The 72,089-nt window shown below is 32.8% G+C and overlaps 3 protein-coding genes, 1 long non-coding RNA gene and 3 other non-coding genes across 7 annotated transcripts; 4 read left to right on the forward strand and 3 right to left on the reverse strand.

Moving 5' to 3' along the window:
• The first annotated feature begins 2,799 nt into the window (after positions 1 to 2,799).
• On the forward strand, positions 2,800 to 3,662 carry LOC128281516 (uncharacterized). The gene is made up of 2 exons (XR_008271734.1): positions 2,800 to 2,968; positions 3,265 to 3,662. It is a non-coding gene; the product is annotated as an uncharacterized LOC128281516 (long non-coding RNA).
• A 14,603-nt stretch (positions 3,663 to 18,265) lies between these two features.
• Positions 18,266 to 19,525, forward strand: LOC108481731 (uncharacterized). The gene has a single exon (XM_017784821.1). It carries the CDS (start codon positions 18,266 to 18,268, stop codon positions 19,523 to 19,525), a length of 1,260 nt encoding a protein of 419 aa, XP_017640310.1.
• Positions 19,526 to 26,520: 6,995 nt separating this feature from the next.
• Positions 26,521 to 28,784, forward strand: LOC128282417 (uncharacterized). Its single transcript, XM_053020619.1, has one exon. The coding sequence runs from the start codon at positions 26,581 to 26,583 to the stop codon at positions 28,711 to 28,713; it is 2,133 nt and encodes a 710-aa protein (XP_052876579.1). The 5' UTR covers positions 26,521 to 26,580; the 3' UTR covers positions 28,714 to 28,784.
• Positions 28,785 to 43,638: 14,854 nt separating this feature from the next.
• LOC128283154 (U5 spliceosomal RNA) lies at positions 43,639 to 43,754 on the reverse strand. The gene has a single exon (XR_008273495.1). It is a non-coding gene; the product is annotated as a U5 spliceosomal RNA (small nuclear RNA).
• A 10,711-nt stretch (positions 43,755 to 54,465) lies between these two features.
• LOC108481729 (uncharacterized) lies at positions 54,466 to 56,878 on the forward strand. Its single transcript, XM_017784818.2, has one exon. The coding sequence runs from the start codon at positions 54,466 to 54,468 to the stop codon at positions 56,710 to 56,712; it is 2,247 nt and encodes a 748-aa protein (XP_017640307.1). The 3' UTR covers positions 56,713 to 56,878.
• A 4,429-nt stretch (positions 56,879 to 61,307) lies between these two features.
• On the reverse strand, positions 61,308 to 61,422 carry LOC128283120 (U5 spliceosomal RNA). Its single transcript, XR_008273461.1, has one exon. It is a non-coding gene; the product is annotated as a U5 spliceosomal RNA (small nuclear RNA).
• Positions 61,423 to 68,644: 7,222 nt separating this feature from the next.
• LOC128283210 (U5 spliceosomal RNA) lies at positions 68,645 to 68,764 on the reverse strand. The gene has a single exon (XR_008273552.1). It is a non-coding gene; the product is annotated as a U5 spliceosomal RNA (small nuclear RNA).
• Between the last annotated feature and the right edge of the window lie 3,325 nt (positions 68,765 to 72,089).

Raw genomic sequence — 72,089 nt, forward strand, 5'->3', positions numbered from 1 at the left:
TTGATTTCTTATAAGCTTACTATGATCTGTAGGTGTGGTTGGCCGAATATTGTAAGGGGTTAATACGTAGTTTGTATTTGAATAGTTAGATTAACGTGTTAGTAATCCAATTGTAGGCGGTTCGTGTGTGGATCTCACAAGATATCGTCGCAAAGCAGTGTGTAACTAACACCCTTTTTCTTAGTCTGGATCGGCAAAAGTCGAAAAGCCGAAATGCCGAAAACCGGTATTTTGTAGATTTGCGAGTGTGCGAATGCTCGTGAGGTAAATCGATTAATGTTTTTGGTAAGCTGCAATGTTTGGACTGCAAAGTGCATGATTTCTATGCCCTCGATATTTTTGGGCTTAATGGGCCAAAATTGGAATGATGGGCCAACTGCCCAATTCGTAAGAACCCTCGATGCGTGATTCATTAGTACGTGAAAAGTAGGAATATGCATGAAAACCCTAAAATAGATAAATTACTGAAATACCTTTAAAAGTGGAAAATTTACGCTTTACCCTAGTAGATAAATTACCAAAATACCCTAGGTTAAATTGACCTAAATGCATGTTTGATTGTTGTTATTTACTGCATGCCATGTTGTTATTATCGATGCATGGGACTGGGATATTGACGGAGGAAGTATCGAAAGTGGCTTGTCCACGTCTTTGGAGGCTTTGCCTCAATTTATCGATAATCGAGCAGCAAAGGCCAAGAATCGTGGAGTGTTAAATGGGTGGGTTGAGCTATTCCCACATGGAGTGTATGGCTGGTATGGGTGGAGTGTAGTGGTTGGTGGGTTGAGTAGTCTCCCCAAATGGGCTTGCATATGTTTCTTGATGTTGCATGTATTTTGAAATGGGCCTATGGGCCATACATTATCTAAATAAGGGCTAAGGCCCGCTTTATTATAATCTGAAAAGGGCTTTGGCCCAAGATCACCATTACCCAAATGGGCTTGCATATGTTATTGATGTTGCATGTATTTTGAAATGGGCCTATGGGCCATCTTGTTATCTGAGTAAGGGCTAAGGCCCGCTTTATTGTAATCTGAAAGGGCTCGCCCAAGACCATCATATTTGAATGGGCTTAGGCCCAATAGGCTTGAGTGACTTGGACTTTGAATGGGTTTTCCTTACACACCGAGTTTCCCCAAACTCACCCTTTTATTTTCATCCACGCAGAAATCCCCAACCATAGTGGGCTTGGGTCGTGAGGGAATTCGAGTGGCCACCCGCTCGAAAGTTTGATTTTCTTCGTGAACTGGACATCCTTTTATTTACGTTTCAAGTTTTGGGGTTTTAAATGTAATAAGGCCGCTTAATTATTTTTATGGTTTTAATATGTATTACTAAGATAGGTAATACTTATATTTAATGTTGAAATTGGATAGCTTTAGGCACGTTTTCAAAAACAACAGTTGATTTCAAAATAACACGACAACAAGCAAAGCTTCCGCAATGAAAGTATTTTCCAAAATTAATCACTTTTCCTAAAAATCAGTTTCCTAGAAATATCCATGACGTTAAGGTGTGGCAATGGCGGTATGCATGTCTAGGATTGGATCCGAAGGAGCTTGGTACTTAAGCGATCCGATGGACTCACCACCTCTTTTCCGGTTTCCTACCGGTGCATGACTTCCATTCACTTTAACCTTTAATGAATTAATCTTTTGAACATCAAGTACGATTTTACGGACTTAGAATGGAAATTTTTTTACGTTTTGATGTGGCATGCGGATCCGCCATAACTTCTAGGCCGGGTTTGGGGTGCTACATATTAAATAATATAAAAAATGATAAAAGAGAACCCTTTTTAAAATGAAGAATACATATATAGATTATTTTTAAAGCATAATAACTTAGTATATAAGAAAAATAATGTGCTAAATGTTACAAAAAAAATATATATATAATTACTAAGTAACAATGTATACTTTGTGATAAAATAAGGCAATAAGGAGATATGGTGAAACATAATATAATTTACAAATAAGATATAATATAAATCGTATAGTAATAAAAATATATGTAATAAAATATATATAATAATATATGAGGAAATATATAAAAATAATGATTTAATAAGTATTTCATATAAGAATATAGTAAAATATTAATACATATAGGAAAATACGTAGTATATGCTAAATTTATAAATAAAATGTATAATAATATAATTTATAATATATAAAAATAATATGTACTAAAAATATATAATATAAATATGAATAATATATATACAATAAATATATGATAAAGAATTAAAAAATAATAATAAATAAAATATAGTAAAATGAATAATATATACAATGAAAATATATATGCAAATATAACAAAGTAAAATATATATAAAAAATGTATGATAAACAAGATTTTTAAAATTATAAACTATTTGATATTAATAATATATATAAAAAGGATTAAAATTGAATCTAATTGAAAAATCTGGGGCTAATTGCAAAATAATATAAATATTTGGACTTAATTAAAACACAAGCTAAAACCGAGGGACTCATTGGGTAATTAGCCCTAATCCCATAAAACAACACTGTTTTCCGGAACTGATTTAAAAAGGCGCTGGAGTTAAATTGAAATAAATATAAAAATGAATTTAAAGAATTTGAAAACACAGAAGGGGCGATTAGGCAATTTGCCCATTTATCAAAAACACGCGGATCCTCCCCGGGTCATCGGGTCAAGACGTGAATCCTCCTTGGAACGACGCCGTTTTAAAGCTTATTATTTTAAGCAAAACGACGTCGTTTTTGTTGGATTATATAAGCTAAAACTTAGGCCTAAAATTCATTTAGCAATCAGTCTTAAAAAAAAAATTTTAGAATCCTCTGAAATAGGAGGAAAAAGGGCTCTCCGGCCCCAACCTCAGGCCTCCGGCCACTGGACTGCGAATGGCCACGCATTGTATGCGCCGCTGTGTACGGCGGTGGAAAGGCTAAAAGCCCTCCTTCCTCTTGGCCAAACGCAGGTAATCTCTTCTTTCTTATTGTTAACACTATTTACATGCAAAAAAGAAAGGAATAGAGCAAATAAATCACCTCTGTTTTTTTGTATGAAAACTACCTATTTTTTATTTCTGTAAATATATGCGTATATCTCTTTTGTATATCTTTTGTTTGTGTGTTCATCTGAAAAAAAATTCGTAAAACAAAAGCCCCCCTTTTCTGTTTACATCGTTTGGTTTTTTATAACCGATTTAAAAAATAGAAACAAATCAACAAATTCCTCTTGCCATATTTGCTGTTTCTTTGTTTCCTTTTGCAGGTTAACGGTGCGGATCACGACGACGGTGAGGGAACTGATAGTGGCTCGATACGAGGTCTGCGGATACTTGCTGCGCTGAAAGGTGCAGAAACCCTAGGGTTCCTGACCTAGGGTTAAGCATTTGGGCCTTCGGGATGCAGCTTATTGGGTCTTAGGAGTAGGCTAATCGGGTTGTAATCGGGTACTGGGTTTTGGGTAGTTTAGCTGGGTCAGGGGTAGGATTAGTCTGCTGGGCTTTGGGTTAATGTGGTTGGGCCTGTAAATGGACTGTAATAAAATAAACACTTATTTATTTTATTATTTTTTTGGGTTTTATTTAATTATGGGCCCGGTCAAATTTGGGCTATTACAATAATCATTCTATATACTATCAATAAAATAAAAAAATTACAGAAGAACTTAAGATATTGTCGCCTAATTTCCTCTAAAGATTTGAGCTTAAGTACTTTTCCTTATTATTTAATTAAATCGAGTCAAATTCAGGTTTCAACATTTGAAGTTTATGTTTAGTTCAGTCTAATCCATTTTCATATTTTTTATTTTTAATTTAAATATTAAAAATATATATTACTTATATTTAAAAATTTAATAAAAATGATAGGAAAAGAAATGTTTATATATAATCATTCTTTATATTATAGATGAAATAAAAAAATTATAAAATGATTTAAGATATTGTCATATGTCTTTATATAAAAACACATGGACGTAATTTCCTCTATAGATTTAGGTTTGAGTCCTTTTCCTTAGTACATATATTATATGAATATATTAGGTTTGATTCAATATATATATATATAAGAAGGGATTGTATGAAACTGTGATTTTACGTCATTTCTATCCCTTTCCAATAAGGGAATAACAAATCAGATTTTTCCTTCTGAAAAAATTCAAATTAAACAAAAAATGGTAAAAATTAAGAAGAAAAATCTAATTTGTCATTCTTCTATTGGAAAGGAATGGGAATGACATTAGGAGCAAAGCCATAAAATTTTATTAGAGGGCCGAAATTAAATGATAGTTTTTACGAGAGTAAAAATGTAATTTTTAAAGGATTAAATCAAAATTTTTCTATTTTAGGGGGGCAGCGCCCATGTCAGCCCTCTAATTCACCCCTAGATGATATGAAATTGCAGTTTCATACCATATATATAAATCCAAGAGTCTGAGAAAGCATAACAAAGTATTGAATGAAACAGTAGATTTTGTAGGAAATATGAGCTTAAAAATCTCAACATGATCAACACCAGCATTCGATTCCTAAAGTTGTTGATGTTCCTAAGATACATGAGCGCCGCACTATCCACAACAAGTAAACGAACAACTTGGTTGTATCAAATCCTACACAACACTATCTGAATCTGCCCTATGCATGAGCAAAACCACCACTGTCTACCTTCATCGACCTTAAGGCGGTGGCTGCTACAGCCGTTGGTTGTCGTTGTACCATCTTATAAAAACCGTACAGATGGGGTAAGTTAATTGAATGTTTCCATGTTTAGGGATTCGAATGTAAATTAGTTATGTGCCTTTTCGATGAAGGTTGCTAAATAGGCAATTTTTAGAGTTGAATCAAGAGCAATTTTAGAAGGGGTGCGTATAGCTTAGGAGATGAATTTTAGACAAATAGATGTGGAGTGTGATAATGTACTTCTAACGGAAACTATTTTATCATGTGGTTCTGCTAGTAGTAAAATGATAGAATTGCGCTTAATTCATCAATTGCTAACTCGAAATTGAAAAGTCCAATTTCGTTTCCGAAATCTTTAAACAAAGTTACCAACCAAATGAAAAAATATGCTCCTAATAGTGTCTCAGAATTACTCTACTTTGAAAAACCCCAAATTCGATGCATGATTTATTGGCAATTTTTCTCGATTTATTCCTTAAATTTGTTTTGGTCCACGTTAATTTTAAAGTTTTACAACTTTCTTTTAATTTTGGTACCTATGATAATATTTAGGGTAAATTACATCAATAGTTATTAAATTATAGTTAAATTTTATTTTAATCACTTAACTAAAAATGTTACAATTTGATCACTAAAATATTTGAAAGACCCATAAATTAAATTTCTTTCTATTTAAGAAAGTTTCAATACTAATACCACAATTTAATAAATAAAATTGTTTAATTTATCTACAAATTTTCAGGTAATATTTTCAACAAAAAACTTTATCATTATCTTACCATAATTATGAATACTAATTAACCGGTATCACTCAGCCATTCAAGTATATTAAGGACTCTTTTTTGAATAATCTCACTGTTCTGATCAGTGTTTGGAAAGAGAACAGTGCAGAAATTGAGAAAATTAGATGAGAGAAAGAAGTTTAGATTTCAAAGAAAAAAGTAATTCAGAGTTTTTTTTCTATATCCTAGGGTTTACACAAGCATCTTATTTATAGTTTGTTCCCTAAGATAGGACAAAATCTGTTAGGGAGGTTGGAATTCTTCTTTCCCTCTTGCTCCTGCGTGGTTCTACTTGACCTGGCTCATTCACCTGTCCTGTATTCTTGGTAGCATCTGTGACAATACCCTGGAGAAGAAACCTTATCCTCAAGGTTTGAAGTTCTAGAGGCAAGTGAAATGTTCTCGCGCAGCAGTGGTAGAGGTGTGATCTGTTGTAGTGGTCGTCCGAGGCAAGGCTTGAGCTAAGAAATATGGAAAATTAGATGAATTCTTATTGAGTCTGGCAAGTCAAGTTTATACGCAACTGACTCGATGCGTTGTAAAACTTGGTAAGGACTAAAGAAGCGAGGTCCAAGTTTTTGATGCCGCTGTAGTCCTAAAGACAGTTGTCGATAAGGCTGTAGTTTTACAAACACCCAACTGCCCACAGCCAATTCAAGATCGTGACGATTCCTGTCCGCTAGGAGCTTCATATGAGTTTGAGCCTTTGTCAAATTGTGTTTCAAAAGTGTCAAAAATTTGTCTCGTTCCAAGAGTTCTTGAGCTAGTTGCCTATTGGAAGAGCTACCTTCCAAATAAGTAAGGATGGTAGGAGGTGCGCGACCATACAGCGCCTGAAAGGGTGTCATGCCAGCAGATGTTTGAAACGCTGTATTATACCAATACTCTGCCCAAGCTAAAAACTTTTCCTATTCGATAGGATCATCCCCCGTCATGCAACGTAAATACATTTCGAGGCAACGATTTAACGCTTCCGTTTGACCATCAGATTAGATGTGGTAGGCAGAATTGAAACATAATTCTGTTCCTTGTAATTTGGCCAATTCTTCCAGAATATACTCAGGAAAATGCGATCTCTGTCTCTCACAATGGTTCATGGAATACCATGTAATTTAACTATTCTTTGCATAAAAACACGAGCAACATAGGCACTATCAAAATGTTGAGGCAAGGAAAAAAATGGCTATACTTTGTAAGATGGTCCACGACCGCCATAATAGCTTATTTACCATTGGATCTAGGTAATCCAATAATGAAATCCATAGATATATCTTCAAATACTTGGGAAGGAATAGGAAGAGGCTGAAGCAAACCTGCGGGCGATAAACTATCACTCTTCATATATTGACATTCTTGACAATTGAGAACAAAGTGGAGAACATCCTGACGCATTCCTTTCTAATAAAACCCAGAAGCAAGACGATGGAAGGTCCTCGTAATCCCAGCATGACCCCCCAATACTGAACTATGCACGGCTGTATCGTTAGGAACTAGAATGCGCTCGTGGAATAAAATTGAACCATCTCTGTCATCTTATCTAACGAAATTAGTGGTACCTTGTTGTAATCCAGCTTGAAGCAATTGTAGGTCACCATCGGCAAGTGTTGCTGCACGAATTGCTTCAAGAGTCCCCAAAATAGGCCGAGAGAGGGCCATAAAACTAGCCAATGTTTCGCGCGGCAAGGCATCCGCGACTGTATTTTATTTTCCTGGACGATAGTGAATGTCGAAATCATAGCCTACCAATTTAGAAAGCCATCGTTGCTATTTTGGGGTTTGTATAGTCTGTTGGTTTAATTCGCGTAGGGTATGCTGGTCCGTAAGAATACTGAATTTGTGAACCACCAAATATTGGCGCCAGTTGCCAACCGCTTGGTTTATTGCGTACATCTCGAGAGAGTAGGTTGAGGAGTTCTGTAAACGAGGGCATAATTTTTGACTAAAATAGGCCAATGATCTACCTTCTTAAGTGAGAACTGCCCCTATGCCGACACTTGATACATCTGTTTCGACCTGAAATTCTTTATCGAATTGAGACAGACCTAACACTGGTGGAAAACAAATACATGTTTTAAGGTGTTCTAAGGTCGTTTGAGCCGCAGGAGTTCACGCGAAAGGGTGATTTGTGTCGGTAGAAGCGAAACCTTTAATAAAGTGTCGGTAGTACTCGGTGAGGCCGAGAAAGCTACGGACCTCCTGTAATGTTGTGGGGGTATGCCAATTATGTATTGCCTTGATTTTAGCCGGATCAACAGCTAAACCCTCCCTGGAAATGATATGTCCCAAATACTCGACTGTAGGTTGCCTAAATGTACATTTGCTTCGCTTGGCAACAAATCCAGTCTTTTGCAATAGTAAGAGGACTTGCCGAACATGCTCCAAATGATCCGGCCACCAGCGACTGTAAACAAGTACATCATCAAGAAAGATCAATACAAATTTGCATAAAAATGGGCGAAAAATATCATTCATTGTAGCTTAGAAAGTAGAAGGAGCATTGGTCAGGCCAAAAGGGATGACGAGAAATTCGTAGTAGCCCTAGTGTGTACGAAATGCAGTTTTGTGAACATCGGCAGCCTGAACTCGAATTTGGCGGTAGCCTGTAACGACCCAAAATCCGTGGGCACCAGAAAAGTGTGTTATCGGGTCTCCGTCTTAGTGAAATAAGTTCGAAAATAATTATTAAAAATATTTATGAGTCTAGTAGTGTGTTTAATTAGGTTTTAATTAAGTAAATTTAGCTTAATTTAGAGTAATTAGTAAAAAGGATTAAATTGAATAAGGGTAAAAGTTTAATTATAGATTAAAGAAAATTAGAAGGACTTAAGAGGAAATTAAACCATTTCCTATAGTGAGGCGGTTTAACGTGGAAAATATCAAAGATTTTATTGATTAAAAAATATATATTTATTTAATAATTAAGTATATTATATTATATTATATTATATTATTATTATATATAAAAGAAACAAATAAGTTAAAAGAAAAGGAAATGAAAACGAAAACAAAGAAGAAACAGGGAGAAAGAAGAAAGAAAAGGGAAATAGGGTTTATGAAGCTTGGAGTTAATTGGTAAGCTCAATCAAGTCCTTTTCTCATAATTTTGATTTTTAGAAGTCTTAAAACAAGTTTTGATGAAATTAAGTTGTTAGTTTGGAAGTTCTTAGGTTTTAAACAAAGTTCATGTTGAATAAAATGATGAAATAGGGGTTTAATTGAATGAAATTCAAGTTAGAATAGATATAAGGATTGAATTGCAAAGTAAGCTATAAGTTTTGTGTTTTAGGGACTAAATTGAGGAAAATTCGGAATTAAGAAAATATGTTGAAAATTTAATAGTTAAATTTGAGTTTAAATGAAATTTGAATAGAAATAAGGTGTGAATTGGTGTTATAAATTTGGTTATTAACATTTTACATCAAAACAGTTTTGGGAAGTAGCAATGGTCTGACTTTGAAAATTCACTAAAAATTTTATAAATTGAACTAGAGGATGAACAAAATATGGAATTAAATATTATTGAGTCTAGTTTCTTATAGTAGAAACTGTGTAAGCAATTAATTGATGAATCAAGAGATATTTGAAATTTTGTAATACTGGTTCGGGGTGATTTCGAGATGCCCTGTTTTAACTTTGGAAAATCATTAAAATTGTACAAAAATTATTATGGAGTGTAATTTATATATGTGAACTCCTTAATGAATCTAGTTTCAAAATAAATAAACAAGAACCTTATTTGAGTTTTTTACAATGAGATAATTTATTTTTAGTAGAGAGAGGTCAGAACTGTCAAATGAAATAACAGGGGAGTATTTAACGAATAAACTGTACTAAATGGCTAGACAAAAAATTCTGGAAATTTTATGGTTAGAAGATATATGAGTCTAATTTTAAGGAAAATTTACGGATATTAATTTGGAGTTTCGTAGCTCAAGATATAAATAATTTAGTAACAATGACTCAAGTAGACAGCTTAATGGTGAAATTATATATATACATTAAAAATGGTTAAATTTGCATGTTTAGGCTCGTGAATTAAATTGAATCATGTTGTATTGATGATTATAAATTATTATTTTCGTAGCCAACAAAGAACCTGAAGCATCAGCATCGAAAGGAAAGGAGAAAGTCATCAAGGACTAAAACGGGAGAATTACGGTGTGTATTACTATAATTCGAATTTTAATTATTATTGATTGCTGAAATTTTAATTGTTATGTATGGTAAATAAGACTTGAGGTAAGTATGTGAAATTGAAATTAGAAAAAGTAAAATAATACCCTATTAACTCGTCGGACTAGATTCGATACAAATGGCTGTAGTTCGGCCGAGAAGATGTTTCTGTTATTATATACTTCGGTTTATCCGAATAGGCATTTAATGCCTTATTGGTGTGTTGGGAGGATATATTATACCGGTGTGTTATGGAAGATTTACAATATTCCGGGTGTGTTTAGGTTGGATATTTTGGTGTGTTTGGGTTGGATATTCTGGTGTGTTTGGGTGGAAATCCGTGTATCTGTCATAGTTCGAGCTTTGTTAATAGGATAAATAATTGAAATGAAATTTTGAAAATGATGTTATTTGTTTTAGCACTATTGAAAACTACGAGAAAGAATGTATGAGTTAAATTATGAATTGAGTTAGTATGAGAAAAATGAATTATGAATTTAAGATTTTATGAAGTAAAATAATTATATATAAAAGTAGTTTAAATAATTATAAAATTTATGGTTGATGTTTGTAATTTATTAATATTAAATAGTCTTGATTTATAGTAATACCACTGAGTATATCCATACTCAACAGACGGTTGTCTCCGTCATGAGTTAGTAGAAGTCAAGTGTTCCGGCTCAGTATCCAGAACAATCCCGACTCCAACACAAATTTGGTGATGTATATTTTTCTTTTGGGTAAAGGTGGCATGTACATAGGTGTTGTTTAGTCACTTGAATATGTATATTACTTTGGGTAGTGAAGGATGAATTATAAAATTTAGATGGTTAAATGAAATGGAAAGAAAAGTACATGATATTTTGATACATGAACATTAAGTTGTTAAATGAATGAAGTTTTTAATCAATTTTGAATGATGCTATGATAGTTATTAAGTTAAAATTGTGTTAATGATATAAATATTAGTTATATAAATGTGAAACATTGGTGTTAGTGGTTTTGGTTTCAATTTGCAGGAGGTTTAGGTAAAAATAAGCAGAAATGCTGCCAAAATTTTTATAAAAAAAAATGTATATATATTTGGAATACACGAACGAGTCCCGTTCCTCTTTTAATATGTGTTTGAACTTCGAAAGTTCAAGACAGGGACTTAATTATTATATTATACTATGAAACTTATATTAATTGTAAATTATTCGTAAGTTGTCTGATATGTCCGGTAATGCCTCATAACCTCGTTCCGGCGACGGTTTGGGGTTAGGGGGTGTTACATAGCCAGTAAGCAAATCAAGCTTTGAGAAAAACTAAGAGTTGCCCAACTCATCAAATAATTCATCGGCTGTTGGAATAGGAAACTTGTTTTCGATCGTGACGGTATTCAACGCTCTATAATCTACACAAAACCGCCACGTACCATCCTTTTTCTTAACGACGAGGATTGGAGAAGAAAATAGATTAGTGCTTCGGCGGATTAAGTTCTGATCCAACATCTATTGAAATTGGCGTTCGACCTCCGCTTTTTGGAAATAGGGATAACGATAAGGGAGAACATTGACTGGCTTCGCGTCGGGTTGGAGATTTATGGCATGGTCATTTGGTCTAGCAGGTGGAAGGCCTTGAGGGGGAACAAACACTGATTCAAATTCTGCTAAGAGAGCTACCATGTCAGGCGACTCAATAGAAGGCCCAACCAAGGATGGTTATTGAAGATGCAACAGATAACACGTGGCCATGGCGTTAGTTTCGGCCATCCGATGGAGAGAGTGCAACTGAACCTGTTGAGGACCTGAACTAGACTCATTCAACCAATAGATGTCGATAGTGCCTTGTCGAAATTGTAACGATAATTTGGAGAAATCCATTGTTATCGGAACCAAAGTAGCTAGCTACGCGACTCTAAGAACCAATTCAGTACCTTTCAACGGAAACACATAAAAGTCTGTCACAATTTTCATACCTTGAACACGTAGGTGAAGATCCTTAATACACCTCTCATTCTGCAGTTTTTGACCACTGCCTACCATGACACTAAAATTGAGGGTAGAAGTAACCGACAGTCCCAAATGCTTGGCCACGTGAGACTGAATAAAATTATGTGTACTATCGCCATAGATTAGAATCCGAACGGAATGACCAGAAATGGTTCCTACGACCCTGATGGTATTAGGGTGAATCCCACCTACTAAGGCATTCAAGGAAACTAAAGATTTATTAGGATAAGATCCATCAACGTCATCACTGTCTGAGGCAATAAGGGGTAGTGGTGATTGTGGTGGAGGTGAAACAACAGATGTGCTTTCATCATCCAACAGAAATAGTTGAGGGTCTTTGCATTTATGCCCAGGCAGATACTTGGCATCACAGTAATAATGCAACCCCTTTTCATGACGTGCTTGAGCTTCAGGCGAAGAAATACGGCGAGAGGTTGGGATAGAGGAAAGTGCTAGATTGGGTAGATCTACTGGAGGGGGACGGCCCGGTTGAAACTTAGGCTTAAGAGTAGCCAGATTGGGAGTGGGTAATGAAGGGAGCGGCTTGTTGGAGGAGGCCCGACCCAATTGCCGTCAGTCGTGTAAATGAGCTTTCTGAAATCGAGCAAGTGCCTGAACCTCGATCATAGAAGAAGGATGATGGCTAAGCACCTCATGCTTGATATCTACACGCAAGCCTGAAATAAAGCAGTCTGTTAAGAACTCATCGGATACATTATGAATACGCGAGCTAAATCTTCGAACTGAGATTGATAATCCTCCACTGTCATTCTTTGAGTCAATTTAGACAATTGTCTCGCCGGTGATTCAATGTCCAGAACGGTGAACCACTTTTGAATCGCATCAACCAAGTGGTTCCACCCAGCCAGTTAACCGTTGACGTTGCATCCACTGAAACTATTTCCGTGCCCTCCATTCGGAAAGAAGCCATGGTGACGCGGTGATGGTTTTCCGTATTGTAAAACTCAAAAAAATCATAAAGTGATGCTAACCATTCATTTGGATCTTTCCCAGTAAACAAAGGAAGTTCCACCTAGACAAGCTTTGGAGCAAAGGGAAAAACATCATCAGAATCGGCGCGGAGCTTTACTTTTCCCTGCACTGCACTGCTATCGATGGTGATATCACCTCTTCTAGATGTAGCCGCCGAGATTCCCAACTGAGCAGAGATGGCGTGTAACTGACTGGCCATGTCCTGAAGTGTGAACTAGATAGTTGTGTTCCATTGTTCCTGAGTTGTAACATAATTTTGTAGCGAGGTGAAAACCTTGTCATGGTGAGCGGTAGTGTCTTGAAGGGCTTTAATGGGTTCTGAATGATTCACCGTGAAGAAGTTTAATGAAAGCACCAATTTATTATGATCAGTGTTTGGAAGGAGAACATTGCAGAAATTGAGAAAATTAGATGAGAGAAAGAAGCTTAGATTTCAAAGAAAATAGTAATTCAGAGCTTTTTTTTTTCTATATCCTAGGGTTTACACATGCGTCTTATTTATAGTTTGTTCCCTAAGATAGGACAAAATCTGTTAGAGAGGTTGGAATTCTTTTTTCCCTCTTGCTCCTGCGTGGTTCCACTTAACCTGGCTCATCCACCTATCATGTATTCTTGGTAGCAGCTGTGACACTCACTAACAGGTTCTAATCATATTTGCTCCTTTTGGCATAAGAACTACTCATAGTCTCTCCTCAACCTATAAATAAGAGGATAATGCGCTTCAACACACTTAAACTCACGTCCTCCTATATTGAGCCGAACAAATAGTTTAACTCTTAGATCTTTTTTTATAATTAAGGTATTTTTCATATTCGTTTTATAACTAATGGAAATCTTTTAGAAATTTATTGTTGTCTCTAGTGCTGGAATATCACATTAAGTTTTGAAGCGACTAATTAAAATCTTTAAAAATTTCGAGGGTTTAATTAAAATTTTCAAATATTTAGTAGAACTTGATTAAAATTTTAAAAATTCTTAGAAAGCCTAAATAAAATTTTCAAAAATTTCGAAAATAGTTTTTCAGATTTCTGCCCTCCTCTTAAGTTAAAAAGTTTTAAAATTGAACCAGTTATCAAATTAATCATACCATTAATTTATAGATATAACTAATTCGATTAAATAAATCATTAAAATTCATAAAAATAAAATAAAATATTTAAAATTCGATTCAATCCGTTAAACCTCATAGTTCAATCAATATTTTACATAATATATATACCGATTTTTCAGATCAACCAATTCATTACCCTTGTTCGGATTTGTATATAATTGAGATCGATTAGAATTGTTATGCGACGTGAAATTCGTGGAATCTATTTATAATAAATGAAAAAGTCTTATCCATATACAAAGACAGACAAATTGGCTAATAAATTTTTATTCCCTTTTTTCCGAAAGCCGTCTACCATTGTTTGTTTAACAGCCAGCAAATGGCATGCCTTCATGCATGCATTATTATAATAAATTAAACACCCAATTTATACTAACTTTCGGTCAGTTTTCGACTAAACATTTCCTACAAAATCTATCAACCCTCCAATTTAAAGATATTTATTTTATACATATTTTTTTAATTTTTTTAATGAAATCTATCAACAGAGTTTAATATATTAAGTATAAAATATTGAATCTTAATTCGATTGATATGAGCATTATTATCAATATAAGAGGACGTGGGTTTGAATGCACTGAATTGTATTATCCTTCTATTTATGGTTTGAGGAGGAATTATGGATAGTTCAAGCATTTTGTCAAAACTAGTAGATATAATCAGAACTTATGATGAATTCATTTGTGAATTTTATTTTATTTTTAGTGACAGTGTATATAATGATTATTTTATATGAAATAACTATATTTAAATAAAAATAATATATTTAAAAAATTCAGTGGACTTAAATTGTCTCAAATAATTATTCACAAATATAAGCGAGTTTCAATAAAATTTAGTGTCCATATTGCTACTTAAATCAAAGCTTGATCAACTATATTTACTACTAATAACATATATAAATTTGATCCGACCTTACCTCACTCATGAATATATGTGTATTCAAGCTTTAATTATGAATCAAAGAATCCAAAAAGGAACAAGTAAAACTTAAGCTGCCACAGATAACTTTATGTTTCATGTACCTAATTTCTTCAAAAGAGTTAGGCTTGAGTCCCTTTCTTTAGTGTGTATGTGTACATATAAAATTCGAAAGTGTGTATATATACAATTAAACGTATATATTCTGGGTTTGGTTCATGTATATATATCCAAGAAACCAAGAGAAAAACACAGCAAAATATCGAGTGAAACAGTAGATTTTCTAGGAAATATGAGTCATTCACCTCTAAAATCTCCTCTACATAATCAACAAACAACTGAACTTCACCAGCATTCGATTCCGAATGTAGTTCATGTTCCAAAGATACATGAGCCCGTGGTGGCATATCCGGATCCATACTATCTACAACAAGTAAGTACCTTGACAACAAACAACTTGGTTGCATCGAACCCTCCACAAGGCTATCGGCAATCCCCGATTGCTACACCTGCGGAGGCATATCCGGACCCGAACTATCCGCAACCCCAGGCAGTTTCACCCGTGATGGCATATCCGGATCCGCATTATCTACAACAATTAAGTACCTTGGCAGCAAACAACTTGGCTGAAGAAGTACCTCCAGTTCCATCGAATCCTCCACAAGGCTACCCGCAACGCACAGCTGCTTCATTGAACGTAAAGCCGGCGCCAGTGTCGTCATCGGGTGGTTGTTGTATCATCTTATGAAAACCATGGCTGATCTCTTAATCTCATCAAGTTTGATGTCAACTTTTTATGATTCCTTCGCATCAAGTTCTCATTTAAGTTTTATCCTTGTTTCTTATGAAGTAAAATTCATAAACTCTACTTGAAGTTTGTTTTGTATTACGATTGGATCAAATTGAGGAGACATGAATTTAGTGGAACTATGAATTATTGCTCTTTACTTTTCATCACCGATTTTCAATTTAACCATCTAGAATAAGAAAATCTTTGTTCAATTTTCTCAACAACTAAATTAAAATGAAGAATTAAAATAAATTCTAAACGAGATAAATAAAAAAGAGATTAGAGACCACTCAATAAAAAAATATTTAAGGATTTCTTTTTTAGCATTTTAAGAGTTTCATTTATTTCTAAAAAAACTAAAAGAAATGAGAAGGTTAATTTCACTAATTTTTTTTTCACGAGGTACAATTCAAAATTTCTAATTATTTATTTTTACGGATTTAAACATGATGGAAATTAATCACATCAGTAAGAATATATGCCGAAACGACTCTTGATTGGATTTCAACTATTGGTAAAGCAATTATACTTCCTTCACCTAATTGAAAACTTGATTTAACAGCTCTTCTTAAAAGGCGTGAATACAAATGCAAAACATACTTAGCCTTTCCTCCCATTGCTTGGGAGCTTGTGGTTTTATATGTTTTATTTCACTCCCCAACCGTAGTTCTTTTCACCTTTTTTTCATGGTATTACTTTATTATCGGTCACCTAAGAGTACTTAGCCTTATAAGGTGGTCTTTACTGATTTACACAATATTATTGTGCCCATACTACTCAGGTCAAAATGTAAGTTATAATGTTTTCGACTACCAAATTTTATTTGCATCAACAATAATTAAATAATTTTTTAAAAAAGAATCTAAAAAGTTGATAAACATAAATTCTAATATTAGGACAATAAATATGGGCCAAAATCACGGAATAAAACCAAAAATATATTTTAAAATCGAATCACACTATCTTTTAGCTGTTTTTTTTTTTCAATTCTGATAACATTTCTTGCAGTATTTAATGAATCATTAAAGTATTAAACTAAATAAACAGCCTGCATCCAGAATTCACATATTCCTCAAATATTAATCCTAAACTTGAACATGAAATTGAAATTCCAACGAGCAGCAGCATCATTCTCCTCCATTAAGGGTTAGGGTTCTTCCGAAAAATTATAATCCAAATAAATCACCATGTAAATATTAAATAGGGATATATGTTTGATATGAATATTTTTTAAAATTTTATCATAGAGTCATCGGACACAGATGACGTAAATGAAGACTACATGGTAGATGATGTTAGAGTAAGAACTCCTACAATCACCATCACCAGCAAAGTAATCAACAAGGGCTCAGCATCCTAAAGAGATGAGCATGATACAGCAGATTTACTTTAGCATAAAGCTCAGCCATGATTGTATGTTGTTTGCTGAATATATTCCTTTTTATCTAAATATTGAAAAATATATGTTATTTTCAATGGATTCAAATCATAGATTTAAATAGTAATTGATATTCTCTGCATTCCATCACAAGACCACACATTACATCTACACTCCATCTTCAAAGCATGTGGAATAAGATCCTTGATTGAAATCTTAAAATAATACCTTAATAAGTGATGTGTACAATAATAAAATATATTACACTTAAAAAAAATTAGGGTAAACTCTAAAAATAGTTACTTTTGTTTGTTTCAGATTACATTTTAGTCACTTATGTTTGAAATATTACGTTTTAGTCAAGCACGTTATTATTTTGTTACGAAGTGGTCACTTTATCGTTAATCTCCGTTACCTTTCTAACGGCGATCCTACGTGGCAGTCAAAATAGGTTTTAAATGTCAACTTAGATGTCCTATGTGACAATCCAAATTAAATTTATTTAATTAAAAACTTATTTTCATCTGAACAATTAGACATCCAAGTTGGTATTTAAAACCCATTTGAATTGTCACGTAGGACTGCCATAAGAGAGCAGAGTTTAACGATAAAGTGATCATTTCATAATAGAATGATAACATAAGTAACTAAAATATAATCTAAAATGATTATTTTTATAATTTATTTATGTTTATGAATACAAACTATATCTGAATCTTACTAAAAATTAGTAAACTGAAAATGAATACAAACTATATCTGAATCTTACTAAAAAATTAGTAAAATGAAAATGAAAAATTTCTTAGTTGTGGCATTGGGTTTCCATTTTTAGTGATGTTAGTGACATCTATCCATTTTTTGGGTGGTGTTAGTGACACCTAAAACTTTGATTGTTTTGTCTTTTTATTTTCATTTGGCACCTTCACTGTGCCCCCATTGCTACTTTCCAGCCTAAAAGATTAAACTTTGAAAAATTAAAGGATTATTTCATTAATAAGGTTAAAAAAGAAGCAACCTATTGAGAAAATTTGATGGGAGGTTTGAATATTTTACAGTCTTCAATCTCATAAGCTTTGTTCAAACCACAACCCTTAAAAAATTATTCACTTACATATATTCGAATCTATATTCTCAAATTATTTAGTTACAAGCATTTGAATCTATATTCTCTAACAATAATATTAATGCCAAAATTTGAAAACGTTATCGAAACGCACAACTGTTGGCGGAGGAAGTGTGAAATACAAGCTGGTGGGTTCTTTTATTCTATTTACTTTTTATAATCTGGTGCATCCTTTTACTTGCCCAATGACAGCTAAATTATTTCACTTTTAAAATTTTGATTTCTTGCTGAATAAATATCGAGAAACTAAGACACCAAACCAGACCAGGCCAGTTTCTGGGAGAAACAAGGGAGTCGTTGAGTTCCCAGTTTATGTAAAAATACCATGAATCAGCTTTCTCAAGGCTTGCCTTTAATGGGTGCTCATCAAGGGAACCAGGATGAAGATTACAGAGAGGGACGAACGACCCACGACAATTCCAACAAGAGCCAGCAGCAGCATCGACCTCCTCGAGAAAGTTATCAGAGCTCTGTTGATCTTCAACAACAGCATCGGCCTCCTCGGGAAACTTCTAAGAGTTCCGATCGTATTCAACAACAGCATCCACCTCCTCTAGATATTTATCAAAGTTCCGATCATCTTCAACAACAGCATCGGCCTCCTCGGGAAACTTATAAGAGCTCAGATCATATTCAACAACAGCATCCACCTCCTCGAGATATTTATCAAAGTTCCGATCATCTTCAACAACAGTATCAGCCTCGAGAAACTTATAAGAGCTCAAATCATATTCAACAAGAGCTTCGTCCTCCTCGAGAAAGTTATCAGAGTCCAAATCATATTAAACAACAGCATCAGCCTCGGGAAACTTCTAAGAGCTCAGATCATATTCAACAACAGCATCAGCCTCGGGAAACTTATAAGAGCTCAGATCATATTCAACAACAGCATCAGCCTCATCGGGAGAGTTGTCAGAGTTCCGATCATCTTCATCAACAACAGCGTCAGCCTCCTCGGGAAAGTTATCAGAGTTCCGATCATTTTCAACAACAGCAATATCAGCCTCGAGAAAGTTATCAGGAGTCGGGACATCTTCAACAACTGCATCGGCCTCCTCTGGAAAGTTATCAGAGTTCCAATCATGTTCAACAACAGCAACAGCTTTCGGAAAGTTATCATCAGAGTTTCAATCATCTTCAACAGCAGCAGCATGAGCCTCGGGAAAGTTATCAGAGCTCCGATCATCTTCCTCCTCGAGAAAGTTATCAAAATTCCGATCATCTTCAGCAACAGCAGGCTCCAGTTATCAAAGGATATGCAACAAAAGATGATTCTTATTCTTTGATTAACAAAGTTGCCTCTGATCATCAGTTGCCTTCAGTTGTCGATCTTTCAAAACATGTTCATCATCCTAGTGGTTATCAGAGTTCCCATTCTCCGACACCTCGGGTTAAGCCTCCTTCCACCCGTGACCCGAATTCCATTCTCATGAACCCTAAACCTCGTAGTCTGCTGTATCATGAAGAGTATGCAATGACCCAGGGAAATACAGCAGATGATTCAGCCGAAGCGGAGAACAAAAATGTTAAAGTAAAGAGAAGCCATACTAATAAACCACAGTCTTCATCATCATGTTGCCAGTGATACAACCATTATATTGTGTGAAAACACCATCCTACAGGTGAAGTAATGTGTAATAGGTATGTGTGTTCATTTATGTGTACAAGAAGTTTAAGATATGTAATATAAGTTATATGTAATTTTTTTTCGTTAAATTTGGTTAAATTTTACTATTTGTAAGTTGTGGATTTAATTTTTATAATTTAGTTTTGATTTTATTGTGAGTAACATGTGAAGCTAGCTAATAATCTTACGTAGCATTACATATGTGGTGATATGTTTGTCACATCGGACTTTAAAAATAACAGGACATGATGAATTTAGCAACCATAATTTCATCAAAATTGAAATTTAAAATTTAAAAATAAAAAATTAAAACAATCAAATTAAAATATAAAGATTAAATTCAGAACTTACTTAAAATAAAAAAACTAATAGTAAAATTTAAATAGTTTCTTTTGTTGATCCATATGCACGATTCGATGTACTTAATAATATAAAATTATATGAAATTAAAGTATAAAAATTAAATTATTAATTTAAAAATAGTAGAAGGATTAAAATTAAAATTTAACTTTATTTGAATAAGTGTGAAATATAAGCTTCTCAAGGGTCATTTAAAATATTTTTATTCTTTAATTTATTTCTTTACAACATGGTCACTTTATTCTTGGTTCTTCACATGAAGCAATGACATTAAATTATTTCATCTTCTTTTTACTTTAAAATTCTTATATTTCATGTTCAATCCACATTAAAGAAACTAAAGAGTAAAGACCAAACCAGATCAACAGGCCTGTGAGAGAAAAAAACAGGGGAGTTTGCCTTCAATGGATGCTCATCAATGGAATCAAGTTGAAGATTACAGCGAGGGACGAACATCGACGATTCGAACAAGCAGCGATAATGCCAACGAAAGCCGGCAGCATCGGCCGCTTCCTGTTCCAAACGCCGATCATCTTCAACGACAACAGCAGCAGGCTCCGGCTATGGTCGCATCTTCAGAAGGGTATCCGTCGAAAGATGATGATTCTGAGAGTGATGGGAGTTTCGAGTCTTCCCGGAAATCCGAACAGGATTGTGTTTCAAATGATCAGAGAATTTTCGAGCCTAAACCACAGCAGCCGACTCACGTGGAAGAAAAGTGCTACCAATCTAAGCAATCGTTACCATCGGTTGCGGCTCGGTCTCCTCCGAAAGAGGGTGAACGGAGTTCTCCGAGTTTTAACCAGCCCCAACAATGGCAAACTTCAGATAGGGTTAATCCTCCTACAAGACATCCTAGTGGTTCTACTTCTCAGAGTTCCCATTCTGCAATACCTATGAAAGCACATTCAAACACAGGGTATACACGTTTACCTTCGGTTGAGGCTCCTTCGGCACGTGTTCCTCCGAAGGTCGACCCGATTCCGATGAGCTATAATCCTCGTCCGCCGCATCCGGACGAGGAGGGAATGGCCTATCGTGGAGAAACAACGGTACCCGAAGATGAAATCACACCTGCAACTGCCGATTCTATCGAAGCGTCACCTAAAAATGTTGCTGTGAAAAGAAAAACACCACCACCACCATCATCTTCACCACCTTGTTGCTGCATCTCGTAGCGTCATAAGTCCAGTGTTGTCAAAGGCAATTTTACCTTGCTTCCCCAAGTAAAAGGGCAATTTGTGTGTGTTTGTGTATGTGTGTATAATAAGCTTAAAAGCTCCGTTACCAATTATATCAAAAATGAATTTATCACTCAAATAACGTCAATGGCAAAAACTATAACATCTCACACAATAAATACTCATAATCAGGGATTTAAATAGCGGTCCGCTATCGCTATAGCGGCTGTTATATAGCGGTAGCGGCATTGTCCGAAACCGTTATCGCTGAAATCGCTATTATTGTTTTACAATAAGTTATGTGAAAAATTCACGACCGCGATACTTGCAATGACCGCAATAGCATTCGTTATGTTCGCAACCGCGACAAACGAAACGCAATAAAAAATGCGGCCGCGACCGCAATTTAAATCTCTGCTCATAATAAACCATCGTGTGCAACCAAGAAAAGAAAAAAAAAAGGTTTACATAGCAAACTGAAAATAATTAAAATCAATTGGATCGAAATCGATATTATTCAAATTTGAATTTTGTAGATGAAAAAAAAAACAATTCAACCATTAAATTAGAAGAAAAACGTGCTTAGACGTTTTAAACACACGTTTTCTATTTTTTTATTAAGTAAAAATTACAAAAGAAATTTTAAGTTTTTGTAAATTAAGAAAAAAAGAATATCATAACTTATCTATATATTATATAAAATCAACTTGTAAGAAACCTTTAGGAGTATAAAAATTAATAGGGTATTTTAGGTAGAATAAAAATTAATAGGGATAATTTAAGCATTAAAACTTAATAACAGCAATTTAGGTATTTTGTAAAAAAATTAATTAATTTGTTTATAAATTTTAAAATCTTATTATTAGTTATTTTTATTTAATATAAATAAGGGTATTTTAGAAGTATAAAAATTAATAGGGATATTTTAGGTAGAATAAAAAGCAATAGGAATAATTTAGGCATTAGAACATAATAAGCGCTATTTTATTTTATAAACAAAGTTAATTTATTTATTTATAAATTTTAAAATTTATTGGTAGTTATTTTATTTAATATATATATATATATATATATCTATATTTGTCTATCTATATCTATATATAATATATTTTCACCTCCACTTTTGTAGATCTGTTCATGGGTTGGGTCATCCCGCTCAGCCCGAAGGTCAATCTCAAAAGTGAGAGGGTTTGAGTAAAAATATAAACTTGAAAAATGGGCTTAGGAAAAAAAAAGGCTCGTTTAGAAAACGGGTCAAATCTCAAATAACGCTTCTCGATCCTGGTTTGGCCCGAATATGAAAAAAAAAGAAACTTTTTTTTATTGTTTTGTTACTATTTTTTTTCACTATTTTGCTACCCTTTTACGATTATGTTATTACAATTTTATTATTATTGTTTGGATATTATATAACTCTTGTTTTATTTTTAATTTTGTTATATTTTAGAGGCATTTGTTTGTTAAGTTGCACTTATCTTAGTGTTATTTAAGTATACATATTATTTTTTTATTTTTAATTTGTTGAGAAATATTTATTTTAATATTTTTAGTATTTTTGATATATTATAATTTTTTAAAAATTTTTATATAAAAAATTAATACGGGCGGGCGATGCCCAAGTTTTAGAATTTTTATTCAGATCGGATTTGGGTAAATTTTAGGTCTATTTTTAGGTCGGGCCTAAGCCTAACAAACGGACCTAAAATTTTAGTCGAACCCAATCCAACCCATGAACACCTCTACGTAAAAAAAAATTAATAAAGTAAAAGTAGTATTTTGATCAACTCTATTAAAGAATATTTTGGGTGAAATTTTATATCTTTATGATATTTACTTGCAAATAGTCTATCAAACGTGCAATGATTATGCATATTATTTATTTTATCGAATAAACATACTAATTTATTAACGATACTGTTATAAGTATATTTTTAGCATATTGATAGTGAATATTTTAATACTAAAATACAATTAAAAATAATGTAATATTTCCAATACATTCATTAGAATAATAATTATTTCTAACTATTATATTAATACACAAAAAGTTTAATTTATGTAGAAAATACATTGAAGAATATAGAAAAGGAGGAAGCTGAACCCTATGTGTTGACCTAATGGTCAGGGTGTCCATCGCTCTAGAAGTGACCTGAGTTTAAGTCGCGTTAGTCGCGTTGCTATTAAAGCTTTGCTTTCTTTTTATAATTCACCAAAAAAAAAAAAGAAGAAACTAAAAAACCCTTTACACGAGAAGCTGATATGTATATCCATAAACCTTTCTTTTCATTATTTTCATGTTTCAAAATATTTAAGTTTTAATTTTTCCACAAATATTATTTACATTTTTTTCCTTTTCTAACTTTTTGTCACTTTTATTTTTATGCATTTAATTCTAACTTTAAATTGAATTTAAGTTTTATTGAATTTAAAATTAAAATTTTGATATATATATATATATATATATATATATATATATATATATATATATATATGCACTTTTATGATTTTCATTGTTGGTCATAATCAATCCTAAATAATTTAGTAATTAATCCTCCATTTATTTTTTCAATTTTTTTTAAGGTTACATTTTGTAGCATTTGATTTAAAAGTGGTTACATTTCAAGTGATTATAAGGTAAGGTTGGTAAGTTATAATTCCTCTCTCTCTCTTGTTTCTTTTTAAATTTATTTAGGGTATTATTTTTTTTTGTTAAAAGTAGATCTATTCATGAGTCAGGTTATTTGTCCAGACTTGAAGGTTCGCTGGAAATTTGGGAGGGTTTGAGCAAAAATATTAGGCTCAAAAAATGGGTTTGGACAAAAAAAAAGGGCCAGTTTAAAATATGGGTCGGGATCGAACTTGAACATTTAAGGCTCGAGCTCGGCCCGACCCATTTTAAGTTTATAATACTTTATATTATATTATTTTTATATATTATGTAATTTAGAACACATTAAAAAAATCAACATATACTAATTATATAATTCTACTCCAATATAAACATTAAAATAATGTTAAGATAATAACTATATAAAATTTTCAATAAATAAAAAACTGTATAAAATTATTAATATTTAAATTATTTTAATATTTAATAACTATTTCATGTCAATCCTTCAAACATACCCTTTGAAGCATTTTACACAACCTCAACAAAAAACAATCCAAAAATATGCCATAACACAACATTTAGTCAACACTAATCAACCAAGTCAATATGCCTAATTTGACAATAAAACTCTCCAATTCAACCTATTCAACTCAAGTTAACTTACCATGCCTATAAGCTATGTATTAATCTCATTTCCCCTCTATTATTTCATACTCAACATGTCATCTAATAAGCCAAACACATATATAGCTCAACATAATACTCCACGTTCATGTATAGACCCAAGTTTCCATTCATTCCAACATTTAAAGTGAACAAAACATACAAAATCTATGTCCATACCATATAACTTGACATAAAATGATAAAAAAAAAAAAACTATCGAATCAAAATTGAATTGTATGAGCTCCGAGGCGATTTGATCAATAGGTTTCACAGTCGTATGAACTATAGAAAAAGAAAACAAAAACAGAGTAAGCATTTTGAATGCTTAGTAAGTCATGGACATAAAACATTAACTTACCTCACTTTACACTTATACACAATAAATTACACAAATTGACAATTAGACCTAAACATAGTAAAATATTGGTTTAATTCTTGATCTATACAATAATTCATTTTAATTTATCAATTCCAAATACTTTGTAACATCCTATTATAAGCATATGACAAATTAATTTCAATTTTTGAATGTTTCCTATTTTTTTTTTCATTTTATTCAATTTATTCTCTAAAATTGAAATTATTATATTGTCCAAATTTGAGCCTCGATTTCGAAATTGATCTCAATTACATTCTTCGAAGACCCTCTATTGTCTATAATTACAGAAAATTAATATCAATTTCAAAATATTTTTCAAAGCTAACACTTTAGTCCTTATGTTCAAAACTAATAATTTTAACTTTACAAATTAGTCCTTTTTCATATCTAAGCCTAGAATCTAACCATTAAACACCAAATACTTCAAGAACTCATCAATGACAACTTTAAAAAACTTAAACAATTTACTACTCGAGTTAGTTAAATTGAGCTTCTACTATTTCAAAAATATAAAATTTACGAAAAACGGAATTTTAATTCATGCAAGGACGGAATAGCTTAAGACTTCATCAATGATTTTCTAGGTTTTCCTTAGCTCAAACTGTGTAAGAAAAAAAATGACAACTTTAAGTTGTTTTTTATATCTTAATTAGTTTTTTAATTAATCAAAATTAATTAACTTTAATAATTAACCTAAAAACTTAATTAACATGTGATAGTGGATTACAATCGACATCCACACCGTTTGACTGTCCAATTGTTCAGTTGGTCCTCCAATTAATTAAAAATCCATAATAAATATTTTTTTATCATTTTTATAATTTAGTCTTTATATCTTAATTAACTATTAGATTAACAAATTTAATAGACCAAACTTTAATTAGACTTTATACTAACCTTGTTCATATTATAATAATATTTACGGACTCACAAATTGAAAATAAAATTTCAAAACCACCGTTTTCGACACTACTGATTTTTGAGTTGTTACACAACGTTTATGATTTCATTCTTGAAACTCAAATTTAAAGCTTAAGATTTATTACACCATAATAGTCTTACAATTTTCTATTTATTTTTTAATAATATTCTTTCTATCTAAAAGATTATTCCAGCTAGGAAAGTTAGAATTCCACATTTAATAGGAAGAAATTTAAATTAATTTAATGAAAAAAATCACTCATATATTCCTTCTTTTATTTACTCACAAGATAAGAATATATAAGAAATAATTGTATAATAACATGTTATTGATTAAACCCCAAGATAAAGTAAAATTCTTTTCTTCTCTTGTTTTATTTATTTATTTTTTACTCTTTAAAATTATTAATAAAACTTGACTCCCACAATATTTCATGTACAAAATAATAACCTAATTAAAATTAGGAAAAGTTAAAGCATTGAAAATTAAAATATATAATCTCATATTTACTTTATTCTTTATTAAAATTTTCTACTATCTTATTTTTCCTTTCAATATTCCTTATATAATCATTTTCCTATGAAGGAGAACACGCTGTTCATCTAAATGGTTAAACCATATAAGTACTTTTTTTTTCTAATTTTTCGAGACTAATAATCAAATGAAGAATCATTTATCCTTTACTATTTGTAAGTTACAAAAAAAGGCATAACTTAGAAGTAAGGAAAAGTTAAAGCATCTCAGGTTTACTATTACTTACCATTCTCACAAGCATTTTATGATTCTCATAAATTCCAACAATATAAATACTTGATTTATAAGCTTAGTTTCCATCAACCCATTTCGTTGTTATTTAACACACAAACTAGCAACCAAACAAACAAAAACACAAAGATGAGCCTTCAACACTTTAGCCATCAACATCCACTGGTGTTCATTGAAAGCCATGGCCACGAAATTGAAAAGGTGAACTGCTCAGGATGTGGGGAGTCAGTGTCAGGTTCCAGCTTTGGTTGTGTGGAGTGTGGGTTTTATCTACACAAGCAGTGTGCTGAGGCACCTGCTGAGATGAATCACCCTTTCCATCCCAACCACAACCTTAATCTTCTTACAAGGAATCCATACAAGACCAGTACAGGCACCTGCGATTTCTGCAGAAAACCCTGTGAGAATTTTGTTTATCATTGTTCTTGCAATTTAGACTTTCATATCAAATGTGCATTATTTTCTCATAGCATTGCTGAGAAAAGAAATGCAGAGTTTCAAGACATTCCCCGTATAGATCCATCGATCAATACAGAAAATGTTACTGAAGAACTCAAAAAAGCTGAATGTTTTGCTTGTTGGAAGCCACTATTAGATTCTGTATACCTTTCTCCTAATTGTGGCTTTTACCTGCATGCAAAATGTGTTGATCTACCAGCAGAAATCAATCACCTCTTCCACCAAGAACATCCTCTCTTTTTACAATTTAACAGTCAAAGACTCTCTTGCAAGATTTGTAAAAAACCCCAACGTCCGGGATTTGTTTATTGTTGCTCACCTTGCAAATTTGTCCTTCATATCCAATGTGCCACAGTACCTACCAAAATCAATCAGCCTTTCCATCGCGAACATCCTGTTCTTCTTCAAAATGTCAATGAATGTCTTCCTTGCCAACTATGCCAAGAAACCACCAACCTTAATGATGTCGTGTATTTTTGTTCAATTTGCAAGTTTATCCTCCATAGTAGGTGTGTGTCATCACCACCGATTATAGAAGATAAACTTCATCATGAACATCCATTTACCCTATTTTCAAGACAAGTCTCATTTTGTGATGCTTGTGGCACTTTAGGGAATTATGTTCCTTATATTTGTTCCACATGCGGTATTTTTGTCCATAAAAAATGCATTTCAATGCCACGCGTCATCAAATTCTTTCGGCACCGGCACCGCATTTTCCACACATATTTCATTGAACAACGTGAACTTGAATTTTGGAAATGTAGAGTTTGCTTGGAGAGGGTGAACACAAAGCATGGGAGTTACTTCTGTTCTAAATGCAATTACATAGTCCATGTAAAGTGTGCAACAGAAAACAGTCGTTGGTATTATGAGGTTGACTCCACAGAAACAGAAGCGACGGACTCAGATGAACTTGCCGATTTGAGAGAAGTTGTGGCAGACACTTGGATTAAACATTCATGGCATCACCATAACTTAACACTGAGTGGAGATATCAAGAATTTTAAACAATGCGACGGTTGCCTTCTACCCATCGATACTTCTTATTATTGTTGTTCACAATGTGATTTCTTCCTCCACAAAGCTTGTGCTGAATTACCTGTGAAGAAGCATATTTGGTTTCACTTTTGCCAAAGGCTTCATAAACTTACTTCTGGTCGCATTTTTGAATGTGGTGTTTGCAACTATTTAACAAATGGCTTTGCCTATTCCTGTGATGAATGCAGAATAAGTTATTGTTTGCGATGTTCTTCGGTTTCTGATTTGGCTAGATATCAAGGACATGAACATCTTCTCCACCCCTTTCTTTTCAACTATGAAAAGTTGTGTAATGCTTGTGGTGAGTTTGTTGGGTTTGCATATGCCGCAATGAGATGCAAGCCTTGCAATTTTAATTTGCACCGAACCTGTCTTACATTGCCTATTACAGCTCAACATAGTTTTGATGTACATCCTTTCACACTCACTTATCACGTTGATGATGAAAATTATTCAGAAAGTCATTATTGTGATATTTGTGAAAGAGAAAGGAACCCCAAACATTGGTTTTATTATTGTTCAGCTTGTAACACTTCAGCTCATCCTAAATGTGTTCTTCAAGAATATCCATTCATCAAGCCTGGAAGCATCTACACAAAAGAAGATCATCCACATCCTCTCACTTTTGTCAAAAAGGTTGAGTTTTATCCAGAATGTCATAGATGTGGTAAACACTGCCTTGATCTGTCCCTTCAATGTAAGACAGTTGGATGTAGCTATATTATTCATTGGGAGTGTAGAAAAAACATATCATATATGTGATAAGCACTGCCTTGATCTTTTCAATACAAGGCGAAATGTTTGAATTTAATTTATGATATTTCTTTCACATATTTGAAGATTGTAGGCTTCTTTGTTTTCTCATTTTAATTAATTGATTTACAATTTCTGATTTTGGTCTTCCAATTCTATATATTTTGGGAAATTAAGAAAACTACTTACAAAACCAACTCATTAGACTATGTATTGTTCGAACTGGACAATGAGTATCGAATGTAGATATGGATATGCTCTTACCAAAGAGACAATCAATTTTTATAGACTTACATATGTGCAAATATGTGTCAAAACAAAAATATCAAATACTAATATTTTTAAAAAATAAATAAATGAACAATCCAAAGAATGTAAAACAAGCAAATGTCAAACCTATGGCTCTAATAGACATTATGTTATTCTACAACTATGAAAATAATCATAAATTAAAAGACAAAATTCATTCGAAGAGAGCCATAATTGATAATAAGAGATTATACTAAAATTAAATATAAACAAATTTTAAGGAAAATCATTCACATTGGGTTCAGAAAAGAATTTCATAGGAGAAATTAAAATTCATAACTGTTTTACCTTTAAACTCATATTTAATTCATTAACAAATAAATATAATAAGAAATATAAATGTAATGAAAAGTAGTACTTTCTCTGTTTCAATTAAAAAAACAAGTGTTGGCTGGCATGCTTATTAGATATCAATCAATGGTTAATGAGAAATAGATAGGCAAAAGCAAAATTATGTAGCAAAAGCAAATTTATGGATACTTTTCTTCATTGGATCTCAAACAAATTGAACAAGTGATTCTTTTCATTATTTTCAAGTTTCATATTATATTTCTCTTGTAAAAATTCAAATAGTATTAAGTTTTAGATCATTTAGCTTTAAGTACATGGCTATAGTTTTCAACTTTAAGGGAGATTCGATCCCTCCAAGAGAGAGGAATAGATTTACAAATAATTGCAATTTATTTGGATACGGGTAATCCAAACCATGCCCAATTTAAGCAGTACCTTACATCCCAAAATTGGGGTTACAAATAGAAAATTCTGATGATAAGATATGTTCATCATAGTTATATGTGTTCAATTTACTTGAACTTTAATTTACAAAAACAGAACAAGAAAATGATTTATCATTTGTTGAAAAGGACAACTTCAATTTCTAGCAAAGAGACATGCTAAGGGGGCCGACTCTTTAAAGTTTTGTTCACCAAGTAGCTGATGTCCCTAACAATCAAAGGTATTGCTTGAGCAATGGTAATAAGTAAGTAGTCTATATGCTTCGATTGGTGGTTCGAGTCCACTCTACTTGGTAATGAGCTCTATAATTATTACACGTCCTATACTACCCCTCCCTCACGTATTGCGGGCCTACCAATCGAGATGCTTTCAGCTCTATGAACCAGTCCCATAAGGAAGCTGCTTATAGTACACTGGCTCTTGATAGAGTACTTCTGATTGTTGGGGAACAAACTGACTACACAGTGAACTACATTTCGATCACTTCCCAAACCATTCACCCGAAACAATTGCAAGAACACCACATCACTTAATTCGATACTTTATGTTTCTTCTTTCCCAACGAACACAGCAGTAAGCACTGTCTTGGACTGCAACGAAAGCAATTTCATTCCCCTATTTGCACAAATAAGTTCTAAGCCAATATTATTGAAAATGAAATAAATATACATGCATGCATGCATATTTAAATATACACTTAAAAAGGGATCTATTGGAACCCACCATTGTTTGAAAAGTCAAATGGGGTGGGCACCGAAAGTAGAAAGTAATATTGGTTGGCAAGTTGGGTTAAAAGTTGGCATGGATAATTGCAATTTTGGTCCCTAATTGTATAGGGACATTGCAAGTTGATCCTTGAACCTCAACTATAAATAGGCCTAACCATTTCTTACTTTCTTCATCCCATAATTGCCATTCTCTACTTAAGGCATTATTCTCTCTCTATTTGTAAATTTCACTTGTAATTTTGGAGTGAAATATATTTGGTAGTGCCCGAGGGGCGTAGGCAAAATTTCTTGAACCTCGTTAAAATTCGGTGTTCTTTATTATTTGTTTTGCATATTTTGTGAATGTGATTGTAGTGATTTATTGTGCTATTAAATTACGATAGAGGATATTCGGCTAGGAAAGACTTGGTATTTAAGTGATCTTCGTGATCTACCTCTCTTTCTGGAATTGAACTTGGTGTGATTTTTCAAGACAATAATTTTACTCTTTCACACGCTTCCGCGCAACAATTGGTATCGAGCGATTCGTACTTAGGGAATACGACCGTTTACGGTACTATTCACGATATCTGACTATTCACGATATAGTACTATTCACGTATACGGCACTATTTACGAATACGGTCTGTTCACGATCGATGAGTTGGGATTGAGGAGAAAATGGCGTGCAAGATCGTCATCGAAGGACTCATGTGACAAATGCAAAATTTGAAGTAGAAAATTTGACGGTACCAATAATTTTGGTATGTGGCAATGTGAGATCTGGATGTCTTATGTCGCAAGAGCTAGATATAGCCCTTGAAGAAAAACGACAAGATGGATGACAAGGAGTGGGCCAAGATCAATAGACAGAGCGTGTGGTACAATCCGCCTATGTTTGGCCAAAGAGCGTAAGTACTGTCATGAGGGGAGACATCGTGAAGAAGTTATGGGATACACTGGAAGAAAAGTTTCTAACGAAAAGTCTTGAAAATAGGCTTTATATGAAAAAGAAACTTTATCGATTCACGATATGCACCGGTATGTCGATGAATGACCATGTGAACTCATTCAATAAAATTTTAGCAGACTTGCTAAATTTGGATGAGAAATTTGAAGATGAAGACAAGGCATTATTGTTGTTGAATTCCTTCCGATGAATATGATCATCTTACCACCACATTGCTTCATGGGAAGGACACGATCACATTTGATGCGATCAGTAGTCGTTGTACAGATCTGAGACTCGAAAGAAAGATAAAAGAGATCACAGAGATACAACCGCGAAGTCTTAACGAAGAAGAGGTCGTTCACACAACAAATCGGTAGAAGGGAAAGTCCAAAGGAGACCCGCCAAAGATGAATGTGCCTTTTGCCATGAAAAGGGCATTGGAAAAAGAATTGTCCTAAGCTACAAAGGGCAAGGCTATTTCTAATGCATGTGTAGCGAGCATGATGAGAGTCGGACTTTAGCTTGGTTGGCATGGCAATGGCATGTCAAACGGATGAGTGGATTTTGGATTCAAGATGTACTTACCATATGTGTCCTAATAAGGACTGGTTTTCTAGTCTTAAAGAGCTAGAAGGTGGAATTGTTCTTATGGGCAATGATAGTGCTTGTAAGACAATGGGAGTGGGTACAGTCCAATTGAAGAATCACGACGGCTCAATCCAAGTCTTGACAGATGTTCGCTACGTACCTAGCCTGAAGAAAAATCTCATCTCATTAGGGGCCCTAGAATCTAAAGGGCTCACAATCACTTTGAGAGATGGATTATTATAAGTAGTAGCTGGGCAATTGACGGTGATGAAAGGCACAAGAAGAAATAACTTGTACTTTTTAAATGGAAGTACAGTTATTGGATCAACATCAACAATTTCTACAAAAGATGTAGATTCAGAGGCTACCAGATTATGGCATATGCGATTTTGACATGCTGGTGAAAAAGCTTTGCAGACATTGGCGAAGCAAGGCTTGTTGAAAGGTGCAAATTCTTGCAAAATGGAATTCTGTGAACATTGTGTTACGAGCAAGCGAAGAGGGTAAAATTTGGTCCAAAGAATTCACAATCTGAAAGGAATTCGGACTACGTTCACGATGATGTGGGGACCTACCAAAGTAGCTTCTTTGGGAGGTATGCACTATTTTGTTACTTTTGTTGATGATTATTCAAGAAAAGTATGGGTGTATCTAATGAAAAGAAAAGTGAAGTTTTGGATGCATTTACGAAATGGAAGAAGATGGTGGAGACTCAGACCGGTCGAAAGGTCAAACGACTTCAATCGATAATGGTACCGAGTATAAAACGATCCATTTCTACAAGTATGCCAAGATGAGGGCATTGTGCGACACTTCACCGTTCGGGATACACCACAATGCAGAATGGGGTGGCAGAGCATGAATCGAACTATACCGAGAAAGTTCGATGTATGTTGTCCAATGTTGGATTGGACAAAGAATTTTAATGAGGCGATTACATATGCGTGCCATCTAATTAACCGCTTGCCATCACCGCAATAAATGGAAAAACTCCTATGGAGATGTGGACTGTAAATCTCATCGATTATGATTCTTTACATGTATTTGGTTCCACCGCATATTATCATGTAAAGAATCTAAGTTAGACCCAAGAGCAAAGAAAGCATTATTCTTGGGTATAACGATGGAGTAAAAGGATACCGTCTCGGTGTCCTAATACAAGGAAAATTGTTTTCGATGAGATGTGACTTTTGATGAATCAACCATGTTGAAGTACAATGATTCACAAAAGGATGACAAAACCAATAGTACTTTGCGCAGTGGAGCTTGAAAAGGTTAACGATGATCCAACTAATATTGGAGGGACAAATGATGAAGAGGTTCCTACCCAAGAACCTCTACAACAACAAGATTCAATTGCATATAGAAGGCCAAGAAGAGAGATTCGTAAGCCTCGCTCGCTTTGATGATATAGTGGCCTATGCACTTCCAATTGCAGATGATGTTGTTCCTTCTACTTACACGTAGCGATAGTAACCACGATGGTGTAAAGTGGAAGCAAGCAATGAATGAAGAAATGCGATCTCTTCATAAAAATAAGACACAGGAGTTGGTGACACTACCCAAGGAAAGAAGGCAATTGGATGCAAATGGGTATATGCAAAGAAGGAAGGATTTCTGATAAAATTGAAATTGATACAAGGCTAGATTGGTAGCAAAGGGTTACGCTCGAAAGAAGGAATAGATTACAATGAAGTGTTTTCTCCGGTTGTGAAGCATTCGTCTATTCGGATTTTGCTAGCCTTGGTTGCGCAATATGATCTTGAACTAGTTCACTTGATGTGAAGACCGCGTTTTACACGGTGATTTGGAAGAGGAAATCTATATGACTCACCAAATGGATTCAAGGTTCTGAAAAGAAAATTGGGTTTGCAAACCGACAAAGTCGCTTTATGGATTGAAGCAATCTCCGAGGCGATGGTACAAGCGATTTGATCGGTTCATGAAAGGGCAAAGGTACGCAATAAGTAAATTTGATCATTGCGTGTATTTTCAGAAGCTACAAGAAGAAACTTTCATATACTTGCTCTTATATGTTGATGATATGCTAATAGCATCTAAGAGCAAAGTTGAGATTGAAAGATTGAAGACTCAACTCAATCTCGAGTTTGAGATGAAAGATCTAGGAGAAGCTAAAAAGATTCTCGGCATGGAAATATGGAGAGATAGAGCTCATAATAGAGTTAGCTTGTCTCAGAAGCAGTATTTGAAAAAGGTACTACAGCAGTTTGGCATGAACGAGCAGACAAAACCTGTAAGTACCCCGTTGGCTTCTCATTTCAAGCTTTCTGCATAACTATCTCCTTCGACGAATACGGAACGAGAATACATCTTCAAAGTTTTGTTCACCAGGTAGCGGACCAGTCCCCAACAATCGAAGATATCACTTGAGCGATGGTAAGTAAGTGGCCTATATGCCTCAGTTGGTGGTTCGAGTCCACTCTACATGTTAATGAGCTCTATAATTATTACACTCTTATACTAATATCTCTCTTAAGTATTGCAGGTCTACCAACCGAGATGCTTTCGACTCTGTGAACTAGGCTCATAAGGAAGCTGCTTATAGTAAGAGACAAAACCCCACTAAAGAACAATCCTTGCGATTGTTGGGGAACAAACTGACTACATAGTGGATGACATTTCAATCGCTTCCCAAACCATTCACCCGAAACAATTGCAAGAACACCACATCACTTAATTCGATATTTTATGTTTCTCCTTTCCCAAGGAACACATCAGTAAGCACTGTCTTGGACTGCAACGAAAGCAATTTCATTCCCCTATTTGCACATATAAGCTATAAGCCAATGTTATTGAAAATGAAATAAATATACATACATACATGCATGCATGCATATTTAAATATACACTTAAAAAGGGATCCTTTACCTCATCCACTTCCATTCCAATGACATTCTGGATTTTGAACTTACTGAGCAAAGTGATACCAGAAATTGTGGACATCGGTCTGCCTAGCCATTAGATCACCCGTGACCATATAAGTACAACAACTCCATGGACGAACATAAAGATTTGTGGTGGATAATGAGGATTGGAAACAAGAGTGATACATCATTAGCAGCCTAGTTAGAAACCATAAGCTTTTAAAGGGTGTCTTTGTTTGTTGCTGATTGCCCCAAATTTTCAATGCTGTCACAAAAGGGTCCCAAGGCCATCCCAAGCAATACAGAATGTTGTGTTGAGCATTGGCCTGCAATGCAACATGTGACCAGCAACTCCATAAGCAGATCAGCAATGGAGCAGAACCGAGTGCAGCAGCTAGTTTGGTCTATTTTGTTCATTTTGTTCATATGTAACTTAGTTTAGTTTCATTGTAACTTGTTACTAAAGTTAGTAGGATTAGTTTTTGATTTGTACTTGATGTAATGGCTGATGTATCAGCTAGCTTTAGTTTAAAATTCAACTTGTATTAGTTGTGTATTGGTGGGAGCAGTTACATTGTTAGGTAACTGTCCAATTTCATGTAACTTACAAATGTATTTTGATTTCAATCAATGAAAATAGTGGGTTTTTTGCCCAATTGGGTTAAAAAAAATTTAAAATACCAAAATAGGGTGTTAGATACATTATTTACGGAAATGGGTTGTTTTTTTGGGTCGAGTCTATCTGACAGGCGCGACCCATTTTTTAATAATATAATTTATTTTTTTTAAATATTATTATTTTATTATATTTTAATAATTTTAAATTTTTAAAATTCGATCGGGTCAAAACCGGTCGAGCTGCACAGGAGACGCGACTCATCACTCCTCTGCAGAGGCGCGACTCCTGCAGCCCGCCACATGTCCCCGCCCCCACCCCCATGCCACCTGAGAGAGAGAGAAAAAATAAAATTTTGTAATGGGGACCATATAAGCACCGGTCCCCAATTTTTTGAATGCAAGAAGAAAGAGAAAAATAAGAAGAAGAAGAAGAAAAAGAAGAAGAAGAAGGAGAAGGAGGAGAAAGAAGAAAATGTTAGTAATTTTTTATAATTATTTTAAGATTAAAATGTTAGTAGTTTAGTGTTATATGATAATTTTTAGTATTTGTAATTATTTTAAAATTAAAAAAATTACATTTCTAAAAAAGTAAAATATTAGTAATTTAAGAGTGTTATGTAATTATTGTGCTTGAATATAGTTTATTAATTGCTAATTTTTGTTTTTGTTTTTAATACTACTTGTCAAGTCTTGCTTTATTTGTTTTTAATTTAAACTTTTTTTGTTGAATTTTCAAGTCCATGATTTTTGTTTTACTTTTATCTAACATTCTATTTTGGTGTTTTAATTTTTTTTTAATCTAGTTGGGTAAAAAACCTCATTATTTTGCCATTGATGCTCGATTTTGATAGCTTGATGACAGCCTCCCTTTTAAATAAATATATAAAAAAATCAATATTTTGCCAGTTATTGTCCATTTCCGGATTTACTTGGAATCAATATTTTTGTATTTTATTTTAAAAAACTTTACTAGCATTCACTTCATTGTTAACAAAAGTGAGAAATATAGTGGCTAATACATTCTAAAAATAAAATAAAAATTTATACCTATGTAAAATGTATAAACTTGAGAGTTAATCTTTTCAAATATTCTTAAATTGTAATTTAATTTAATTTCAAACTTTTAAAATTAATTAAATTTACCTATGTAAAGTGTTAAAAATAATTCTTTTAAATTTTATAAAAATTTAATCAAAACTTAAGGAAAAATAAAATATTTTTAAGAGTAAAATAGACTATTAATAAATTATGCTTATATTTTAACTTGTATAAAACACATAACAAGAGAATTAATATATATTAAAGAATTAAACACATTAATATAAATGATATGTTAAAATGCATTTGGCTTTATGATTGGAAGTAATGTAGTACTTTATGGTTGGATAGATGCATAATTGACTAGTTGAAAGTGAGTATATGAGAAATAAGTTACTTTGAATATGGAAAGATGTTGAATAAACGATCTAAAGAGAGTAAGAAATAGAATTAAATAATTCAAGAGAGTAAGAAATTTTAATGTAATTTTAATGTAATTTTGATATAATGTAAATTTATAATTTTTATTTATTTGATAATTTTAATTGCAGATTTGCAGCAAATGGGTTCGTTGATTGATAATGAAAATAAGGGTCACATATTGAGTAACATTAATGAGATGGTAATGAAAATTTTATTTGATAGTCACATTATTTGTTGAATGAAATTATATTGTATTAACCATTTCGTAAATATAATAATCTCAGGTCGAGTACCGCGTATTGAGGGGTCGTATTTATAATGTAGGGTTTCAAATAGGATGAACGCGTATACCGTTCTTAGAGTTAGCGGGGTTCGGATCAGCAGCATTGATCCGGACTTTTGATCTGCGATATGACTTAATTTCTGCTTTAGTCGAGCGATGGTGTCCGGAGACGCACACATTTCATTTGCCGTGCGGGGAGTGCACCATAACTTTAGAGGACGTTGCAGTACAGCTAGGGCTCCCCATCGACGGGAACGTGGTCACGGGCGTAAGTTCGATCTCGAGGCCGGCTCGTCTTTGCTACGAGTTACTTGGACACTCCCCAAGTGAGGGGAAATTTGCCACATTGCGGTTTTCATGGCTAAAGGCCAATTTTGAGCATTTGCCCAATACTGCCACTGAATTGGAGGTTATGCAGGCCGGTCGAGGTTACATTATGCACCTTATAGGAGGTGTACTCGTGCCGGATTCACACGGTAGTGAGGTCAGTTTGATGTACCTACCGCTACTGTCTAATTTGCATAACACGCGTTCATACAGTTGAGGGTCTGCAGTGTTAGCCACGCTGTACCGCGAACTTTGTCGGACGACAGATCCTTCTGTGATGGACATAGGCGGATGCCTTATACTGCTGCAGTCTTGGGCACTTTATCGGATGCCATTCTTGGCATCCATTAGTCACCAGCCATATATATTTCCACTTGTTAATAGGTAATGAATCTTTACACGTTATAGCAATTAATTGAATTTTTTAAGTTATATTGTTCTAACAATTTGTTTTCGTAGATGGAGCACGAATCCGGGTATCGGGAGGTCATACACGGTTCCGATATATCGTCTGATGATCGAGAATCATTCTGGGGAGGGTGAGGTTTTTTCAATATCAATTTAATTTTATTATTTTTATCTCACTCAACTCACGTTAATATGAAAATGTTATTAACTGTGCAGTTCATTTGGATGCCGTATTCTGTTCCTAAGATTATGGCCGTTATTCCTTCGCATGCATACGTCCACTCAAACTTATGGTGCATTAGCGCACCCCTTATCCATTTTCAGACGGTGGAGTAGTATCATGGCGATCGAATACTCCGACAGTTTGGTTGTATACAATATATCCCGACACAACCAGTACGATTGCCTACAAAGCTTCATGGCATGACTAGAAAGGGGATGCATTGGGCAGATTTGGGAGATGTGCATGAAGAGTATGTTACGATGTGGAACAACCAGTTTGGTAGGATACCTCCGATGGATCGTTGTTTGGATCTACGGCCTTCGACACAGTACCTACAGTGGTACTATGAGAAGGGGAAACCATTTTTATTTGGTGGGCGATCGATGGTAGTTCCCCCTCATACGACACGGATTGGGCAATATTTTCTAGATCCGCATCATGCACCAGCTCCGGAGCTAGGGCCAGAGCCAGAGCCAGAGCCGGAGGCAGTGCCGGACCCAGAGCGGGGGCCAGAGCCGGAGCTACACTCAAGGACTAGTTCTTATCATCCAGATTTGGGGGCTGATGACTATTTCCGGGCTCTTCAACCCAGGGATATTATTCAGATTTTGATATCTTCAGCCCACTTCTACATCTGCACTCTACTCCTCCCTACCATATCCACCACCGTACTCTACTCCTCCTGGCCCATATCCAGCGCTGTTCTCTACTCCACCCCTCCGAGTTCATCGGTGGCATTTGAGACATTCTCTACACCCCTACATATGGACAAAGAGAACGTTGATCGTCAGAGTCGCCCACAACGTGAACGCCGAGCTCCACAAAGATATACCCTAGAACCACACCATCAAACCATCAATTTTAAGGGTTTTGTAATATATTGAAAGGATAAGGTTATTTTTTACCCATTTTCACAACTTGTCGTTTCCAGTCTGCGTTCTTATAATCTCAATAGAAGTTAGCCGCGATTTTCCGTATACAGTAAACGGATCTCCATGGCACACCAAAACGCCTAATGGCGCAACTCGTATTTATTTATGTAATGAATATTTTGGCATTTTAATTAACAATTTAATTTTTTTGCAATTTAAATAGTTAACTTTGTATTTATGTAATGACTTTTTTGCCATTTTATTTATCAATTTTATGGTTTTTTATTTATTATTTAAATAAATAAACTTTATACTAACTATGTAAGTCAAATTAGATTAACTGCAACAAATTGTTTACAAATTTGCGATTCAATCCTTTTAACATGTCATGAAACTACATCTCAATTTCTACCCGATTGCGACGATTGTCCAACATGGTAGTTTCGGAACGGGCATTTACTTTGATTATGACCGGCTAATCTGCATATGCTACACAGCTTTCCGTCGGATTTCTCCCTAATGTCCATTTCACATTTAATTACGGATGATTGTGGATTTACCTTTCGGGTTCCTACGTAACCCTTTATCTGGAACAAGCTCGAAGGTCGTCGGAGGTACCTCCCAAGTAGATAGGTCAGGAAGCACAGGGAACTCATTCTCCTATACACGTAACGTGTGTGCAAGGGTGTACACTTCATCGATAAAATGTTCTACATTGAGTGAGACTTTAGCACAAACTGCTACAACATGTGCACATGGATAATGAAGTGTTTGAAACCTCCTGCAATCGCATCGTCTATTTCGAAGATCAACTCCGTAGGATCTAGGTGGTATACTGGTCGACGACCGATAGTCTCGATAATCAAACGTTTCATTATGTCGTGAATATACTTCTACAGTCATTGACCTCGCCATCCGACGGTTTACAGCAATTGCATCCCTGACATCTTCTACAAACACGTGTCCTGCCTCCATTTGGTTAACTTGTTGTTGACCCATTCTTGGCATTAAGGTAGCCAACTCAGAAATGTAGTTGAGAAGACAGATGAAATTGGAAGATGTCATGTTTTAACAACACGTTGATCCCTCCACCAAGTTTGTGGTCATTTGACCATAACGAAAGCCCTCGTCAAAACTTTGAGTCCATTGCCACGGCTCCATAGTACCCAACCACTGTCGGAAAGATGTGTTTGTTTGACCCTCCATGTCGCTCTTAAGTCGAGTCATTCTTTGGCGAAAAATGTGTGGCTCTAACTCGTATGCTGCATATGTATTAAGAAAAGATAAGTTACAACACTGCCCTAAAACATTAAAACTTATATTGAAAAGATAAGGCAATCCTTTACCCATTCTCACAACTTGTCTCTTCCAGTCTGCATTCTTATAATCTTGCTGGAAGTTAGCCGCGATGTGCCGGATGCAGTAAACGGATCTCCATGGCATACCGAAACGCCTAATGGCAGCAATTAATCCTTTCCCTCTATCAGAGATGATGCAAATATTATCATTGCTAGTAACATACCTCCGTAGGTTGGTAAGGAAGAATTCCCACAATTCCATGTTCTCCTTATCGACGATGGCAAATGCTATCGGAAGCACGTTCCTGTTGCCGTCTTGAGCAATCGCAAGAAGTAGGATCTGTGTATATTTTCCATATAGCCAGGTCCCATCTACTTGCACAAACGGCTTGCAGTGGGGAAATGCGCGCACACATGGATCAAACGTCCAGAACATTCGATGAAAAATTCTTTTTCCCGATTGTAGTTGGTCATCTGGCCCGTCATAAGGTCGTGTCTGCAACTCAATGACAGTCCCTGGCACGTACTCCCTCATAGCGGCTATCCATCCCTGTAACTCATTGTACAATGCATCGAAATCTCCATACAATTGTTCCATTGCCATTTGTTTAGCTATCCATGCCTTTCGGTATGATACTCGATACTGGAATCGTAGCTGCATTTCGGCAATCAGTACTGAAACTTTAATGGTAGGCATGTCTTTCACCATTGGCATGATGCACGTACAGATAGTTTTGGAATCAAGTTTTCGATGATCTTCATCATACGTGTTGAAGTGCATGTGAGGCCCAAGAAATTTTCGTATCTCCCACATCTGCGACTTCGGATAAATGCATTCGTATCCGCCAATTGCAGCCTTCCGCCGACCTCCAACACTCTCCAATGTATAATGTCGGTTTAGACGTTACAACTTTATAGTCTCTGATATATTCATGCTATACCGTTTAATGGCAAAACACATTTTCCTTACTTTCGAATCTTTGGCCTCTGAACAACTCCTCGAATCGAATATACACTATCCGGTGAGCGGTAGTATTTGAGTACTGAAACTCAATTGCGTCTTGTTGCATCGGGTCTATCCGAGACATGTGTACCCCAGGATTATTATGTATCGCAATACGACGAATCTGGTTCCCGACTGAAGACGCGTTAACGTTTCTATCATCATTAACGCCTTCATCGTCAATATCATCCGGGACCTCGTCTACGTCGGGATCACTCTCACTATCGACTTCGTGATTAGAAGGATCACTACTATGGTATACATCATCACCAACCATATCAGTCTCGGGTGTAGCATTAAGATCAATGTCGATCCCGTGTATAGTTGATTGGCTATCAACGTATGATATCGGAACCACCATACACGGCTTTTGAGCTCTATCTTCTTCACCTAATGAAGTGGGATCTTCAGTTGCCTCTATACCAGCTAACTCAGCAAATAACTGAATCGGTGCATTTTGGTTGCTTCGAGTCCCACAATAAAGAGCGACCATTGTCTCCACGTCTTCATCGTCTACGACTTCCATTTCGGTGAATTTTATGGGATCCGTCGAAACTGGAAACTTGTAGAAAAGTTTCGACATCCTTCTCCCACAACGTTTATAAATTTTTTCACTAATTTTTTCCTTCATATCATCAAACGAGATATTTTTACTAAATCTCATTGCTACTTGTTTGCGACATTCAAATATACATCCCACGGTTGTTGTCAAAATTTCTCCATCGAAAAAAACACATACAAAAAATTGATTCTCCATCTTCAATACTAGATCTGTTAAAAAATTTCAAAATTTTCAAAACAGTTTGAATAGAAAAAAATACATAAAATTTTTAATGCAAAAATTTTCATTCATAAGCTAACAAAATTAATAACCTAACAAAATAACTTTCAAATAATAAAATTACTAACAAAACTTTACATTCTATTTACAAAAAAAAAAATACTAAAATACCTTATCCTCCTCCTTGTTTTCTTCTCCTTTCTTTTTTTTCTTCTCCCTATCTTCTTCTTTCCGTTCAACTTTCGTATGCTAAATTTTGTGTATATGAAACCATTTGATTTTCGGGAGTATATATAGGGGAAAAGTTAAGCACGTGTAGGCCCCACCACAACCATATTCATTTGCGCCTCTGAGAAATGCTCGATTAGTCGCGCCTCTCAAGTAGGCGCAATCAGATTCGATTTATCATAAGTCATACTAACCCTAAAATAAAAAAATAATATTTTATTTAAAAATTAATATAAAATAATCATTTGCTACTTTGTCGATAGGCGCGAATGAAAAAACCCAATTTTCGCATATAATTGGGTGACAACCTATTTGATAAATAATTTTTTAAATTTATTTTAGTAAAAACCCTAAATAATTATTAAACTTAATAATTTTTTTTTTTTCTCTCGGTGGCATGGGAGGTGCAGGTAGGGGTGGGGGCGGGGACACGTGGCGGGCTGCAGGGGAGTCGCGCCTCTGCAGCAGGAGCGACTGGTCACGCCTCTGCAGTATTCTAGGCGCGAATGAAAAAAACTCAATTTTCGCATATAATTGGGCTGACAACCTATTTGATAAATAATTTTTTTAAATTTATTTTAGTAAAAAAACCCTAAATAATTATTAAACTTAATAAATTTTTTTTCTTTTCTCTCAGGTGGCATGGGAGGGTGCAGGGCCGGGGGGTGGGGGGGCAGGGACATGTGGCGGGCTGCAGGGGAGTCGCGCCTCTGCAGCAGGAGCCACTGGTCGCGCCTCCGGGTCTGGCTCGACCCAGTTTTGACCCGACTGAATTTTAAAAATTTAAAAATTATTAAAATATAATAAAATAATAATATTTCAAAAAAATAAATTATATTATTAAAAAAATGGGTCGTGCCTGTCAGGTAGGCTCGACCCAAAAAACAATCTATTTCCGTAAATAATGTATCTAACACCCTATTTTAGTATTTTAAATTTTTTTTTAACCCAATTGGGTAAAAAACCCGAAAATAGTTGTCCGGTTACATTTTTCAATTTTCAAACTCTTTTTCTTCTCTTCTTTGGCTCCTTTGCTTTTGTTTTGTTTTGATTCTGCTTTAAGTTGCTGCCATTGTTCCAACATGTTGAAGACAAAATCAATACAGCAAACAACAGTGAGGGTACCCCATGAGATAAAAATCTAATAAATAAAAGCCAGAAAACACATTGCTAGTAAAATGAGTCAAACTTGGACCTAACATCCAAGCAGAGATGAGGAAGGTTATAAATACTTCAAAATAATATTTGTTGGGCCATTCCAATGAAAGAGTTCGGCCTCCAAAAATAGGCGAATGCCGCAATGAGCGGCGAGCACACGGTATTCTTTAGTAAAAGGCGAAAGAATAGTTCGCTCTGTGCTCACCGCACGGTCCGTGCTTTTCAACATGCCATTTGCGTTTTTATTTATAAAAGGTGGTAGAGTGGCCTTGTCTGTCTCTAAGGAATGTGGGTTTCTAGAGCTCTTAAACATCGGCAGCTTTTTTTCCAGCTCTACCTCTTCTGCAAGGCCACACACAATTATGATTACCATGATGAAGAAATTTGCATTACAAAACTGCTTTTCGCCATTCCAATTGGTAAAACTTGTGCTTCATCAAAGCCAACAATTATTTTAGAGCATTAGGCTGAAACTAGATTATTGTTGAGCATTGGCCTGCAATGCAACATGTGACCAGCAGCTCACCAAGCTAACCAGAAATGAAGCAGAACCGAATGCAGCAGGTCCTTTTTGTTTCATTTTGTTCAAATGTAACTTGCTTAGTTTCTTTGTAATTTGTCATTAAAGTTAGCAGGATTAGTTGTTGATTTGCTTTTGATGTAATAGCTGAAATGTCAGCTTAGTTGTACTTGTAGTTCAAACCTTGTATTTTTCTTTGTTTTAGTGGGAGCAGTTGCTAACATTAGGTAACTGTCAACTTTGTATGTAACTCATATATTTTGAATTCTATCAATGAAAATGTGTATTCAATTTCGGTTACAACTTGGTTCAAACATTTCTTTCATTTTCAGTTGCTTCTCAAGCTTTTTGTTTAGTTTTTTGAATATTGTTCTTGTTGCTGCCATTGTTCCAACAATTATAACATCAACAAATCTTAGAAAGATCAAACATATGTAATACCCATCTGATTGAGTTCATAACAGTTGTAACTGCAAACACAAATACTGAAATCAACATAAGCAAATGAGCAACGATAATCCCTGTATCAGCCAACAGCCAACACATTGTATATTTGTGAACATACCAGCAATACATCAGCAAGCACAGTCTTGGACTGTAGCGATCGATGCCTCCAATAACTCCACTCCCTGAAACAAAAGCCGTGAAACCTTCCATGATGTTGTCCTCATTAATGCCTACATTTACCACTTTCTCTTCCAAATTAACCCTAAACTTGGGTTTAACATTTAACTGAGTTGAGCACTGCTATGCTTGAAACAGTTGACATTTCCCTAGCTCATTTTGTACAAAGAATAAAAGATCATGTCTCTCCATATTTTTTCATTTCCCTCTACATGTCACAGGTCCTTAAGCCCCCCTTTACCACTTCATATATGTATATGTATATGTATAGTAACATCAAAGGCAAAAACTAAAACATCATCTAACATCCTCCTCCACTATCCTATGTAACCACATTCAAACACAAGCCATGCATAATTACCTTCAATATATGATTTTTTTTATATGCAAAACCCTTTTTTGAATCTTGTGCTTAAAGCATCCCTTGTTATGTAACTGACATTTTTTGTCATACAGCTCCTTAACGCCATTATATATAGGCCCAAGATTTGTGATTGAAGGACTATTGTGTTAGTCCAAAGATTCTTCAAGCCTTTAGTGCTAGTTGAACATTCAACTCTGGTACTTAATTGAAAAAAAAAAAGTTCAAGTACCAAATTAAACATTGAAGGCAACTCTAGTACCAAATATATATTAGCTCATTCTCAAATTTTAACTATAATTTCCAGGTTCTAAACTGAATTGATTTCAGTACTATGATTATCTTATGCTTAATTTTAATTATGAATTATTAATGCAAGATTAACAGCCTTGGAACTCAAATTTGAAGTGATTTGATATTCTGAAATTGAGATTTACTTCTTGAATAGTCTTACAATTTTCTATTGCTTTTTAATAATATTTTTCTATCTGTTAGTTTTTTTTCCCCATAATAGATACTTGATCTTAAGTTGTATTAATTTTCTTTTGTTATGATCTATTATTATTGTATGTCATTAATGTTTTGAAATTATATTTTAAGTATTGATTTTTTTAAATTTTTCTTATTATTTTGGATGATGAATTGATTTACTGTAACTTAAATATATTGCTTTACTCACAAATTTATGGCATCTAAAAAATCTAGCTAACATATGATCTTTATTTAAATTATGATATTTTTTTACTATAGAAATCTATAAATATAATTTGCTATAACAATCAAATAAGATATTATATAAAATTTACATTAAAATTGAATATTGATTAAAGAATGTATAAAAAGTACATTTTCTATCATCTCTATTTCTTTATTCAAGTTATTTATCTAGAAAAATTTTATATTCAATTTACATATTTAAAAAATTAGAGGAAGTTTTAGAGTAAATATTAGAAGTTGTAAATAACTCAAATTTAAAAGCATCAAATTTTTAAATGTAATTGACTTCTTTATTTAAATCATAATGAATAAAATTTTAAAATATATTATTCTATAATTAGTTATTATGTCAGTAATTTTATTCTAAGTACATAATAAATAGCTTTAAACAAAGTTTTATTTAGCTATAAAAAATATAAATGTTATGTAATTTTCTATTTAGTTTTAAATAAGATTTTTTATAGAATTTACATTATATTTTCATTCTTTCTAAATATTTTTAAACAAAGCTTACATTAAGGTTTATTTAATAATTAATCTTTAATTTATTATTTTAAAATTATTCCTAATTTGAATTACACATTTAATGGGAAGAAAGAAATTAAATATTTTATTTAATTTTAATGAAAAAAATCTTTCATACATTCCCTTCTTTTATTTACTCACAAGATAAGAATAAATAAGATTAATTAAAGCCCAAGATAAAAGTAAAATTCTTTTCTTCTTATTCTAAAAAAAAATTCTTTGCTTTTCTTGTTACATTTATTTATTTTTACTCATTGAAATTAATAATAAAACTTGATTAATTTTATTCCTTACTCCCACAATATTTCATGTACAAAACAATAACCTAAAGCATTGAAAATTAAAATATATAATCTCATATATACTTTAATTTTATTAAAATTTTCCATTATATTAATTTTCCTTTCAATATTAATTCATATAGAATCATTTTCCTACTAAGGACATTACATTATTAATCTAAATGATTCAACCACATAATTAAATGAATAATCATTTATTCTTTTCTTTTGTAAGTTACAGAAAAAGCATAAATTAGAATCAAGGAAAAGTTAAAGCATCTCAGGTTTACAATTACTTATTGTTCTTACAGCATTTTATGATTCTCATAAATCAACAATATAAATATTTGAAAATGAAATAAATATGCATACATGCATGCATATTTCAATATACACTTAACAGGGGATCCTTTACCTCATCCACTCCCATACCAATGACATTCTGGATTTTGAACTTATTGAGCAAAGTGATACCAGAAATTGTGAACATTGGTCAGCCTAGCCATTAGATCACCCATGACCATATAAGTATAACTACTCCATGGACAAACGTAAAGATTGGTGGTGGATAATGAGGTTTGGAAACAAGAGTAGTACATCATTAGCAACCTAGTTAGAAACCCATAAGCTTTTAAAGAGTGTCTTTGTTTGCTGCTGACTGCATGCAGTAGGTATCACCCAAATTTTCAATGCTGTCATAAAAGGGTCCCAAGGTCATCCCACCATTCCTTTTTAAGAAAGGAGCCTCGTAACGGTGCCAACAGGCAATATAGAATGTTGAAGACAAAATCAATACAGCTTCGTGGGTGTTTCAGCAACAGTTACTAGAATATATATAATGAATATCACATGAAACTAATAAATAAAAGCCAGATAACACTTCGTTAGTAAAATGAGTCAAACTTGGACCTAACCTTTAGGCAGAGAAGACAAAGGAAATAACACATGAAACTAAAATTTGTTGGGCCATTCCAATGGAGGAATTAGGCCTCAAAAAATAGGCGTAAGCCGCAATGAGCCAACACATTGTATATTTGTAAACATGCCAGCAATACATCAGCGAGAAGAGTCTCGGACTGTACCGATCGATGCCTTCAATAACTCCACGCCCAGAAACAAAAGCCATGAAACCTGTGCTTCTTACAGCAACTTATAAAGAAATCGTATAATGATGTTGTCCTCATTAATGCCTACATTTACCACTTTCTCTTCCAAACCCTCAACTTGGTTTACCATTTAACTGAGTTGAGCACTGCTATGCTTGAAATAGTTGAGATTTCCCTAGCTCATTTTGTACAAAGAATAAAAGATCATGTCTCTTCATATTTTTTCATTTCCCTCTACATGCCACAGGTCCTTAAACCCCCATTACCACTTCATATATGTATATGTATAGTAACATCAAAGGCAAAAACTAAAACATCATCTAACATGGTTCCTCCTGCAAGACATCCTCCACAACTACCCTATGTAACCACATTCAAACACAATGCATAATTACCTTCAGTTTATGATCCTTTTTTGGTATGCTGAGATCTCTTTGATTGCTTGCATTTACTTGTCTTAAGACTTGTATATGCAAATCCCTTTTTTTTTTTTCATCTTGTGTTTAAAGCATCCCTTGTTATGTCGTTGACATTTATAGTTATACAGTTCCTTAACGCCATTATATACATGCCAAAGATTTGTGATTAAAGGACTATTGTGTTAGTCCAAAGATTCTTTAAGCCTTTAGTGTTAGACTTGGTACGCTGAACATTCAACCTCGGTACTTAATTGAAAAAAAAAACCTCAAGTACCAAATTGAACATTGAAGCCAAATCAAGTATCAAATACTATATTAACCCCTTCTCAATTTTTTACTATAATTTTCAGGTTCTAAACTGAATTTATTTCAGTAAATAGGTTTCAATTTCATACTATGATTACCTTATGCTTAATTTTAATTATACGAATATCCTTAATAGGTTTCAATTTCATACTATAATTATTTTATACTTAATTGAACAATGGTAGTTAATTTGCAGAACCAATGATCACAGAGAAGTAGAATTGCTAATGCATATAACACAAGCATTTAGTGGCATTTTATTTACAATTAATTATAAGGTAAGGTTTGTAAGTTATTCTTCTCTCTCTTTTGTTTCTTTTCAAATTTATATAGGGTATGATTGTTTTTGGTTAAAAATATTAATCATGCATGTTTGAATAACATATGATATAAGGTTTTTATTTCATATTTCTATTCATAACAAAAATTGATTTATTTTATTATCTTGCGGATACAATCTTTAGATCCTCTACTTTTAATGAAGCATTTGTGACTATTGTACTACAATGTAATTGATCTAAATCATTGTTTTGTTAGGTTATGAAATTTACATAAATCTTAGAGATAGATGAAGATGGACTGCTTATGGGCTGAGTCAGTTTACCCGAAAAATGGGAGGATTTGAAAAAAATTACAAGGTCCGAAAAATGAGCTTTGGTAAAATTTAAAGTTCATTTTTTATATGGATAAGTCTTGGGCAAGATAAAATAGAACCAAATTGTAAAGTTTTAAAAGTTTAAAACTGACGTCTTGACATCATCTTCTCCATATCGTGATGTCGTCACTCAGTATGTCACGTCACAATGTCAAATCACTCGATGTTGTGACGTCACAAGTTGTTGGCCAATGTTGTGACGAGAGAAGTTGATTGTCCTAACGAGAACCCTACTTTTGATAAAAATTTCATTTTACACAACTTTTACCTACACAAAAATAATCTAAAAACATGTTATAACACAACATTTAACCAACACCAATCAACCAAGTCAATATGCCTAATTTGGCACCAGAACTCTCCAATTCAACCTATTCAACTCAAGTTAACTTACCATGCCTAAGCTATTTATTAATCTCATTTCCCTCTATTATTTCATACTCAACATGTCATCTTATAAGCCAAACACATAGCTCGACATAATACTCCACATTCATGCACAGATAAGTTTCAACCTTACTAAATGTTCAAACATGAGACAAGGATTAAACCAAACTATTATTCCCAAGTTTCCATTAATTCATTCCAACATTCAATATGTACATGTCACATAACCAGACATAAAATGATGAAAAAAAGGCTATCGAATCAAAGTTAGATTATGTGAGCTCTTATAACACCTCAAAACTTGGATTAGAAGTTTTGACCGGATTCTAAAAGTCACGTTGGCCATTGAAATTGCCCTAAACAAAATATCATTCAAACTCCTTAGAAACTTTTTCGAAAACCACTTTTACTCGTGTTTTACAGAAACAAGTAGTGGGCTCTACTTAAATTTTGTAGACATTAGTTTATTGTTGCCAAGATTTAGTTTAAAGCCAAATTAATAATTTCTTTATTAACTTTGTAAATATTTTAAATTTACTAATCTACCTGTAGTTTCAAAACCCGCATTGCAGCGGAAAATCTAACATTTTACTTTTGATTGAAAATCCATAAGTTTAAGGTAACACTTGACCCAAGAATTTTAAAAGGAAGAATAATCGTTACCAATGCCCATGCATGAAAACACAAAACTAATAACCCAAAATCAAAACTCATATCACAGTTCACATATAAAATACCTATAGATCCAATTGAAAATAAATTATTAAACCTTAAGAAAACTTTGTTGAAATCAAATTGAGATGGAAAACTTCAAGACCTTCAAATCGCTGAGTCTGAGATCTAACCTCGCAGATTACCTAGAAAGATTAAACTAAAGGTGTGAGTTACGAAGCTTAGTGTGAGTTGAGAACAAGTAAACAATGCAGCAACAATCAGTCGATCAAACATACAGTAATCATATTCTAATCATAACCAGAAATTACATCAAATTAGAGCATCACAATACTTTATCACTAAAAATGAATGCAATTCATGTTCAAATTTAATATAGCACAAAAATCCCACCTATCCAACCATTACACACCATCTCCATTAGGGTACACTAGTCCCTCCCATCCACTACACACCAACTTGGGTTATGGTGGACCTATCCAATCAGTACATACCATAAAATAGTTGTATGTCACTCGAATGTTATGTAGTAAAACTGCTAATATTATTGTGGATTTACTACCAAATTAAGTCAATACAGTTTAAATGCCAAATCAAACTTCCTTGTAAATATTAAAAGTTCTAAATAACTCAAATTTAAAAACATCAAAATCCTATTTATTTCATCCTTGAAAGAGCAAATCAAATAGAATTTGATAATCCCAAGTTAATATGCATAAATAAATTTTAAAAAATTATAGATTTATACATATGAATAGAAAATATTGAAATTAACAAAAGAAAATGTGAATGAATTTAGAAGGAATAATTGAGAAACATGCAAATTTGTTTTGAAGCTGAAACATGGGAATTAAATTCCAATTGATATTATTTAGTAATAATTAAGAATAATTTTATTTAAATCATAAAGAATAAAAAGTTTAAATATATATCATTATGTCAGTAATTTTATTCTAAGTACATTATAAATAGCTTCAAACAAGGTTTTTTAGCTATAAAAATATAAATGTTATGGATTTTTTTCTATAGATTTTATATTATATTTAATTGTATTTTCATTCTTTATAAATATTTAAAAATTTTACATTAAGGTTTATTTAATAATTATGTAAAACTAAATATATATATATATATATAAGTTTTACTATTAATCTTTAATTTATTATTTTAACATATTGGCTCGCTCATCGCGTGGGATTATTCCTAGTTTAAATCTCACATTTAATCAGAAGATAAAATCTAACATTTAATTTAATTTTAATGAAAAAATCTTTCATATATTCCCTTAATTAAAGGGTAAGATAAAGTAAAATTCTTTTCTTCATAGTCTAAAAAAATTATTTGCTTCACTTGTTATATTTATTTATTTATTACGCTTTGAAATTAATAATAAAACTTTATAAATTTTATTCATTACTCTCATAATATTTCATTTACAAAACAATAACCTAATTAAAATTAGGGAAAAGTTAAAACATTGAAAATTAAAATATGTATAGATTTATATACTTTATTTTTATTAAAAATTTCCTTATATTATTTTTCCTTACAATCTTTCATATAGAATCATTTTCCCTTTACATGCCACAGGTCCTTAAACCCCCATTACCACTTCATATATGTATATGTATATGTATAGTAACATCAAAGGCAAAAACTAAAACATCATCTAACATGGTTCCTCCCGCAAGACATTCTCCTCCACTACCCTATGTAACCACATTCAAACACAAGCCATGCATAATTACCTTCAGTATATGATCCTTTTTTGGTATGCTGATATCTCTTTGATTGCTTGCATTTACTTGTCTTAAGACTTGTATATGTAAATCCCTTTTTTTTTTTTCATCTTTTGTTTAAAGTATCCCTTGTTATGTCGTTGACATTTATAGTTATACAACTCCATAACGTCATTATATATATGCCCAAGATTTGTGATTAAAGGACTATTGTGTTAGTCCAAAGATTCTTTAAGCCTTTAGTGTTAGACTTCGTATGTTGAACATTCAACATCAGTACTTAATTGAAAAAAAATTCAAGTACCAAATTAAACATTGAAATCAAAATCAACTACCAAATATTATATTAACCCCTTCTCAATTTTTTACTATAATTTCCAGGTTCTAAACTGAATTTATTTCAGTAAATAGGTTTCAATTTCATACTATGATTGTTTTAAGCTTAATTGAACAATGGTAGTTAATTTGCAGTAACCAGTGATCACAGAGAAGTAGAATTGCTAATGCATATAACACAAGCAGTGTTGGCAATAAATGTACATACATGTCCAACATCATGTTTTTTGTCTTACAATTCTGTATACTTTGAGAAACTGATAAAAACACCTACAAAATTATAAGATAAATCTATAAACAATTGGACTGACATTCTACAAGATCCAACTTACATAAATGAAATAAGGTAAGAATAAAGTTCTCTTTTGTTTTCAAAGGAAAGTTGCTTTCAATTTCTATTCATTCCTCTGATCCAATCAATAGGTTTCGCAAATGTATGAACCACAAAAAAGAAGAAAAAAAACAGCTTAAGCATTTTGAATGCTTAGTTAGTCAGTTACCTCACTTTACACTTAGACCTAAATATAGTAATACAATTTCATAAGGTTGGTTCAATTTTTTATGTATACAATAATTCATTTTAATTTATCGATTCCAAATACTTAGTAACATCCTAGTATAAGCATATGACAGTTTAATTTCAATTCTTAAATATTTCCTAAAATTTTTATTTTATTAAATTTAATCCCTAAAATCGAAATTACTATATTTTTAAATTTGAGCCTCGATTTCAAAATCAATCTCAATTACATCCTTCAACGACCCTCTATTGTTTATAATTACAAAAATTCCTACAAATTTCAAAATATTTTTCAAAATTAACACTTTAGTCCTTATGTTCAAAACTAACAATATTTACTTTATAAATTAGTCTCTCTTTTTCATGGGTAAACTTAGAATCTAACTATTAAACACCAAAATTTTAAGAAATCATCAATGACAACTTTAAAAACTTAAACAATTTTAAAAATAATAATCGGATCAACTAAATCAAACTTTTATTATTATCTTAAAAACATAAAATTTACTAAATACAAACTTTTAATTCACTTACATACAAGGAACGAATAGCTTAAGACTTCAACAATGGTTTTCTAGGTTTTCCTTAGCTCGTAAGGTGGAAGAAAATAAAAAGAATTAAAAGACGACAACTTTAAGTTGCTTTTTAGATCTTAATTAGTTTTTAATTAATCAAAATTAAGTTAATTAACCTACAAGCTTAATTAACATGTGATAGTGGATTACAATCGACATCCACATCGTTTGACTTAAATATAATGGTACAACTTTTAATTTGTCCTTCAATTAATTAAAAATATTTTTTATTTTATAATTTAATCCTTATATCTTAATTAACTATCTGATTAACAAAATTAATAAATTAAATTTTAATTAAACTTTATTATAAATTTTTTATTAAGTTTAAACTAAGATTTTGTTTAGAATTATATTTAATTGCATTTTCATTCTTTATAAATATCTAAAAGAAATTCATTTAATGATTATGTAAAACTAAATATATATGTATATTAATTTCATCATTAACTCACGGGGATTATTCCAGCTAGGAAAAGTTAGAATTCCACATTTAATAGGAAGAAAAAAGAATTAAACATTCAATTTAATTTTAATGAAAAAATCTCTCATATATAAGAATATATAATTGTATAATAACATGTTATTGAATCACAAAATAAGAATATATAAGAAATAATCGTATAATAACATGTTATTGATTAAACCCCAAGATAATGTAAAATTCTTTTCTTCTCTTCTTTTATTTATTTATTTATTATTGTTTAAAATTAATAATAAAACTTGATTAATGTTTATTCCTTTATTCGCACAATATTTCATGTACAAAACAATAACCTAGGAAAAGTTAAAGCATTAAAATTAAAATTTATAATCTCATTTATATTTTATTTTTATTAAAGTTTCCACTATATTATTTTTTCTTTCAATATCCTATGAAGGAGAATATGCTATTAATCTAAATGGTTCAACCATATAACAAGTAATTTTTTTTTCTAATTTTTCGAGACTAATAATTAAATGAATTATCATTTCTCCTTTTCTTTTTGTAAGTTACAAAAAAAAGCACAACTTAGAAGTAAGGAAAACAGGTTTACTATTACTTACCATTCTCACAAGCATTTTTTGATTCTCATAAATTCCAACAATATAAAATATTTGATTTATATGCTTTGCTTCCATCAACCCATTTTGTTGTTATTTTACACACAAACTAGCAACCAAACAAACATAAACACAAAGATGAGCCTCCAACACTTTAGCCATCAACATCCACTGGTGTTCATTGAAAGCCATGGCCACGAAATTGAAAAGGTGAATTGCTCAGGATGTGGAAAGTTAGTGTCAGGTTCGAGCTTTGCTTGTGTGGAGTGCGGGTTTTACCTACACAAGCAGTGCACCGAGGCACCTGCTGAGATGGATCACCCTTTCCATCGCAACCACAACCTTAATCTTCTTACAAGGAATCCATACAAGATCGGTACAAGTACCTGTGATTTCTGCCAAAAACCCTGTAAGAATTTTGTTTATCATTGTTCTTGCAATTTAAACTTTCACATCAAATGTGCATTATTTTCTCATAGCATTGCTGAGAAAGGAAATGCAGAGTTTCAAGACATTTCCCGTATAGATCCATTGATCAATACAGGAAATGTTACTGAAGAACTCAAAAAAGCTGAATGTTTTGCTTGTTGGAAGCCATTATTAGATTCTGTTTACTTTTCTCCTAATTGTGGCTTTTACCTGCACGCAAAATGTCTTGATCTACCAGCAGAAATCAATCACATCTTCCACCAAGAACATCCTCTCTTTTTACAATTTAACAGTCAAAGACTCTCTTGCAAGATTTGTCAAAAACCCCAACGTCGGGGATTTGTTTATTGTTGTTCACCTTGCAAATTTGCTCTTCATATCCAATGTGCCACAATACCTACCAAAATAAATCAGCCTTTCCATCGCAAACATCCTCTTATTCTTCAATCTGTCGACGAATGTCTTCCTTGTCAAATATGCCAAGAAACCACCAACCTTAATGATGTCGTGTATTTTTGTTCAATTTGCAAGTTTGTCCTTCATATTAGGTGTGTGTCATCACCACCGATTATAGAAGATAAACTTCATCATGAACATCCATTTACCCTATTTCCAAGACAAGTTTCATATTGTGATGCTTGTGGCACTTTAGGGAATTATGTTCCTTATATTTGTTCCACATGCGGTATTTTTGTCCATAAAAATTGCATTTCAGTGCCACGCGTCATCAAATTCTATCGGCATCAGCACCGCATTTCCCACACATATTTCCTGGACCAAAATGAATCTGAACCGTGGGAATGTAGATTTTGCTTGGAGGAGGTGAACACAGAGCATGGGAGTTACTTTTGTTCTAAATGCAATTACATAGTCCATGTAAAGTGTGCAACAAAAAACCGTCGTTGGTATTACGAGGTCTACTCTACAGAAATAGAAGAAGCCACGGACTCAGATGAACCTGTCGATTTGAGAGAAATTCATCCACATAACTTAGTACTGAGTGGAGACATTAGGGATTTTAAACAATGCGACGGTTGCCTTCTACCTATCGATACTTCTTATTGTTATTGTTCACAATGTGATTTCTTCCTCCACAAAGCTTGTGCTGAATTACCTGCCAAGAAGCATATTTGGTTTCACTATTGCCAACAGCTTCTTAAACTTACTTCTGGTTGCATTTTTCAATGTAAAATGTGCAAATATTTTACAAGTGGCTTTGCCTATACCTGTGATAAATGCCAAGTAAGTAATTGTTTGCGATGTTCTTTGGTTTCTGATATGCCCAAATGTAAAGGACATGAACATCGACTCCGTCGCTTTCATAGCAAGAAAAAGGAATTGTGTAGAGGTTGTGGTCATTCTTCTGAGTGGGCATTCACTTGTAAGCTTTGCAATTTTAATTTGGATTGGACCTGTATTATATTGCCTCTAACAGCTCAACATAGTTCTGATGTACATCCTTTCAAACTCACTTATCACGTTGATGATGAAAATTATTCAGAAAGTCACTATTGTGATATTTGTGAAGAGGAAAAGAATCCCAAACATTGGTTTTATCATTGTTCAGCTTGTAGCACTTCAGCTCATCCCAAATGTGTTCTCAAAGAATATCCTATGATCAAGCCTGGGACCAACTACACAAAAGAAGATCATCCACATCCTCTCACTTTTGTCAAAAGGGTTGAGTTTTATCCAGAATGTCATATATGTGGTAAGCACTGCCTTGATCTGTCCCTTCAATGTAAGATAATTGAATGCAGCTATATTATTCATTGGGAGTGTCCAAGACCTCGCATGCCGCCGCCGCCGCTGCCACAGCTGTTGCCGTCTCGCTACCGCCGTTGCGGTGTGCCATCGCGAGGGACCATCAAGGGCGCCATCTTCAAGGACATCGTCAAGACCATTGCTGCTGCCACCACCACCGCTGCCTTCAGTCGTCACAGTGATGTTATTTAGTGCGTTACATAATTTAATACAAAATGTTGAAATTTGATTTATGATATTTCTTACACATATTTGAAGATTGCATGTTTCTCTGTTTTCTCATATTAATTAATTGATTTGTAATTTTTTATTTTTTGTCTTCCAATTTATATATTTTGAGCAACTAAGAAAAGTACCTACAAAACCAACTCACTAAACCATGTATTGTTGGAACTAGATAATGAGTATTGAATGTAGATATCGATATACTGTTATCAAAGATTTAATCAGTTTTCTATACACTTACATATGTTTAAATATGTGTCAAAACAAAAATTTCAAATACTAATATTTTAAAAATAAATAAACAAAAACCCAAAGAATATAAAACAAGCAAATGTCAAACCTAGGGCTCTAACAGACATTACGTTATTTTGCAACTATTAACAGCATCATAAAATAAAAGACAAAACTCATACAAAGTGAGCCATAATTGATAATAAGATATTATACTAAAATTAAATATAAACAAATTTTGAGGAAAAACATTCACAATGGATTTAGAAAAGATAATACCATTGCCCAGAAATTCATGTTTGTTTTACCTTCCAAACTCATATTTTAATTAATTAAGAAATTAATATAATAAGAACAAAAACAGTCACTTTTATTTACTTCAGGCTACATTTTAGTTATTTATATTTGAAATGTTACGTTTTAATCACTTACGTTCACGTGTTGTAATAAACTAGTCTCTATATTTTTATTTTTTTGAACAACTATTTCTTTTCCTTTTCTTCTTTCCCATTAATTTTATCAAATGGAAAACATAGAAAAGCTACATTATAAGAGAAGGGAGGAAAATAGAGGAGGGAGGAAAATAGAGGAGGGAGTAGAAGAGAATGAAAAATGAAGAAAAAAAGTTCAAAGAAAAAAATTAAATTGCTCAAAATGAAAAAATATGGGGACCAATTGTATAATTTAACATAATTTTTTTTTTGAAATGATGATTTAACGTGCCACGTCTGTTGTAGGCCAATTTTGGCCCGTTTACAAAATATCCAGGCCCATTAAACCATTTAACCCATCCCCAAATCCTAAGCCCAAATCAAAATAAAAAAACCTAACCCACAACTTAAACTTTTCTCAACTAGCCACACCTTTTCCACCACCAACTCCACTAGCCACACCTTCTCCACCATCACTTGTACCTACAATTGAAGACATAAACAATAAAAAAATATTTTGTAAATGGCTATATAAGCCTTCTCATATTTTGTATATGGGGGGGATTTTTTTTGGAGAGTTTTTTGGGAGAGAAAGTTATTGTAAAAGATTTTTGGAGAGGTTTCTTTTTAAAGTAATCAAGGAGAAGAGTTATTGTAAAGGCTAGTTTTTGGAGAAGCTAGTCTTTTTTGGAGATTAATCAAAGATCAAAGCAAAAGAGGTTTCTTTGTCTATTCTCATTTTAAGTTCTTTGTTTACTTATTGTTCCTTTCAATCTTATTTTGTTTCTTTTATCGAAAGTAAAAATAAAAATAAAAGGAGGAAGCTTACCCATTTTTACAGAAAAGTTTTTTGAGGTCCATTTGCTGCAGTGTCTGGTGGCATGTGTGATCAGTGATGGACGATGGCCGACCTTGTGGCGAAAATCATCCACCCTCTCCCTCTCTCTCCTTTTTGTTATTATTATATTTCTTAATATTATATTATATATTCTTTTAATATATTAGGTATATTTTAAATTCTATATTACGTATATATATATATTTTTATACTATTTTATGTATATATCTTTAATATTATATTATATTATTTATATATATATATATATATATTTACATGTTATCTTATGTATATATCTTAACTATATTATGTATGTATTTTAACACTATATTATGTACATATTTTAATATTATCACGTATTTATTTTTTTTTATATATGTACATATTGATGTAGTATTATTAATAGTATTGATTTTAAACATCATTATTATTTCTAATATATATATATATATATATATATATATATATTACGATATTTTTTTATTTCTATTTTATTTTTATTTGTCAATATTAATTATTATTATTCTAATATTTTGATATTTTGATATTTAATATTTTATATATTTTATTATTCACATCATTATTCGCATTTTTTGACAATAATATTCTTGGATTTTTTTTACTATCATTTTAAAACTTTTTACATTTTAATTTTAAGAATAAGGCAATGTACCGATTTTAACATTAAGTCATCGATTTCATCGCTATGTTGGGTGAAATTAATCACTTCGTGTTAAAACGGGACGTCCTTCTAAAAACAAAAAACTTGCAACTTCTCATTTCCTTCAATCGGATCACACTTAAATGTCAAATTGAATTCGTATTTTTGAAAATCAAGACAACATGTGTTTAATAAGATACCAATTTTGGGCGTCGCGAGGGTGCTAATACCTTCCTCGCGCGTAACCGACTCCCGAATCCTAAATTTTCTCTGGATTTTAACGTAGACCTAAACTCAGCCTTTTATTTGTTTTAATAAGAGATCTAATAGGTGTCTGATCACACCTAGGAAAAAGGATCGGTGGCGACTCCCTGTTTATCTCAAAAATCAAACGTCAAATTTCAAACTTTTTTTCAATAAATCGCCACAATTAGCGACCAAGCTAAGCTAAAATTTTTACGTCGCTACAAAGTCAGCTTACCGTTACACCGTTAACGACTCAGTGACTAAAAGATTACAACATGTTTACGTAGGTGACTAAAGCGTAACATTTTAAACATAAATGACTAAAATGTATCTTGAGGTAAATAAAAGTAACTATTTTGATAATTTACCCTAATAAGAAATACATATGTAATGTAAAGTAGTAATTTCTCTATTCCAATAAAAAAACAAGTGTTGGTAGCCGTGCTTCATTAGATATTAATCAATGACTAATGGGTAATAGATAGGCAGAAGCAAAATTATGGCTACTTTTCTTCATTGGATATCAAACAAATTGAGTTGAAGTGATTAACAAGTGATTCTTTCCATTATTTTCAAGTCTCATATTATATTTCTCTTATAACATTCAAATGGTATTAAGTTTTACATCAATTAGCTCTAAGTATATGACTATGGTTTCCAAGTTTAAGGGAGTACCGATCCAAACTCTGCTCAATTTAAGCATTACTTTAGATCCCAAGATTAGGGTTATAAATAGAAAATTCTGATGTTCATATATCATAGTTATAGCTAATGGTCTTACTTGAAGTTTAATTTATAAAAATTGAACAAGGACATAATCTATCGTTTATTTATATTGAAAAGGATAACTTAAATTTCCAACAAAAAGAAGGGGCCGACTCTTCAAAGTTTCGTTCACTGAGTAGCCTACCAGCCCCCCAACAATCGAAGGTATTGCTTGAGCAATGGTTGCAGGTAAGTAGCCTATATGCCTTATTTGGTGGTTCAAGTCTACCTGACATGAGCTCCATAATTATTACACGTCCTATATCAATACCTCTCCCTTGAGTATTGCAAGTCTACTAACTTAGACGCTCTCGGTTCTATGAACCAAGCCCATAGGAAAGCTACTTAAAGCATGCTACTGAAGAACAATCCCTGCTATTGTTGGGGAGCAAACCAACTGCACAGTGGACAACATTTTGAAAACTTTCCAAATCATTCACCTGACCCAATTTCAAGAACACCTCATTACTTAATTCGATACTTTATGTTTCTTCTTTCCCAAGGAACATAGCAGTAGGCACTGTCTGGGACTACAACTAAAGCAATATCATGCCCCTATTTGCACAAATAAGCTCTAAGCCAATGTTATTGAAAATGAAATAAATATACGTACATGCATGCATATTTAAATATACACTTAAAATGGGATCCTTTACCTCATCCACTCCCAAACCAATGACATTCTGGATTTTGAACTAGTTGAGGAAAGTGATACCAGAAATTGTGGACATAGGTCTGCCTAGCCATTAGATCATTCATGACCATATAAGTATAACGACTCCATGGACAAACAAAAAGATTGGTGGTGGATACTGAGGATTGGAAACAAGAGTGGTACATTATTAGCAGCATAGTTAGAAACCATAGGCTTTTAAAGGGTGTCTTTGTTTGCTGCTGACTGCATGCAGTAGGTATCACTTAAATTTTAGTGTTAGACTGGGTACGTTGAACATTCAACATCGGTACTTAATTAAAAAAAAAGGTTCAAGCACCAAATTGAACACTAAAATCAAACAAAGTACCAAATATTATATTACCCCTTTTCAGTTTTTTATTATAATTCTCAGGTTCTAAACTGAATTTATTTCAGTAAATAGGTTTCAATTTCATACTATGATTATCTTATGCTTAATTTTAATTATACTAATACCATTTAGTAAGTTTCAATTTCATATTATATTATTTTATGCTTAACTGAACAATGATGGTAGTTAATTTGCGGTAACAAACAATCAATTTAAATAATTCACTTGTTGAGCACAGTAATGACAGTGGAGGGAACCGGACGGCAAATAAAAACATCATCTGAAATTTCAAGCAAGCTAGCAGTATTGGCAGCCAAGAGAGGATCACTATCAAAAGAATATTTTGAACTAGAACTTGATGGGTCATTCCAGAAAAGGATAGGCCTCCAAAAATAGGCGTATGCCGCTATAAGCGGTGAGCACACGGTATTCTTTAGTAAAAGGCAAAAGAATAGTTCGCTCTGTGCTCACCGCACGGCTCCCTAATTTGAGGATCTGGTTTTCGCTTTCATTTATAAAAGATGGTAGAGTGGCCCTGTCTGTCTTCAAGGAATGTGAGATTCTGCTCCTTTCTAAACCTTACCAACTTCTTTTCCACCTCTACCTCCTCAATAAAAAATAAATAGAAAATCCAAATAATGTAAAACAAGTAGATGCCAAAAACACCAAACCCATGACTCTAACAGCCATTACATTTTTACAGCTAGCAACAACACCATAAATTGAAAGACACAACTCATAGAAGCTATAATTTAATAAATAAGAGATGATACTAAAATTAAATATATACACAATGGATTCTGAAAACAATACCATTCTCCATAAATTTCATTGTACGAACATTCACTGTAGCGACGTAAAAATTTTTAGCTTGGCTTGGTCGCTAATTGTGGCGATTTTTTGAAAACATTGAAAACTGACATCTGATTTTGTAATAAAAGAGGGAGTCGCCACCGATCCTTTTTATAGGTGTGATCGGACACCTAATAAATTTATTTTTTAAAATCAAAAGGAGGCCGAGTTTAAGTCTACGTCAAAGTCCAGAGAAAAATTAGGGTTCGGGAGTCGGTTACGCGCGAGGAAGGTATTAGCACCCTCGCGACGCCCAAAATTGGTATCTTGTAAAACACGTGTTGTCTTGATTTTCAAAAATACGAGTTCAATGTAACATTTAGTCGTAATCCGATTGGGACACGAGAAATTTTAGCTTTTTTCGGCTTTTTAGAAGGGCATACCGTTTAACACGAGTCGATTGATGTTCATCCAACATAGCGATGAAATCGACGACTTAGTATTAAACCGATACGTTGCCTTAAGATTTTCGAAATAATGCAAAGCAAATTGATTAAAATAGATGACAGAGCTAGAAATATATTGAAGCGAATGTAAGTGTGACAACTATATTAAAAACAATACAGTTATGTGCGATATTAAACGTAATACTAGAATTAAACATGAAATGAAAACAACGAATACACATATATGATAATGATATTAAGAATATGTACGTAGAACATGTATATGTAAATAATAATAGTATTAGAAATATGCTATATAATATTCAAATATATACATGACATGTATAAAAATACAACGTTTAGAAGGTATATATATACACATAATAAAAATGCAATATTTAAAAATACATACACACAATAAAATGTTAAAATATTTACAAAGTGTATACATATTGAAAATAATGCTAAAAGACAATTCTTAATATTACTACATAACTACATACATATATATTAAAGATATATACACAAAATAGAACACATACTTACATTGGTAAGAAAATATATAAGAAATAGTATAAAATGTGTAACTAATAATACTAAAGATATATACATAAACATATACGATATATATATTAGAAATGATTATTAGAAAAGCTATTCATACGCTATATAAATACCTACATATATGTATATAAATAATAATAATGTAGAAGTATACAATGATATTAGAAATATATCTAAAATAATATTAATAATGTTAAAATATATACACAATAATGTTAAAACATATATACATAATAATATGAAAGAAAAAAAATATATATATAATATAGTGTTAGATTATTTTCATTATACAATAATAATATAAATAAAAATCAACTATTAATAATAAAATATATGCCTATATGTATTAAAGATGTATACATAAAACATATATTTACATTGATAATGACATCAATACTAGCGATAATAATAATTAGTGATAATGATACATTAAGGACAATAATAATAATAATAATAATAATAATAATAATAATAATATTAATTAATTAATTAAAAATAATAATGGTAACAGTAAAAATACAAAAGGAAACATGATATAATACTAAGCTAAGGAAAACGAGGTAATAAATAATAATATATTAAAATAATAATATACAAAATACCATATATAAAGAATATATATACATGTATAATAAAATATACACTAATATTTATAATGATAATAATACACATAATAATGATAATATTAAGAATAGCATAAATAAGATGTACGTAATAATAATAGTAATAGTAATAAATAACAATAATATAACAATAATAGCAAAATTAATATTACAAATAATATTTTAAGAACGAAAAAAAAAAATGGGCGAAATTGAGACCAAAACAGAATTGTTGGGGTAAAATTAGAAATAAAATAGGCAACAGGATCAAATTATAACGCGCGCATGACTTAGGGGGACCAATAGCGCAATATTCCCAGTATTAAAACGCTGCACAGTAGGATGGACTCAATTGTAAAGTGTAACAAATTGTAAAGTCGAATTAAAAATCAAAATAAACCTGATTGAAGAACAATAAAAATGCGGAAGGGCCAAAAGCGAAATTTGCCCTTCTGCTACAAAAATACGCGGATCCTAACGGGTAGGGTCGGGTCGACCCGATCCACGATGAAACGACACCGTTTCAGTGCTTAAATGCAAAGCCCAAAATGACGCCGTTCCATACACTTATAAAAGTTAATTTTTTTTGAAAAAAATCATTATGCTTGAGTTTTAGAAAAAAAAGAGAGAGGGGAGTATTCTCTCTGGAGAAACCCCGAGACCGGCCAGGGGGGTCCGCCATCGCTCCGCCGTGGCACCGCCGCTCCGGCCACCGTGGCTTTAGGTAAAAAGTTTCTTCCTTTTTTTTATTTTTTATACGTTCTTTGTTTTTTATGTATATATTCGTATAAAAATGAAATCTTTATGTATATATGGATGTATTGATGCGTGTATGGTAAAGAAAAACGTTGGCTACCTTAGATTGAATTTGTTTACTGCTTTACTGTTTTTCTTCCTTCGATTTGAACTGATTCCTTTGTTTTAAAATATGTTGTTTGTATGGATGTAGAATGGCCTGCTTTTCTCTTTTGATTTTTGTATATATTTTTTAAGAACCCTTCTCTCCTCCTTTTTTACAATTGCTTAGATCGGCTTTTATAGCCATTTACATTGCTCTCTAATCTATTCTTGCTGCTTGCATGTTTCATTCATTGTGCAGGTGGAGCAATCCGGTGACAGAGGGCAAGTGGGGAGAGTTGGTGGCCATGGCAGACGGCAGAAGACTGAAGGCCCTAGGTGCGGCACACCTAGGGTTTGGTTGTTGATTTGATTGGGATGGGCTAAGGTTTGGTAGGATTTGGGCTTCTGTTGGGCTAAATTTAGGTGGGTCAAAATTGGGTTAGTAGGTTAGTGTGTTAAATTTGGGTTAGTGGGTTAGGGATATTGGGTAGGTTTGTTGATCTGTTTTAGGGTTTAATTTAGGGTTAACGGGCCAGTGGGTTTAATTGGGTTAAGTGTATAATTGTAAAGCTGGGCCCGGGTAATTTGGGCTTCTACATTTACAATTGTTAGAACTTCTAAACTCAAATTTTAATTAATTAACAATGTCGATTTGAGAGAAATTCATCCGCACAACTTAATAATGAGTTGAGACATTAGGGATTTTAAACAATGCGACGGTTGCCTTCTACCCATCGATACTTCTTATTGTTATTGTTCACAATGTGGTTTCTTCCTCCACAAAGTTTGTGCTGCATTACGTGCCAAGAAGCATATTTGGTTTCACTATTGCCAAAAGCTTCTTAAACTTACTTCTGGTTGCATTTTTCGATGTAGTATGTGCAAATATTTTACAAGTGGCTTTGCTGATAATTGCAAAGTAAGTCATTGTTTGCGATGTTCTTTACTTTCTGATATGCCCAAATGTGAAGGACATGAATATCGCCTCTGTCGCTTTCTTAGCAAGAATAAAGAATTGTGTAAAGGTTGTGGTGAGTCTTTTGATAGCACATTCACTTGTAAGCCGTGCAATTTTAATTTGCATTGGGATTGTCTTACACTACCAGTTGCAGCTTAACATAGCTCAGATGTACATCCTTTCAAATTCACTTATCACGTTGATGATGACAATTATTTAAAAAGTCATTATTATGATATTTATGAAGAGAAAAGAAATCCCAAACATTAGTTTTATTATTGTTCAGCTTGTAACACTTCAGCTCATCCCAAATGCATTTTTCGAGAATATCCATTGATTAAGCCTTGAACCAACTACAGAGAAGAACATCATCCACATTCTCTCATTTTTGTCAAAAAGGTTGAGTTTTATCCAGAATGTCATAAATGCGGTAAGCACTGCTCTGATCTGTCCCTTCAATGTAAGACAGTTGGATACAGCTATATTATTCATTGGAAGTGTAGATGAGATAACAAGCCAAAACTTACATATGTTTCGACTTGATTGTCTAGACAATAAGTATCGAATATAGATATCAATACATTGTTACCAAAAATATGATGGGTTTTTTATAGACTTACATATGTTCAAATATGTGTCAAAACAAAAATTTCAAATACTAATATTTTAAAAATAAATAGATAATCCAAAAATATATAAAACAAGCAAATGTCAAACCTAGGGTTGTAACAGACATTATGTTATTTACAACAATTAAAAGCATCATAAATTAAAAGACAAAACTCTAGATCCATAATTGATAATAAGAGATTATGCTAAAATTAAATATAAACAAATTTTGAGGAAAAACATTCACAATGGGTTCACAAAAGAATACCATTGTCCATAGATTTCATCGTAGAAATTCATGTTTGTTTTTTCTAAACTCATATTTTAATTAATTAACAAATTAATATAATAAGAATCAAAATAGTCACTTTTATTTACTTCAGCTTACATTTTAGTCGTTTATATTTGAAACATTATGTTTTAATCACTTACATTAACGTGTTGTAACATTTTAGTCACTAAGCCGTTAATTATCATTAACGATGTAACAGTAAGCTGACATAGCAAGTTAAATCATCATTTCAAATAAAAAATTTAGGTTAAATTATACAATTGGTCCCCATATTTTCTCATTTTGAGCAATTTAAATTTTTTCTTTTAACTTTTTTTTCTTTATTTTCCATTCTCTTCTACTCCTCCTCTATTTTCATCCATTCTCCATCAATTTTAATGTAATTTTCTATGTTTTCCATTTGATAAAATTAATGGAAAAGAAGAAAAGGAAAAGAAAAAAAAAGAAAAAGAGAAAATATATTGTTCAAAAATATAAAAATATAGAGACTAGTTTTAACAAATAGAAAACATAGAAAAACTACGTTGAAAAAGATAGAGAAGGGAGGAAAATAAAGAAGAAGAAAAGAAAAGTTAAAAAACATAAAACAAAAAATTAAAATACTCAAAACAAATAAAAATATGGGACCAATTATATAATTTAATCTAAAATTTTTATTTGAAATGGTGATTTAACGTGTCAAATCAGCTTATCGTTACATCGTTAACAGCTCAGTGACTAAAAGGTTACATCATGTTAGCCTAAGTGACCAAAGCGTAACATTTCAAACATAAATGACTAAAATGTATAGTGAGATAAACAAAAGTGATTATTTTAATAATTTACCCTAATAAGAATTAATACATATGTAATGTAAAGTATTACTTTTTCTATTCCAATAAAAAATAAGTAGTACTTTCTAAGTTCCAATAAAAAAACAAGTGTTGGTAGCCATGCTTTATTAGATATCAATCAATGACTAATGGGAAATAGATAGGAAAAAACAAAATTACAGCTACTTTTCTTCATTGGGTCTCAAACAAATTGAGTTGAAGTGATTAACAAGTGATTCTTTCCATTATTTTTCAAGTCTCATTATATTTCTCTTATAACATTCAAATGGTATTAAGTTTTAGATTATTTAGCTCTAAGTATATGGTTATGGTTTCCAAGTTTAAAGGAGATTTGATCCTAGCTCCAAGAGAGAGGGATAGATTTACAAACAATTGCAATTTATTTGGATACGGGTGATCCAAACCCTGCTCAATTTAAGCATTACTTTAGATCCCAAGATTGGGGTTGTAAATAGAAATTTCTGATCTTCATATATCATAGTTTATAAAAATTGAACAAGAACATAATCTATCGTTTATTTATATTGAAAAGAATAACTTAAATTTCCAACAATCAAAGGTATTACTTGAGCAATGGTTGCAGGTAAGTGGCCTATATGCCTCAGTTGGTGGTTCGAGTCTACCCCACATGCTAATGAGCTCCATAATTATTACACGTCCTATACCGGTACCTCTCTCTTGAGTATTGCAGGTCTACCAACCTAGTCGCTCTCGGTTCTATGAACCAAACCTATAGGAAAGCTACTTAAAGCATGCTACTGAAGAACAATCCCTGCGATTGTTGGGGAGCAAACCAACTGCACAGTGGCAACATTTTGAAGACTTCCCAAACCATTAACCTGATCTAATTGCAAGAACACCACATTACTTAATTCGATACTTTATTTTTCTTCTTTCCCAAGGAACACAATAGTAAGCACTGTCTGGGACTGCAACGAAAGCAATTTCATGCCCCCTATTTGCACAAATAAGCTCTAAGCCAATTTTATTGAAAATGAAATAAATATACATACATGCATGCATGCATGCATGCATATTTAAATATACACTTAAATAGGGATCATTTACCTCATCCACTCCCATACCAATGACATTCTGGATTTTGAGCTAGTTAAGGAAAGTGATACCAGAAATTGTGGACATAGGTCTGCCTAGCCATTAGATCATTCATGACCATATAAATATAACAACTCCACGGACAAACAAAAAGATTGGTGGTGGATATTAAGGATTGGAAACAAGAGTGGTACATTATTAGCAGCCTAGTTAGAAACCATAGGCTTTTAAAGGGTGTCTTTGTTTGCTGCTGACTGCATGTAGTAGGAATCACCTAAATTTTAGTGCTGGACTTGGTACGTTGAACATTCAACATCGGTACTTAGTTGGAAGAAAAAAAGTTCAAGCACCAAATTGAACACTAAAATTAAACTCAAGTACCAAATACTATATTTATCCCTTTTCAGTTTTTATTATAATCCTCAGGTTCTAAACTGAATTTGTTTCAATTTCATTCTATGATTATCTTATGCTTAATTTTAATTATACTAATACCATTTAATAGGTTTCAATTACATTGAACAATGGTAGTTAATTTAAGGTAACAAACGATCAATTTAAATAATTCACTTGTTGAGCAAAGTAATAAGAGTGGAGGGAACCGGGAAGCGATTAAAACCATTATCTGAAATTTCCAGCAAGCCAGCAGTGTTGGCAGCCAAAAGAGGATCAGTATCAAAATAATCTTTTGAACTAGAACTTGATAGGCCATTCCAGAAAAAGATATAGGCCTCCAAAAATAGGTGTATGCCGCTATAAGCGGTGAGCACACGGTATTCTTTAGTAAAAGGCAAAAGAATAGTTCGCTCTGTACTCACCGTTTTGAGGATCTGGTTTCGCTTTCATTTATAAAAGATGGTAGAGTGGCCTTGTCTGTCTTCAAGGAATGTGGGATTCTGCTCCTTTCTAAACCTTACCAACTTCTTTTCCACCTCTACCTCTTCAATAAAAAATAAATGGAAATTCCAAATAATGTAAAACAAGCAGATACCAAAAACACCAAACCCATGACTCTAACAGCCATTACATTTTTGCAGCTAGCAACAACACCATAAATTGAAAGACACAACTCATAGAAGCTATAATTTAATAAATAAGAGATGATACTGAAATTAAATATATACACAATGGATTCTGAAAACAATACCATTCTCCATAAATTTCATTGTACGAACATTCACAATTGTTAGAACTTCTAAACTCAAATTTTATTTAATTAACAATTTAATGTAATAAGAAATACAAATTCATGCATGTAAAATAGTACTTCCTCTCTTACAATAAAAATACAAGTGTTGGCAGCCATATATCAATCAATGACTAATGGGAATTAGATGGCCAAAAGCAAAATATGACTACTTTCCTTCATTGGGTCTCAAACAAACTGAGTTGAAGTGATTCACAAGGGACTCTTTCAACTATTTTCAAGTCTCATATTGTATATCTATTATAACATACAGATGGGTATAATTTTTGGATCATTTAGCTCTAAGTATAGGGCTATGGTTTCCAACTTCAAGAGAGATTGGATCCCTGCATGCAAACTTACATATACACTTAAAAGGGATCCTTTACCTCATCCACTCCCATACCAATAACATTCTGGACTTTGAACTTTGTTGAGCAAAGTGATACTAGGAATAGTTAACATAGGCCTCACCATTAGTTCATACCATACAAGTAACACCCTCACCTGAGGATGAACCCTTGTTTATAAGTTTCACAAGTGTCATATTTTGGGTTCGTAACATTGTAGCAGGCAGGATAAAGAGAATTTGGATTATTATTTTGCCACATGCATGACACAATTATCACTTTGATGGTTGCTACCTCTGTAAAAAATTGATGGTGGATGTTGAGGATTGCTTGTTTGGAAACAAGAGTGCGCATAGTCATAAAAACCCAGAGGCTTCAAACAGGGTGTCTTTGTTTGCTGCTGACTCTATGTACGGCTGTCATAAAGATTTCCAAGGCCATCACACTATTCCTAGTTTAGTAAGTAGCCTTAAGACAAGGCATTGTCTTTAACAAAGTCAGTAATTTCAAACCCTCAATTCCAAAGCAAAAGTAGGAAAAACTTTGAAATAAAACTTAATGGGTCATTCCAGTAACAAAATAACCCTCCAAAAAACTCACTTATCACGAGGATGATGACAATTATTCAGAATGTCATTATTATGATATTTGTGAAGAGAAAAGGAATCCCAAACATAGGTTTTTATCTTTGTTCAGCTTGTAACACTTCAGCTCATCCCAAATGTGTTCTTAAAAAATATCCATTTATCAAGCTTGTGTTAACATTATGATTAATGGCAGACAATTTTAATGGCAAACAATCCAAGTGGTGCAAGTTTAGCACCCTAAAGTTGACTTTGAAAAAGTGGCATGGGATAATTTTTTTTGGTCCTTGAGATAATGGGCTATTTATTGTTTGGTCCTTAAACCTCAACTATAAATAGGCCTTTTCATTTTTCATTTCAATTCATCCCAACCAATCTTTCTCTCTTAGTTTTCTCTCTTCTCCCATTTGAGAATTCTTAAGGAATTCTATTTGTTTGTAATATTTTGGAGATAGTAAAGTTATCATCTGGTGTTAGTGCCCGAGGACGTAGGTATAATTTACCGAACCTCGTTAAAACTCTTGTGTTCTTTTTTGTCCTATTTTTCTTTCAATATTTGAGGGTATAATAGTAGTATTTAATTGTGCTATTAAATTACTATAAAAGGGATATTCTGACTAAGGAAAGACTTGGTATTTAAGAGATCCTTGTGATCCACCTCTCTTCCCTGGAAATTGAACTTTGTGTGATTTTTTAGTACAATAATTTACACGCTTCCGACCCTATTGGAACAACAGCTTGGACCAACTAGATAAAAGAAGATCATCCACATCCTCTCACTTTTGTCAAAGGGGTTGAGTTTTATCTAGAATGTCATATATGTGGTAAGCACTACCTTGATTTATCCCTTCAATGTAAGACAGTTGGATGCAGCTATATTATTCATTGGAAGTGTAGATACAGTAGAGAAGGCACAAGGGGTTTGTAAATAAAAGAACAATAAATATTGCTTCGGTGCATTGTTTTAGAACTATAAATATTCCAATTATTCTCTGCAATTATGGTGTGTCACTGTTTGAATTATTACTTTAGAATGTATAACATGTAATTTGGATTTAATTTATGATTTTTTCACACATATTTAAAGATTGCAGGTTTCTCTGTTTTCTCAAATCAATTAATTGATTTGCAATTTCTTATTTTTTGTCTTCCAATTCTATATATTTTGGGAAACTAAGAAAATTAATTACAAAATCAACCCAGTAGACAATGAGTATGGAATATAGATATGGATAAGCTGTTACCAAAGATTTGATCAGTTTCTATATACTTACATATGTTGAAATATGTATCAAAACAAAAATGTCAAATACTAGTATTTAAAATAAATAAATAAATGAAAAATCCAAAGAAAGTAAAACAAGCAAATGCCAAACCTATGGCTCTAACAGACATTATGTTATTTTGCAACTATTAATAGCATCATAAATTAAAAGACAAAATTAATACAAAGAGAGCCATAATTGATACTAAGAGATTATGCTAAAATTAAATATAAACAATTTTGGAGGAAAAACATTCACAATGGTTCAATAAATTTCATTGTAGAAATTTATAATTATTTTACCTTATAAACTCATATTTCAATTAATTAACAAATTAATATAATAAGAAATACAACTGTAATGAAAAGTAGTATTTTCTCTATTCCAATAAAAAAAAAAGTGTTGGCAGCCCTGGTTTATTAGATATCAATCAATGACTAATGGGAAATATATAGGCAAAAGCAAAATTATGGCTACTTTTCTTCATTGGATCTCAAACAAATTAGTTGAAGTGATTAACAAGTGATTCTTTCCATTATTTTCAATTCTCATAACATTCAAATGGTATTAAGTTTTAAGATCATTTAGCTCTAAGTATATGGCTATGGTTTTCAGCTTTAAGGGAAATTGGATCCCGGCTCCAAGAGAGGGATAAATTTACAAACAGTTGCAATTTATTTGGATCCCAGCTCCAAGAGATGGATAAATTTACAAACAATTGTAATTTATTTGGATTCCAAGATTGAGGTTATAAATAGAAAATTCTAATG

The sequence above is a fragment of the Gossypium arboreum genome, chromosome 10, assembly GCF_025698485.1.
Source record: "Gossypium arboreum isolate Shixiya-1 chromosome 10, ASM2569848v2, whole genome shotgun sequence".
In the NCBI taxonomy this organism is placed as follows: domain Eukaryota; kingdom Viridiplantae; phylum Streptophyta; class Magnoliopsida; order Malvales; family Malvaceae; genus Gossypium; species Gossypium arboreum.

Excerpts from the sequence above, each read along its gene's own strand:
- LOC108481729 (XM_017784818.2), top strand. The coding sequence starts at position 54,466 with ATGAGCCTCCAACACTTTAGCCATCAACATCCACTGGTGTTCATTGAA.
- LOC128282417 (XM_053020619.1), top strand. The coding sequence starts at position 26,581 with ATGAGCCTTCAACACTTTAGCCATCAACATCCACTGGTGTTCATTGAA.
- LOC108481731 (XM_017784821.1), top strand. The coding sequence starts at position 18,266 with ATGAATCAGCTTTCTCAAGGCTTGCCTTTAATGGGTGCTCATCAAGGG.